This window comes from Hydra viridissima, unplaced genomic scaffold (genome assembly GCF_058129835.1).
Source record: "Hydra viridissima isolate aposymbiotic clone 2 unplaced genomic scaffold, HvirCarnegie_v1 scaffold_3, whole genome shotgun sequence".
Taxonomy (NCBI): Eukaryota; Metazoa; Cnidaria; class Hydrozoa; order Anthoathecata; family Hydridae; genus Hydra; species Hydra viridissima.
The window spans coordinates 1,794,361-1,866,449 of NW_028324302.1; the positions used below are offsets into that span (position 1 = coordinate 1,794,361).

Below are 72,089 nucleotides of genomic sequence, written 5' to 3' on the forward strand. Positions count from 1 at the left end.
CTAATCATAGAATCTGAATTTCCCACCAGTTGTTCTATTTCCATATGCGACAGCTATAAAACTTATTTTCCGATCCAAAGGATCCTCGCGTTCGAGTCCAATTATCAGCAAATCCTTTTTAGCAGAGCCTTTTATCACAAATTCTCGTTTTGCTTTATCAGGATTAACAGAGATTTTGGGGAAGTTTTCATATGCCTTTTTAATAGCCCTTTAGAATTTCTTTAAGAATCGAGGCTTCCAAGTCTCTTTATGTATTCATTGTTCTATCTTCTCCTGTCTTGTCTGATATCAGAGGTTCTGTAGGAGCATCCGGCATCGTGACATTAGCTTTGTCAAGATCTGTTTCTAAAAATGAAGACCTGATTGATTAGCTAAACTAATTAGATCCTCTTGCCCCCAATTAGTTTCTTCAATAAGGAGAGGGATTTCCTGACCAAAACCTTCAGCCATTTCACTCTAATTCTTGCGGTATTTAGATAACAAAGACTCTATTAGAGAGTCAGATCATTCTCCAAATATCTTCCATTAGCCAAGAGGGAGTTTCTAGCCAGCATATATAGAACACAGCTCGCCCCCACGAGAGACGAGCTGATGCAGCACATTATCAGCGGTGAAAGGCTGATAACAACATCGACTACCTGTTAGCTCACTGGCAAATCCTTTGGGTCAGACTTTACTGATCAGGTTCCCAAGTCAATAAAAGGATATGGTTGTGGTGCTTGGCACCGTACTTTTGGTCTACAATGTTACAAGGGGGACAAACCTTACTGCTCGTTTTGTAAGCAATCTCGGCCGAACCATAGTAGAAACAATGAGTATCCGGATGGAGGGCCCAGAACTTCAGTCACTCATATCCAAGTAGTCGCATTATGTTCCATTGCGACTACTTTGCTATGAGTGACCTTATTCTCTCTCCATCTTAGCGTACCTCTCCTGATCATTTGATTCAAGGATATGATGATCAGGCTGATCCTGGCAATATTAACCTGCTCAGGTCTGTTTCATCCTCAGCTGTCACCACTGAGGCTAACACCAGTGGAACTAACGCTTACGGTAAGAATCTCTCATAGTACTGCACACCTCTCGACTTTGAGTTGGTCACGGGTAGAGGCCGATTCCACCCTTCAAACTTTGGAGACCATCTGGAGTATAATTTTGTGTTCAGCGATCGATCTCAGGTCATCATCTCAACTTACACAGGTGCTGCTGTCAACTATTATCTAAACAACGTCTTTTTCGAGTTTGACACTGTCTCATATGCCTCGCTGTCTGCTGAAAACACTCTCAGCACACAAGGTCACTTTGCTCTAGCTTTCAAAAAAATTAATCGTCATAGGAGGATTCAGTAAGTTTGTTTGCTAACCAGTCGGCTGTTTGATGTTAATATTGCTTGTGACAGCTTAAAGGCATAGCTATAGAAGGGAGGAATAATTTGCTATACTCAAATGGCTTGAAAGCCCACAGAACCTATGAAGAAACTATCCGATGCTTTTTTGGAACGAATGGAATAGTCTCGAGACGAACATGGTTTCCAATTAGCTGAATATTGAAATCATTATTTTATTGAAATACACTCTTAAAGCCACTCGCAAGCCGCGACGAGTGCTTTATGGTTAACTGTTAGGACTAATGATAGAACATAACCCTTACCAAGTTTCAGGTCTAAGCCCATGGCCAATTAGATTACCTAAAATTACTTAACTAGACTATTCATTAGCTCAATGCTCCGCTATTTGATGTCCTTTCTGGCGCTTTTTTAATCTATTAAATAGCTCTATCACCAACTTCGGAACACCCTTTCTAAGTGCTTTTTACTTATGGAAGCTTTATCCTTATTCCTCCATTGATTAAACTACTGTTACAAATCCAATAATTTGTTTATATGAAAAATATTTTTTCTTAAATTATTTAAAATCGTTTTTTTGCGCAATTAACTAAATTTAGAATTGTCATTTTAAATATTCAGGTTGATGACTGCATTTTAAATCATACTATATGTTTAAGTAAATATATTTCAGTTGAGGACCCCTTTGTATTTAATAGGATTACTCATTACTTCGCACGCTGCTGAAGCTTTTTAGTGATTACAAGAGCTCAAATGAAAAGATTTAAATTTCAAATTTTCCGACGATGTAATTTGATGGATATTATGATCTAAACGACCAGCCTTTTCTTAAACATGTGGTAGCCAACGCTGCTAGTTTCGTATTAAAGTATCAAATCAAGTTTCATTCTTCCATTAACAAAATTTTTCTATTCCTAACTTAAAAGACATTCTTTTTTTTTCAAGGTACAAACATTTGTGGAAAAAAAGCTATGAAAATTGTGTTTTCTTTTTTTGATATCAAATTGGTAACCACCGTTAAAAAAGATACTAATATGCAGAACAGCAAAAAAAACTGATTAAAAAAGAAAATGAAGAATGGCTCTCTTTCACTCATTATTTATCAACGTAAAAAGTTAGACATTTAAGCCTTTAATGTTGCAAATAATTAAAAGATCAGGACCAGAACTTTCTGTTAATAAATTAAAAACAATTTTTAAGAAAACATGCAGTAAATGTTTTTACAAAAAAAGAGAAATTGCATTTGGAAACAAAAAATGTAGGAGTAGTCTTACTATTTTGCTAAATATGTTCCCTAATGTTGCTCATTACGTTTATAACATGTTGATGGATTTGAATGTTTCCATTTTTGATACATTAATTGGTATTCTAAATTAAACTAAGAAAAAGTGTTTTTGGGATGGCAAAAAAACAACGATCAATATTTGAAAGGTGTATAACAAAAAAAAAAGTGAAATTGGTTGGTGTGAAGTTTCATTAAAATACAACAAACTAGTATTTAAATTTTGATTTCTTAAATCCCTTGATCTTCCTCAATTGCATTTCTCGCCGAGCGTTGAAGTCATGAATGGTGCTATATATTTTCATGAAAAAATTTGCGTCAATTAATGGACCATAAGCAAGTGAAAGTTGGCCAGAGAAACAAACCTCTTTTTTCCATCAACTCTAAAGAGTAGAATGAGTATATTTTATTATCTATTTGGGAAAAAAAAATCTGAATTTTTTAAGAGAGTAATAGAACTTAGAGTTTTTATGACCTGGGAACTAGGGAAATTTCGTTTTTCAAACGGTTTAATAGTAGCCTTTTCCCCTTAACTTGCATTTATTTGGGTCACCGTTATTTTTATCTGATTTGGGCGTAAAATTAATTTACAAGTACTCTTTATAATTTGATTTTTAGGAAGTTAACCTTTTAGTTCTACTCAATAAAAGAAATTTCCTTTACTTGATCAAAATCTGGTTGAAAAAGTACAATAAAGTAAAGATAAGTTTGGATGAAAGATTTTATAAACGTTTTACTTGTTTTTGGTGAAAATTTTGCTGAAAGCTGGGATACTTTGAATGAGAGGTATCTGTTTGGTGATGGGTAACTTTTTTGTATTTATTGTTTGATATTTGTTTTTACATTTATTTGGTAATACTAAATACACTCAATTATTTGGTTTTTACTTGGTAACTAAGTATTAATTATCTGGCAGCTATTTTATACTTATTTGGTTAGAAAAAAGTTAGTTGGTAAGCTTTTGGTAAGCATTTTGAAGGAATGCAAAATAATGAGCGCACATATTTGCGCAGATTAAAGGAAGGTACTTATGAGACTAAAACTTATCATGAAAATAATCTACCATGCAATTTGTTACTTGCTTGAACTGATATGTGAAAGTTAATGTCAGTGATTTACTTAAAGATATTTTCATATAAAACGTTATTATCTCACAAAGCCAAGTAAATCTAATACCTATTTTTTCATCTTTAAAGATATCAAGTTACCAATTTATCTTGATTTTCTTGTAGATTTAAGAAATTAAAAAATGGGGAATGTAATTTCTTTTTATCTTCTCTATTATTGCTTGGAATATTTCAAGCATAATTGTATATTTACTATTAAATGTATAATTAAGCACTTGCTGTCCAATCAAGCTTGTAAAAGACCTTTTTTTAATAAGAAATGCAAAATAATAATTTTATTATTATGATAAGAAGATTAACTAGATGCAAATTAAAGCAGGTTTAACAAAAAAAAGGCCGAAAACTAATAATGGTAAAATAGATTAAATTGAAACATTTCTATCTCATTAAAAACAGAATAATAACAAAAAAGTTTAACTGACATAACAAGTTCTAATAGTATTATTTACATCTGGAAGATAACTTTTACCAAATGGAAATAACTTTTCTTGCCTAAAAGGTTTTTTTGTACCCATTTACATCAAGGAAATTAGGTATTACGTTTTTGAACTAGTTTTGCATGACTTCTTTTATTAACTTTCATGTGAGTCTAAATTGACTTTCTGTAAATAATAAAAATAATCTTTGAAAATGTTTTATATTTTTGTTTAAATTTGATGACAAAACAAACTTTCTAGAAAACTCTCTTTAATAGTCTCACTCAAAAGTATTTTAACTTTTTTTTCAATATTTTTTTATATAATTTCCAATTTATTATCGAATTTTTCATATTGTTTAAAAACGAATTAAACTTTTATGAGCGTCTTCTAACTTATTTATAATTTTGAAATGCAATATATTCATAAAGTAATTAAAATTAGTAATAAAATTGATAATACTAATAATACTAGTAATACTGATTAAATATTATCAATATTAATAATTAAACAGTTAGTAAAATCATGTTAAATATTAATCAATCAATATACTGGGCGAAATTTTTTTAATAAATTTTTTATATTCTACTTATCTGTAAATAATATTAAATTAAATGTTTGTTGTTAAAAGTTAACGGGAACCATTCAGTTTTATTTTTTTATTTGAAATTATATTATTAGTATTTTATTTTCAGATACTTTTCTTTGTGATGAAAATTAAGCCGTTTAGAACTTTTTTTAATATAACACTGATTTGTCAGTTAATTAATATTAATTAAAACCAGAAGAAAAAAAACATGAAGAAAAAATTGATTAACAAAATGATCTGCCTGCTATAATTTTTAGAACTTGTAAAGCCGAATTATCTCCTGCAATGTTGATAAAAATAATCCTTGATAAAAGAGCTCTGATTAAAATCGACTTTAAGACAAATTTCTCAAATGATTTATGAACTAATTTTTATATTCATTTTCGCAAATAAGAATAAGAAATAACAACAAACCCTTGAAAACTAGCGAAATAAGGAAATCCATGAAACAAAACGCTACTTAAATTATTTACCGAATTGAAGTTATACAATACGATTTACAAAAAGACGATTTTATGATGACAATTATCGTTAATGCTAAATCGCTCTAACAGATCATTTTCAAGAGTAAGAAAGTAGTGATGAAAAAATCTCAGAGTTTTAAAAAAGATTTTTAAGTGAATATACAAATACATGTTATTTCTAGCAATTTTGTAATGTACGAGTTTTCCGAGAAAAGTTGACTATTTGTTAAATTAAGTATTGAACCAAATAAGTATAAGACAAAAGTAAGCAGAGGTTGTATCTTCAAAGCTCATCATAGGCAAAATTTAAACTTTAGATATCTTATTAATGGCTGATATTAGATAAATGGTTCGTATTAAATGAAAGCAGAGACAAAACAGTGTACCCTCTTGCATTCCATTCAATGCTCAAAACTTACATTGTTAACTTTGTTCATGTTACAAAGGTTACATTAAATTCGGAATTAAATAATAACTGCGCAAGTCAAAATAACAGATTTAAGATGTACTGTTTTACCAACTTTGTATACCACCAATGGTGTTGTTGTATTTGCAGCGTTTACTTCCGTGTTTATCGGCTCAAATGTAAAGATTGAAAAAATGTTGAAAAAATATCATTGAATATTTTTTTAAAATTATATACATTTGTTTAGATAAGTTTCCCCATATAAGTAAGGTTGATGAGGGTTGCATTTCATCGTATGAGATACCGAAATAACTTCTTATCTTGCTCAACACGTTAAGGGGTCACTCCTCTTACCGCCTTTAACAAAATCAAAAATGATAAAAATTCAAAGCTCAATAAATTAGACAGCGAATGTTAAATGACAATCGCTATCTCTGGTGGATCTCATACTAAAAAAAATTGCCAAAATTAACATATGGGGAGTGATTTATTTATGATTCGGCCGTTTTTTGCTATTATTAGTTCATATAGCTTTTGATTAAGGAAACCTTTTATGTATTGATTAACTTTAAAAATACCGAAAACGAATATGAAGTTTCTCTTATGACGTCATCAAACAGTTAAAGCAATATTTTTTTGCTGTTAGTAGACTTTAGAAAGGAAGCAATAAAAAGCCTTATTTAAGTACCCAATGATAATCCAACATGTATGGTGATTAATGATTGTTTTGCGGAGGGCCACATTGCAAAACTGACGTGGAATTTTTCGAAAAATTAAGAAGAGTGCAAAGAAAATACTATGAGTTGTAAATGTTCCAACGGATTAAATTGATAATCAAGATTATGAATCTGAGGTGAAGAATGCGAGTAGGAAACTTTCACTAGTATATGAAGGATATGAATGAAGCAATATCAGGAAGTAGTGCATGGTGTGCGTAAATCGAGAAACTTCTTCAGATAGAGTATTTGGCAGAATTATATGCTGATCTTATTAACAGCACTTGTATCTCTTTGAATATATTTCCTGCTACTTCATCTGCCATGGTATTAGTTTTAGTAGATGTAAAACTCCAATTTTAGATCACCCTGCTGAGAAAGGGCTATCCCTATCTCAGCTAGAGGCCATGGTAAGGCTTTTTAGGCTGAGTAAGGTAGGGCCACCAATTAGGATCTAAGACCTGTAACGTGGCGAACTTTCAACTTTATCCATAGATAAACGCTCTAGATCCTTCAGCGTCTAGCGTGGCTAGCGACAGGGTACATGGCGGATTGGTGCCTAAGACACCGAATAGTGGAAAATATATTTTACATTTAGAGATTATACTTATATTGGGAGCGTGACAGCGTGATATGGAGCAAGCGCAAGTAAATGAGAGTTTATTCCAAGATGGACTGATAAGTTTCAAGGATTTAAGGGAGGTTATCGAGAGCCTGGGAGCTGTAACGGCTGCATCAAAGACAGAGACAGAGACAAGATGCCAACCAAAATATTAATCCAAGCTCCCACTATCATCAAAACCTTGGACTAAATTTCTATTATTATCAAAGCCAGCTCTACCATCAAAACCCAGGCCTGCCTTGCAGAATGATCCTGAGAAAATTCCTAATTAAATATATGTGGCTCAGACGCTTAGCGATGAAGATTTTGACCTCGTGAAGGAATATTTGGGTTTGGCTGGTGGTGAGCTTGTGGGAGAGGCAACTGAAAAGCTACCAGTCTGCACTAGTGTTGTTATCGATTTCGACTAAATCGACTAAAAGTCGACTAGTCGAAAGTCGAAATTTGTCGACTTGGAAAAATTGAATAGTCGATTTAGTCGACTATGGGTTTCCTAGTAAGCGACTAAAAGTCGATTTAGTCGGGTAATTATCCTTTTATTAATTTTTAAATTGTTGTGAAAGATGATACAGAGAGAATTTAAAAAAATTAACATTTCTTATCTCTGTATCATTTTTAAGTAAGAATAATATATAAGATAAAATAATGTAAGAATACTGCTTATACAATTTCATTTGAATTTAAACAGAGGAAATATAAAGATGCATTAAAAAACAAAATTTGCAACAAAGAGCTAAAGTACAATAAAAATACCAGCTCAATGGCAAATCATTTTTATAGTAACCATCGTATTAGTATTAAAGAGTCTAAACTTCCAAATACAAAAACTGGTCATCTATCTATCAAAGCTGCATTTGCAAGCTCTTACTGATATTGTTCAAGCTCGCAGAAATATAAAGATTTAGAAGAATCTATGTGAAACTTTATTCTTTAAACAGGCCAACCGCTGTCGATTGTTGACAACAAGCATTTTATCAAAATGCTAGATTCGTTTGATAGCAAGTACAAATTGCCGACTAGACAAAGGTTTTCGTATGAAATAGTGCCGCTTAAATTTGATTTATTTAAAATAAAGGTTATGAATCTTTTAAACGAAGCCGAATTTTGCCATCTACCAACAGATGGATGGGCATCACAAGCCTCGCATTCATACATCGGTGTCACTATACATTTTGTTGATCAAAATTTTTGTTTGAAATTGATTTGCATTGCATTAAAGCACAGCCCAAAAGCTCATACCAGTCTATATTTAAAGGAACAAATTGAATTAATTCTAAATGAATGGAAAAAAAACGATAAAACACTTTCAACAAGTAGTGACACTGCTGCGAATATCAAACATTGTCTAGAAGATCTAATGAATAAATTGTACATACCTTGTTTTTGTCACATATTAAATTTAATTTTTAAAGATGTTCTTGTAAAAGAGAATGAGCAATCAACTGAAGAAAATGATTGCGTTTTTAAAGAAATGTAGGAAACTGGTTGGCTTATTTAAACATAGTAATAAACTTTCTGCTCAGCTAGTTAGTTGTGTTGAATTAAATAATATGAAAATCGACAATCCGGAAGATAAATGTTCAATTAATAAATTAAAACAATACTTACCTACTCGGTTGAATTCGACCTTTTTAATGCTGCAATCAGTTTTTAAATTTAGCGACTCAATTAAAGACGTTTTAATCAAACCAGAGAACAACGATAATAAAGAATTGTTGTTAAAAAGCTGGTAACAGGAAATCATTGGCGAGCTAATTGATTTATTAGAGCCAATACATGATTTTACAAAAATTTTGAGCGGATCACAATATACCACATGTTCAAATCTATTACCAGCCGTTTATAAATTAACTGATTATTTTACTAACTTTAAAAGTGAATCAAATAATTGTATAATTATGAATCTGCCATTAAACTCAAAGACTTACCATTAAACTCAAAGACAGTTTTAATTGAAGATGTGAAGATTAACTCAAAATTAAAAAGTTATACGCAGCCACATATTTAGATCCTCGATTTCGTACTTTTAAATTTATATCGAACAAAACAGTTAAAACTGCTTGTATTAAAAAAGCTCATTCTTTAGTTGTTCAATTGAGCCATGAATTGCAGCTCACACCGACAAGTCTTCAGTTGTCTGGCCCAGAGTCGTCATCTAGTCAAGGAATTCCATCAAAAAAAGAAAAATACCGTTATGCGATGAAACAGTGTCGTCAAAAGATTTGTTATCAGTGGACGACGAAATCATCAATTATCTAAATATGAATATAAAAGTATCAGAAAATTCATGTCCCCTTGCATTTTATAAAAATAGTTTATGCTAATTTCCCGTTTTGTCAAACGTAGTAAAGATGCTTTTTTGCATAACTGCTTCATCAACGCCTTCAGAAGAGTTATTTTCAAGTGCTGCCGAAATCATTACAGAACGGCGAAATAGACTTAAACCAAGTTTGGCTGAAAAATGTGTCTTGTTGAGCCAAGAAATTAAATGCCAATCTTTGTTTTTTTCTTCTTTACTTTGTAATTGTAATTTCCTTTTTTTTTTGTTTGTTAACTCGATTTTAATTCATCTAGTAGATTAGAAGAACTAAAATCGAACAAAAAAATGCTTTCGTTTTAACACCATGTATTATTATAACAGTATTACATATCACCTAGTTTTTTTGCTTACTCTCTTAAAGTTCTATTTGTTTCATAGCATCTAAAAAGTAAATTGTCAAGCAATATTAAAGTATATAGTTATGATAAAATTTTTTATTCAAATATTTCGACTAAAAATACAAAAATCGATTCAGTCAACAGTCGAATAATTTCAAAGTCGTAACAACACTACCATGAACCCACCAGGTCATAAGCTTAATTTTGATGCACTTGAGCTCCTGAAAAGTATGGCACCCATCATCGATGAAGTAGTGAAAAATGAGATCAAAGAGGAAAGGTGGTAAGTTTTGCTGATTCTTGCAGTTGAACTGGTAAAGGAAGACTTTAGCCTTGTTGATGTTTATGGTGATGTTTATGATGATGAACAAAATGAGGTTATGAAGACTGTCCTACCTGCGTATTAATGCTATATCCGTCCTTAATAAAATTGACAACGGGAGATGCTTGAGAGATTCGCAGCAAGGATCACATGGAAGCTGAAAAAGTACATGAAACAAGGCTCTGAATGGCACCTCAAGCGCTGTGAGTCTTTTTACATTGGCACTGCTTTGTATCACCCTTTCCGTGGTAGAAGCTATACAAAGACAACATCGTCATCCCCAAGCGCTCCATCATCAAAGTGAAAAATAGGGATAACAGATGCTTTGAGTAGGCCATCCTATCCGCAAAATATCCAGTGAAATCTATCACCGATTGCACAAAAAGCTATGCAAGGCATCTGAGAGAGCGTGACTTCATGGGGATCGATTTCCCAATAAAAGTCACCGGCACCAGAAAATTTTAGCGTCTGAAGCCTAGGCTATCAGTGAATGAATTCGGATGGGTATACCTAATCCTCATTAGCAAGGAGAATGCCTTCGTGATTGACTTACTACTAATAACAGGTAAGACCAATCCAGAAAAGACATATTATGTTTGGATCAAGGACCTGGTGAGGATGTGCCAGCGACACATTAAAGAAGGGCACTAGGAGCACCCTTGTCGCCGCTGCCTGCATGCCTTCTTGAGTGCAGACCTCCTGGAAGTAAGGTAAGGTGAAAAACCTCTGAGGACCATGTCAGAGGCTGACATAAATATAGTAAAGTTTATGAAATTGTACAAGAAAAAACGGATTTCTTTCACCATCTATGCTGACTTTGAATGTCTAAACATACGTGTAGAAGGTGTCCCAACCAACTTTGAAAATAGTTCAATGCATCTCTTATTGAAGCAGGTCCTATGTAGCTACTACTGTGTGAGGGTGCGGAGCGATACAAAAACTAAAGTACCGTGGTGATGGTGTAGTGGAGCACTTCTCGGCTAACTTCAAGGCTGAGCTGGCTGAGATTACTGAATTCTTTGAAGGTAAAGAGAAAATAATGAGCTCACGAGATTAGTACTTCTATGGAAAAGAGATAAACTGCTTCGTCTGCAAACGAGTGGTAGATATGGAGGAGCCACCTATTACCAATGTAGTACCAAAAAGCATGAGATTGAGCGCAAGAACACAAAGCTCCTGGTCATCTTCCATAACCTTAGGGGATATGATGGGAATATCATCATTCAAGATCTCGGCAGAGATACGGAAAACAAGGAAGTCTATCCCTATGTCGACAGCCATGACCGATTGGATAAGGCTTGTCTACCATCAAAGGAGACATTTTTCTCTAAGCTGGAAAATAGTGGGTAAAAGGATAAAAACTCGCAAGATGTCGGGAAAAAGCTTGGATGTAAAAACTTCGGTGACTATCAAGTTGTCTTATAGAAAACTGATGTGACGTTGCTGGCAGAAAAAGTGTTCGAAAATTGAATGAAACACTATGGTCTTGATTCTGTCCACTGCTTCAGCGCCGCAGGAATGACATGACTTGCCATGCTGAAAAAGATGGGAATCGAGCTCCTGACCAAAATCAATTTGTACCTCTTCTTCGAGAAGGCTCTTCATAGGGATCTCGATGATCTCGAGAAAGTTTTCCAAAGTTAACAATCAAAGATGTCCAGACTATGATTCTTCAAATCTCAACTGTTTGGTATGATATCAACAAAATTCCATAGGGTAATGAAATTCAAGCAGGATCCCTGGATGGTGACCTATGTTGATATGAATGCGGAACTTAGGAAAAAGGCCAATTCTAAGTATTAAAAAGCCAGCTCTAAGTCTGAAGGAGCTAGCTCTTTATTTAAAGCCAGATACGCATAATATTTCATACAAAGTTAACATCAGAAAACTTAATGTAAAAGGGAAAACTAGTATTGCTCTGGTTTTTAAGGTGGTTACATAAAGGCCCCAAAGTTCTAAAAATATAATCTGTCATCTAAAAATGTCAGATAAGTAAATCATTTTAACTATGCTATTTACTTTTGCTACCAGTAATACAATGATCTAGCAGTTGAATTTCCATAAAAAAAAAGAGAACAAATATGTAACTCAAATATTTTCTCCTTAACTTTCTTCTAAAGTATGATGTACAACTACAGCAACAAAATTGCAATGGAATAATTCCTACTTAATTGCATCAATAGTTAATAATCCTTAGTTATTCTTTTAACAAACATTCAGCCGCATTTTAAATTTAGAACAAGGAGACTTGTAAATAACTAAGAATTGTAAACGTATGAAATAACTAAAGATATAAGATGGCAAAAGAATGGTGGTGAAACTTTGCGATACTTAGGTTTAAGATTTGTTTTTTAAAATTAAATAGCTTCTAAAATATTTAATTCTAATGGTCTGAAATTTTGATCAATTATTTAGTAAAGGTTATATTTATACTCTTACATATTATTTTAAAATTACAACGCTTTTTTTATTTAAATTTGAGTTTGAAATCAATTTTTTATTGATATACTATTTTAGTTTTGAAATATTTTTAAATTAAGTAACTTTTAAATGTTACAACTTTACACAACAAGTGAGAATATCAAAAAAATTCTTTTGTTCTAAAAGAGAGTAGACCTTAAAGACTAGTTTAGTAGTTTGTTATCATATGAGTAGTGATCGACCGGAAAAGAGATATTACCTTAACCGGAACCAAACCGGTAATAGTTTCTAAATATTCCTAACCAGAACCGGAACCTGAAATAAATCCAAACCGGAACAGGAACAGAAACCGGAACTGAAAATAAGTAATATATTTTTAAAAAGTTAGTTATAATTTTAAAAAAAATGAAGTAATAAAAATGCATAAAAAAATTTTTCCGAAGCCCAAGGCATAGATAAATAATTTGGAGAATCCAAAAAATCATTTAACACTTAAATGATTTTTTGGATTGTCAAAATGCGTATTAACCATTTTGAAAGATGAATGTGCATTTTCCCCTGTTCAAGATTGCGCAATAATTTTTACAATGTGCAAAAAAAAATAAATTTTTTTTCATTGTCGTCAGATTTTGAGCTGCAGGAGCAAATTCATCTTTAGGAGGTTCAAACTTATCCATTTGGATCATGACAATGTGTTTAAGCAAATGAGCTGGTGAGAATCATAAGGGTGTAAGTCCAGCTCAAATAATAACAATAAAAAATATTGTCAGATGTGAATATTAATTTAAAATTAATTTAAAAATGAAAATTAATTAGTTTTCAAACAAGGCCAAATTTTATGTACATTAATTCTCAAGCTTAACAACTAATTTAATGAACTTTTAACTATTTTTATCAAAATGATAATAACGCTATTATGCTAAATAAAGCTTTATAATATATATTTTCGGTAGCATAATGAACCGGAAATCAGGCCAGAACCGGAATCTTAAATATACTCGAAACCGGAACTGGAATTTCGGTTCCATCCGCAATTTAGGCCGCAACCGGATCCGAACCGAATTCCGGTCGATCACTACATATGAGCAAGCTATAAATGGATTATAAAAAGATTAGATCAATAGGCTGTTATCATATAGGAAAACTTTGATTGATTACAACATCTATTTGCCAAATTGATTCAGTTTCTGCTGAAATTAACACAATGTTGCAATAGTCTGCAATTATTACTTATTGAGCAATTTCCAGGTACTGAGAAGGAAGAAATTGATTTTTACATTTTAACAAAAGACTTGCTCAAAGAACTAGCACTGCCCACACTTAAATAAAAGCAATGCTAAGCTAAACCAAAAAAAAAAAAAAGTTTTCATCACTTTGTTTTTATTTTGTTAAGTAAAAAATATGCAGTTACATCCAATTCAAGTGTTTTCATCATTACTAAAAAGTCATAACTTACGTGCGCTCAGTTTGATAACTGATTAAGTTTTTTAAAATGCTTAAAAATAGTGTAAAGCTTCACACTAATGAAAGTGTAAAAGATCCCAAAAAGGTATATGAAAAACTCCTACGTTCAATAAAACTTAGGAACATTTTGAAAATAAAACTATCATTAACGTTCTCTAAAGAATGGTGCTGCTGCAGCATAAAAATGAAGACTATACATTTTCCCAAGCTCAGAAGCATTTTTATCGGTTTAAAATAAGTTTGAGAAAATTGGACAAATTGCAGTTTGAAGCTTAAGTTCTTAACAACTTGCATTTGCCAGGAAAGATAAAAAGAGAAACATTAAGGGAATTCAGTGATGGTATGCTATTTTTGAAAAAGCCAATTTAGAGGTCTTGATAAAGACAAAAACCATAAGGATTTTGTTCAACTATCTATTTGAAGACATAAATATATTTAAACTGTTCAAAGATTAGAGAAGATAAGTTTTCATATATAATATATCCTTTAAAGCAAATAACTAGTAAAAAAACAAAACAATATGATGAAGAAATGCAAATCTTTTCCAAACTTCATCCAACTTTTTGTAAAGGGCGAACTCCATGGAAGAAGCAATAATTAACAAAAAATGAAAATTGTAGAAAATGGTTTGAAATGTGAAATTTTGAATCATAATCATCAAATAAATGAATTTTTAAAATATTAATTACTTTAGAATAAATTAAAGCCATTAGGTTTGTGGATTTATAAGACTATAAATATGTGCTTTTTTTCCTCCAGCTTACATTCATTCAGTTGGTAAAGTAATAGCAGGCTTTAATAACAGGTTTTTCAAAATAACTCGACTAATTCAAATGGATCAAAAAAACAACCATTAAATAATATATAGTTGAGTAATAGTTTATTATAGTTTATTATAAGCCCTTTGAGAAATAGCGGCATTATGTTGGAGGACATTTTAATTTCTACCGTGATTTATAAATGCAATGCTGTTTGCTTGCACTGTTATTTTAAGGTAATTTGGCATGGAATATTTAATAAAGCTCTAATGTTTTCCATTATAACAAATTAATTATAAACTGCTATAGGTTTTAGTAAGGGATGTCAAGTTTGTTAACAGTGAAACATAGCTCCCGCCGTGATTATCACGGCAAGAAATGCATAATATCCTACCATGATAATCTTAATTTTGTATTTTTCGTGCCATGAAACATATGCCTTTGTTGCATAATAACTATTTATTCTCTTAATTTTCATTTTTACCCAATTCCAGATTCTATAAGAACTGCACAACTAATTAGAATATAAAAGTAATCAATTTTTGTAATTGATTACTTTTATATTCTAATTAGTTGTGCAGTTCTTATAGAATTTTTCTAAAACTTATAATATTTAGGAGGCTGTTTATTTGCGGTTTTAACCTTTGTGCTTACAATGACTTTTCGTACTCATAGTATACAAATAAAAAGCTTTTCTACAGATGCTTAATCCACTAATAGTTGTTCAAAAGTAATATTGTGAAGTGAATGCTGATTAATGGGCTCGGGATAATTAATGACGGCGAAACTTTCGAAAGAACATGACAGAGGAAGAAAAAGAGAAAGAAAGACAGAGTGATTGTTTAAGAAAGCGGAGGAAGATGGTACAGAATGAGGCAGAGCTTCAAAATTTTCGACTCCCCAAGCTATGGGAAAGGCAATCACCTGTGTAGAGCATGCATGGCTTTTGGTACGACTAAGAAAGTTGTAACTTTAAACTTATGATGACATTTCTTGACAAGTCCTTGGTAGGAAAGACTTTCCCTTGAATAAAGAGACCAAAGAGAAGGTAAGTTTATATTGATAACATGCAGATCAATACATATTATTGATGTAAAAATAAAATTATCAGTGTTTGTTTTCTTACATTTTTATCAGACCCAATCAAATCACATGATGTTTGTTCTTCGTGAGGTACATGCGGTTTACTAGAAGCTTCCAACTTTTGTCAAAAAAATGGACGCAGGGAAAAGAATTTTCCGTTTTTTGTCAAAAACAAACACACACATTATGTGAGATGTCATATAATGTGTGTGTTTGTGTGTAGCATGCCGACATTGACTAGTTGTTAGCAAGTGTGCAGAATGTGTGTCCTGAATTCCCATGTAACATTCCTGCTGCTTTTGTCTGTAATGATGATGTGTTTGCTAGTAAGTTCGGTGAATCTGAGGCATGTGGTCTTCGGCTGTTTGATGCTATTTCGAAGCGAGTTGTCGTGCATGAAAGAAGAAGCGCTGGTGAAGGAGGTAACCATTTTGCAGTCGGAAAGAGCATTGAAAGTTACATGCCCTCTCAAGAACCTGTCTGCGTTACTTGTGTCACACTCTAGTGAAACGGCAACAGAGCAATCAATTTCATCTGATTATGAACCAAATGTGCATCACATCCAAGGCGCAGCATAATTCACGTCAGTAACTGTAGTCATTATTTTAATTATCAATTTAAAAAAATTGCTTGTAAGAGTTTTTGTCAGTTAAGCATATTACTTGTAATTTTCATTACTTTAACGCTTTAACAAAGGATGGGGAAATAAACGATTAAGATATTAGTTACGAGTGTGAAGCCGATTTATTTATCTTACATGATGGCAGCCGGCTGTAATGGGTTAAACTTTCCCATTATTTATTTAATAAATTTATTACATATAGATGTACTACAGTAATAACTTCCAAGTGATGGAGCAGGATGAGATCCAGACAGTACACTGGGTAAATTTTCAAATTTCCATCTTCACTGTCGTAGCCTGGTGTTGGAGTGAGAGATGTTTGAGATGTTATTCTTCACAGATTGGGCAGCATCGCAATTTAAGAACAGTTTGATTGTCACCGCATTCTTCAAAATGTTATGGGGACTGGGAGTTCTTTTCGCTTGCTACTGGCCATGGCAATTCGGCAGTCAATAGCATTGACCATGAAAAAAAGGAAGGTGTGGAGTGAGATTCTTTAGCGGAAGGTGAGTGCTCAGAGTGCGGGAGATTTTGTGAACACTTTGAATACCTAAGAAATGAAGACACAGAGGTTCTGGTTCCCTCTTCAGAAAATGGAAACCAACAAAGTCCCATCGCAGTTTTTTCCAATACTTAAAGCTCAACAAAATCAGTCGAACAGGTAAAAAATTTAAATTTTTTGAATCTCTGATTATATGTATTTTTATAAGTATTTATTTTTTCATCTGGTTCATTCATCATGATTAATTCCAGAAGACCTTGAGTGCGTTCATATTCTTTACCTCTCACTAGTGATAAAGAACATGAAGACACTGGAACTAGTGATAAAGAATACTTTTAGCTACTCGTTTAACTTTTTTTAAGGTTAAATAGAGAGCCTACTCCTTGTGCTGATAAAGATCTCGCAATTGTTGGTAAAAGACTTACTGCAAGACCTGCTTATGCACCAATAAATCTACTTTTATTTTTAGTATTATAAGCTGGTTGAGTTTTGCAAATGCTAGTACTAAGTCCAATACCAGTTATGAATTTGTAAAAACAAGTACGTCATTATTATTTGCTGGTCTTGTATTTCTTTCATGATTTAGATGAACACTCAGATTACCATTTGATTTGATAACGTCTTACAGTTTTTGATTTTGCCCATCAGAAATTTTAACTTTGCAATTGTATTCCTCACTTTTTAATAATATAATAGTATTAAAACAAAAGATTATTTATTTTAATAGTTTAGAACTTTTAGCGCAATTGCGCAAAGCGTTATCTTTTTGACGAACTTAAACAAACCGTTTTATTCTGTTACGTAACAGTTCGCGAAGCAGACCATAATTATCCTTAGTTTTATATTCAACATTTTTATTTGTTTGATGTGGTGCATTATTAACTTAACACATATTTATATTTTGTCTCATAGTATAACCTTTGACAAACTCATTTACATCTGTTAGAGATTCAGTTCTTTCTGAGATTTTCTAAAATTCTTAACTCGTTTAAGCAATCTTTTTTTTTTTTATTTACTGTTTAAATTTGAAAAATCTTTACTAAATTATTTTGTTTTCCTTAGTATTTCAGACAGTTATACATTTAATGGATTTATATCTAATTCTTCTTTATCATTTAAAGCGAAAGTTTTTTTGTTTAGATATAAAATTAAGAAAATCGTCTCCACCGATAAAATTAAAAAAACCTCTTGAACATTTTAATGATATCTTTTTTAAGTTAGAATGATTATTTTCTATAATAATTTGTTGTACAGTTCAATCTCTGTTTTTTTTGGTTCTTAAATTTTTGATTTTTGTGTGCTTCAATAATTTTAGTTAATTTTTGTAGTTGAAATTCATAAAAGTTCGCTTTGCAATAATTAATACATGCACATTAAGACTATTTATCTTCGAATTGGCATATAATACATAAAATGTTTTTCAATTAATATTACCTTTGACAGGCTTTTTAGCTTTTGTTAGAGACTCGTTCAGCTGTTCCGAAGATTCTGTAAGACATCTACAAGTAGTTTGGTCTTTTCTCTTTAATTTTTCGAAATCTCTTTCGAGCTCATTTTCTTTCGTTTTCAATTCATTTTTCGTTTTCGTTTTCATTTTCAAATATACGCATCTATTTTATATTCACCTGATGATTTTTCGTTTAAAGAATTAAAAATTTCTTCTACTTTAAGAATTTTTAGCATTTTCCTTACACCGTATAAGTTGGCAAACCTCTAGAATATTTTGATGATTTCTTTATTGAGTTTAAACGATATCAACCAATATTTTTTCCGTATATTTCTATTTTATGTGTTTGATTTTTTTACTATTCAATTCTGTCACAAATTTTTTTCCTCAATAATTTAAATCATTTTATCAATTCTATCATGCGTTTTTTCTTTGCTCGTCATTTCTAAGATAAATAAACAAAAATGATCGGAAAATATTTGATCGCCATGTTGAACTTCAACAGTATATTGGAGATTAAATAGTCATGCGAATTATTTGGTGTTTGTAAACCATAGCTATGAAAATGATACTTTTCGTTTTGTTTTTTATACCAAACTACGAAATTTGTTCCACTATTTTCACTAGTCTAAATTTAAAGTAACACAGTGATTTTTTCTGTTTCGAAAGTTTTTTATTTTGAAATCCTTAGCTGCTTTGATAATATCAATCTTAGACTGAGGTTTATTATCTAGTATAACTTAAACCCCCTTTCATTATCAATTTATATTAACTTTATACCTTTTTAGTCGAGAACATGCAGAGGAAATACTAAATAGTCTTCATGGAATAAATTGTTAAACAAGCGTCAAAACCTGGAGGTGTTGCCTAGAAATATTAGTGTCTTAATTTTTGGTAACCTGGGCGTGGTAAGACAACACTATAACTTACTCTACTCGTTAATTAAGGATGGGTTGTTTATAAAAGTTATATGGTTTTTGAAAACTATCGCATTGTAAAGAAAGCAAAAAGAAGTAACTAATGGAGTCAATATCTCAATTTTTTGATAATAACAAAGTAATAATACAAAGTACATCTGTTTCATCATTCATTGAGGCAACAGAAAAAGAAAATGAGCAACTTAGTGATATTGAATATAGGTTTTTTGAGTCAGGAATGGATGCTCCAGATTCTAGAGAACTACCATCAGAAAATAAAAATTATGTCATTTTTGGCGATGCGTTGATAGAGAAACTACATAAATACAAGGGTCATAACACTCGTGGAAAACATATTGTTGCATTGACTTTGTACAAAATTACTTCGAACTTTCGAGACAATCGATATGTGAGAATGCAAACTTTGTTTGTCTATTTCCACAAGTCAAAAAAAAAAATTAACCATATCTATAATGATCATGTCAGTCAAGAATATTTTAACTTAAAAGCAAACTTAAAAATAGCCATCCGAATATGTAGATCTTAATTCTAAATTTTTTGAATTTTTCTCGTGCTAAACGATTTTTAATTTTGCTCTAAGTAATGTCGAAGGAGTTTTTCAATGGATCGAAAACCAGCTATTATTATTATTATTATTATTATTATTATTATTATTATTATTATTGCTATTATTATTATTATTGTAATTATTATTATTATTATTATTATTTTTATTATCATTATTATTTTTATTATCATTATTATTATTATTATTATTATTATTATTATTATTATTATTATTATTATTATTATTATTATTATTATTATTATTATTATTGCTATTATTATTATTATTGTAATTATTATTACTATTATTATTTTTATTATCATTATTATTATTATCATTATTATTATTATTATTATTATTATTATTATTATTATTATTATTATTATTATTATTATTATTATTATTATTATTATTATTATTATTATTATTATTATTATTATTATTATTATTATTATTATTATTATTATTACTATTATTATTATTATTATTATTATTATTATTACTATTATTATTATTATTATCATTACTATTATTTTTATTACGTAAGAAAGGGTATAACAGTAGCGAACTTGAGTGTAAAATTTACCAATAAGAAACTTATTTATTCAAACTTGATCGCAAACAGTTTCTTGATTTTTTTATAAAATTTAAGCAGATTATCTTCATAATTTAGAATTGGCCAGAAAGTGACACAAAACGGCTGCTTTCATAAACCAATTTAAAATATCATCTTTGTAAAGTCAGGTTTTCCTCAAGTATGAGGTTTTGCCAAAAGTCATCTACTTGAGACCATGTTGTATAATCTGCCTGTTATTATAACAAGCACAATAATTTAGTTTATCATCATGTAAATCAAAGTCAAAGATGTCATGAGTGCAGATATATGTAGTTTTAACATACTAACTATCATCAAATTTACTACATCCAGCTACAAACTAAATCAGTTATATCCCCAATCTAGACTAGAACCAGCAATTTTCAGTTGTGCTTGTAAATTTATTGCTTTTTTCTGAATTGAGAGTAGTGAACGACCAAAAAATGAAACTTCAAACGAAGTCAAGACAGGCCGACACTTAAAAACCAAATTACAATTGCAGTTTTACTGAATAGAAAATTTTGGTATCTATGGTTTCGGCTAAAGTTTTGGTTTTAGTCGTCCACTAATTCACAGATTGCCAGTTCGAAAAGACATCTTTTTCAATTGAATTTAGAAAATGAAAAGAACAAACGAATGTTATCAACTTTAGTGGTTGAAGCCCGAACAAGTTCTCCCAGTTTAGACATTTTTATTGTCAGTGCATACTACAAGTACCTTTAAACGATAGTAAAACTACACTTATTTTCATTAGTTTATTTTTTTTTTAAAAGTTTTTTTTACAAAATGCATAATTGATTTTCGATGGCTTTAATATAAGATGCTGCTTCTAACAAAATACCCAGTTTTATTTTTAAGCTGAAGAGTTGCAGACTTACGAAGACTTACCAACTTAATTAAGTAATTCATCATGTATTCGTTTTCATCTTCTTGTTGAGACAGTAAGCGCTCGCAATATGCAAGTTTTTCTTCTAACTGTATTTTGAACTCATCTAGAAGTAAATTTTAACAGAGTTATTTTATAAAATTACATGATTTGAGGAATTTGTTTCTAAAATCTCGTTTTAAAAAGGAAGTTACACAGCACTTGTCTACCCAGTTTTTCTGGTTTTCACTTTTTTGATGAAATCTCTCAAAACGAACAAATCCAATACAAATTCAACTTATGCCAAATTGAAGTAATAACTGGCAATAAAAACGTAAAAAACAACATCTTATTATCATAACTTGAAGCTTTTTTAACGCTTCTGACTTTCTTTCGTGACCAAAGCTTTCAATTAAGTTTTTATTGCCAACAAAAATAACAATAAAAATTTACAATTGCAACATACTAAATATTTGTGTTACATGTGAAAACTAAATTAAATGCTAGATTTGAGTGAAACAGGTTTTTGTAATTACTTCTGAGAGATAGAATTCCACTGAATGGTTTATGATGCATAATATGAGGATACCGGCATGATCTGTGAAAAAAATAAAAGGAAACATTTTAAAATTTGCTCTTTTCTTGCCATTCAAATTTTGACCATTGAGTTCAGCTAACGAAGGATCTCAGAAGAAAAAAGAGACCTCTGTGTTCATTTTTAGTGAATCCAGTGAATTCATTACATTTGATAACGTAATTTACCCTGAACAATTAAGCTCTCAGTTTCACACAACAACTTATGCTTAGTTTTAAAGCCAAGAGTACTTTAATTACATGCTTGTAAAAGGTACTCGGTACCGGATAGAAAAATGTTTTTCTGCTAAAAACTAAAAATCCGTTTTGGTAAAAGAGAAAATTCTTATGTATAATAAGCATTATCAAAATATTTTGTAATTAGGTAGAATGATTACAATCATAAATAAAATCTCTAACTTTGATCATTTTTTTGCCCATTTGTCAAAGATAAATATGAAGATAATTCACATCTGAATTATCTTCAAATGTCTTTGACGCATGTTTTTAAGCCTACTAACATTCCACAGCTACATTTGTGTGATCAAAAACAAGCCTATCAGATATTATTGGTGGAGTATCTGACCATTGTTATTGTTCAGGCTGATCTTTTTTTTTTTTGTAAAGTTTTTCATAGTTGTGAAAGGGTTGCTTTTCAATAAAATTCTGTGATTTTGCGTAAATATAGTAATCACGCAATATCTTTAAAATTACAATAAAATTGAGCTTTAGTGTTTGTTCCGATGAGATTAATTGAGAATTGATTTTGATATTACCTTAGAGCTACGGTGAATTGCGTCTTTAATTTACAGGATACTTAAATACGCAAAATCCGTTTTGAAAAAAGGTATTTGAATTAGTTGGGTATAAGAATCCAGGTAAATACCAAAAGCAATAAAAGTTTATATTCATAAAACAATTTAAGAAACAGTTTATATTCGTAAAACAATAATAAATTTGGATCTTTTAAAGAAGATTTGAATGCTTCAAAAAATGAGCCTAACAACGTTTTTAATTTCACGTTTACTTTCACACCGCCTTTATAGAAAAACACGCATGTAAAAAGGATATGACTTTTAAAAGACAAAACTGTTTGAACGAAACTGATCACTGTAGTTTTAAAATCGCCATCATCAATCTGACAATTTATAGTGGGAGATGTTTTCTTCATTTATTTTGTTTTTGTTAATTTTTATTTTGAGTTTGACTTGACAATAAATGATTTTTTCGTAAATGGTTGACAAAACAAATTGACGAAAAAAGATTTTTGTTTTCGTGAATCAATACGCTTAAAGAAAATTTTTGGCTGCGATTTTAAAGAAAGCCCTTGAAAGAACACAAAATAAAAGAAAGGTGAAAAAGTATGGCTGGATCCCCAGTGGGCATCGACGTCATTCTCACGTCGGTTCGATGTTAGTTTTAGGTTAGCGACGTCGCCAACGTAAATTCAACATCGCACCAACGTGAGAATGACGTCGAAAATTAACACCGAGTTGCGATGTTTAATCAACGTCAAAGCGACGTAAAATATCGTGATCACATCGCGATAACATTGAATATTAACGTCGATCCAACTTTTTATTTCCAACGTTAATGCGATGTCGCACTCGACGTTGCCTAAACGTTAAACCAACATCGCTGTGCTCACTGGAGAAAACTCTTTTTTTAAACTCAACTTACCCTCCGATGTTTCTCTATGGGCTCCTTCCTCTTCGTTCACTATACCACCAGGAACACAAGAAGAAACCATTATTTTAATTGGCATTCCTTTCTTTTTATCAAATTCTCCTGCAGCAGAACATTTCCTGTTTCCTTTATCCCAACCAAGCTTCGTTGGTTCAATCTTATTGTAGATTCCAAGCCAGCCTAAATTGATGTAACAGGAGCCATGTAATAATATCAAAGGCTAAAAACAATTAAGATATGCAACTCAATCAAAATACCTTTGAAATGCGAAGTAATAAAATTGAGAATATGGTATTCGCTACTCTGCAGAGCAATATTTGAGCGCACCACAGTAAATGAGTCATTCAAGATTGATATAAACATGTTCATAATTATCCAATTCATTGAAATGTTGAAACCAAAAAAAAATATTGGACCTAGCAAAGAATTGGCGTTCTCAAACTGATAAAAGCTGAACTTCCCTAACAACAATCCAATAACAGAGACAATTGCTCTAGAGAAACTTCTGTAGCCATCTAATGAAACACCTGCAAAAAAAAAAAGAAACATATACCAAACTGTTACGCTTCATCTTAAACAACTCTTTCTATTCTCGTTTACCTTGTTTAACACTTTCCCAGTGGGCATCGACGTCATTCTCACGTCGGTTCGATGTTAGTTTTAGGTTAGCGACGTCGAAAATTAACATCGAGTTGCAATGTTAAATCAACGTCAAAACAACGTAAAACATCGCGATAACATCAAATATTAACGTCGATCCAACTTTCCATTTCCAAAGTTAATGCGATGTCGCACTCGACGTCGCCTAAACGTTAAACAATCATCGCCGTGCCCACTGGGTTATACTTGTTTAAGCTTTAACACTTTAATATATTTAATAAACAAAATAAAAATCTTACTAACCAAATATGATATTTGAACAAACTATTATTGGACATAGGATAAGAGCAAATGATATTCCTAACATAGAGAGAGGATACCACGATATTTTAAGAGTAGATGATAGCATTGAAACTCGTCGATTGAAGCGAAGCAACTTAATAAACTTTATTGTCACAAAGAAAACGACCAGGGAAATAATGTTGATGTACAATGTATCCCAATATGTTGCGAATTGAAAATTAATAAATCGTTGTGGTAGCTTCTCTGGTAATCTTCTCAATAAATCTTTAGCAAATTGACCTAAAAAAAAAAGAAAACAGGCGTCCGTAAATTTGCAGCGTCACAAATCCATTATCATCATTAATAATAAAAATGATATTCATTTTGGGTTAAAAAGGCGTTCAGAAAGGGTGAGTGGTGTTTTATTTTTAAATTACTTTCAACTTTAAATGGGCAGAGAAGTGTGTCTGTGCGTTGGGGGGAGGAGAGGGAGTGGTTGAGATGTGGGTGATGAAATACTAAGCAGCTCGTTCCGAGAAACTTTAGTAGCGATGGAGTCACTCACTGGTCAAAAGCATGTGTTTAGTGTCTGAGTATGTTACCAAAACCAATTATCAATTAGCTAATGCACAGCGTTTTAGTTTTTTTTGTGCTCATTAAAAGATTCGAACTCCGTCTCACTAGAGTATCATCTGAAAATGGATTAAAATGTTTGAATCAACTTCGTTTACCATTTCAGTTCGAAGCGCTGATTTAAAGAGTGCCGGCAGACTCGAAAAACTAATTGAACGTGTTCGAAAATTAGTGAGTGAAAAACCAGCATTGATTGTTCGTAAGAAAAGTCAAATGTTAAAAGTAAAAAAGTCAACTTTGCATGTGATTTTAAAGCGCGACTTATATCTTAAAGAATGCAAAACTTAATAAGTCTGGATTTTAAGACTGACTGCGTTAACAGATTGAATTTCATAACGTTTATGCTTCAGTTGGTTGATAATTTTGATATCTGGGTGGATAATACTTTGGCAGTAATTGCTTCACCTGCAATGTCTGCCAAAGTATTATCCACCCCTTTCTTTAAAGGTTGTTGAGGTTGAGCCTTAACTGTAGATACAAAACAACACTGCAAGATAGTTTCAAACTTTTTAGCTCTATCTTTGCAACACCTTCTTTTTGGCTTCTTTATTTGAAATGGTTTCAACAAGATTTCACCACTTGTTATACATCAATTGATTTAACTGAAGCTGAAAAGGAGTCACCATTAAGCTGATTTCGAGAAAAGTTGATTTCAACTGCCCACCACTCAATCCAGATCTGACATCTCTGCGCTATTTCTTATGGGAATTTCTTAAATAGGGGGTGTACAAAAGTAGCAGAGGACAGTCTCACAAATAAACCAGAAAACTGTAGCAGAAATAGCTTCAATATCTTAGGCATTGTGGTAACGTGCACTGATAAATCTACGCTAACTATTTGTGCCCGGAACGTATCGAATGTCATTTAGATAAAAAAAGTTTAGTAATCTTTTAATAATCGTACATTTAAAAGTAAAAAACAAATCCAATTTTTATGAGCACAATTAATCTTTAACTTATATTACTTTTAAATTACACGCAACCTTACTAAACATCATGAACCACAAAATCTAGTTGATACCAATCTGATATCAACTATCACTTTATGAGGAAAATATTTATTGAAATTTTATAAGTGCACAAAATAACTTTTATTACCTCTGTAAAAGTAGAAGAAGACTTCCAGAATGGAGCAAAAAATTAGTCCAACTTCAACAAGATTCCAGAATTCATTGTAATATCCCCTACCACTTCTATAAATAACTCTGCATTCACGGACGGAGAAAAGGAACATCATTAAAATAAATAATACTTGTGATCCTATGTTTGCTACCTCATTTCCTGCTGTAGACGTATATAACTTTATTGTCTCAACGTTGAAATAAGGTATCATTCCACCTGAAGGAGGAAACTCAAACACAACAGTTACCATATTGAAATGATTTGTAGCAGCATTAAACAGAACAAACTCTACGATTACAGCTCGTGTTTGGCGATCAATCCACTGTTTTTGTTTTAACAGATCGATAATATTCTTGTTTTTCCATTTTGGGAAAATTTCAATTACGTATCCCCCTCCATAATAGGTTTCTAGCGTCGCAGGTAGTGGATAGCTATCAAGATTTTCAGAGGTTTGGTACCTCCAAGGCATGGTGTAAGAATTGATTTGAGTAGTGTACTTTTTAGGGTCAGACCAACTGAAATTGAAATCACGAGTCTCCTCCAGAGATGATTTGTAAGCAGATAAACAATCATAAGTAAATATCTTTTTAACATCTTCAGCTTTTTGACAGGAATCTAAAGGTGAAAAGTAAAGGATTATTTTTTAAGAAACTTCATTATTCATGATAAAGTATATTTAAAACAAATATTATTGATGGAAAAAAAAACAAAAAAAAAAACGAACGTGGTTGTACACGAATTTGCCGAATTCTTATTCCGTTAACAACTTTTGATACGAGATCATTTAAAAACAACCTTCCAGGAAAATCCTTTATTCGATTGTTATACCAAGGTTCTGGAAAAACTTGAGGAAGAAAGAGCATTTCAATCCAGTTCCAGAAATCGCAAGCAGATTTAAGCTGCAGTTAAAAGAATATTTTTAAAAAATGCAAACTTGCATACTAACGGATTAATTAGCTGTAACAGATGAAATTAATTATGTAAAATTAATAAGGTGTTTTAAGTATAGATTTATACTCTGCTATGAATATTAAAGTACCGTTTCTTTCATTTATATGATGCTGTCATAATTTTTTAATATTATCATTATTTTTTTTACATTTCTTTAACTCAATTATTTAAATTTTTTTGAAAGTAGAATAAATCTGCAAAAAAGTTTACTCACCATAGAAATATGGATTGCCGGAAAATAATCAAAAAAGCCGGAGCATTTTTAGAAAAATGAAAAATATCTCCGGATCAAATATAAAAGATACAACAGAATAAAGAAATCAGTTTTTATCCAAAAATTTACTTGGCTAAAATTTATAGATTCTTGTATTGCTTTGGTTGATTGAAATTTGAAAAGATCAATTACATCACGCGTTTGGTAATACACCGTACTTTCTTGCGATAAATAACCAATATAAAAGACCAATATTGCAAAGATAATATACAACAGCAACTCATTTGTAATTTCATACATTTTTTTTTGGTTTAGGGATGCTTCTTTCATTTTACTCAAGGTAAAAGCATCGAGCGGTTTTATATCAACGTCTTCCATATCAATGACCTTCACCTCATGTTTCTGTTTATGAAGCCATTTTTCATCAAAGGCCAGCTCCTTACCTTCGAAAAGAAAATTAAAATCTTTAATGAAATTTCTTTTTTTTTTTCTGAGAACTCTTTTTCTTAAAAAAGACAATTCTATAACAAGTCCAATATTCTTCTACATTTGAGAACAGAAATGAAAACCAAAGCGAATTTGATCAGACTATATTAACTACAAATAATAAATATTGTAATAAAAATACAACGATTAAAATTTTAAAATGATATGATAATAACATATACACTATCGACGATAAGGTTGCAAATTTTTAGCCCTTTATTACTCGTGCCAAATCTTAGTCTTTAACTATTCGTGCTAAATCTTAGTCCTTAACTACTCGCGCAGTGTAGTTTGTGCACCATTGTTAAAATTGTACTTTTATGAGACGATTATTTAAAGTATTGAATGTAAAAACTATTTTTAATTTCATAACTTTATTATAATTAAAGTTTACAAAAAAATTCACATTTTTTATATATTATCTAAATATTACAGTTTTTATTCATGATAGCCATTGCTATCTATTACAGGATGTGCACACGGATTGCATTTTACTTCAATTAACGAATGTCCTCAACAGATAAATTCCATACATGAAGAACATCTTTGTGGGAGATCAAAGAACATTGCAGTTACCCTGTTATTTGATCTCCCACAAAGATGACACTGTCTTCGCAATTTTGCAGACGGCTTAACTGTATCCTCCTCATCTTGCGGTGGATTATATTTGTTTAAAAAACATTGAATGTCAGCAGGATGATTCTTCGACTTAAGACACACAACATATAAACGGAGTTAGTACCATCTATCCTTTGTTTAATATACACACCATATTAGTAGTATATTAAACAAAGGATAGATGGTACTAACTCTGTTTAAGTTTACGTACGATCGTATTAATACAAAGATATATAAGTTTGGTGTACAAAATACACCAGCGCGAGTAATTAAAGTTTAAAACAAGAATATGATTAAAAAATATTAATCTTTTGGATGTAGTATCTACATAAATCTTTGTTAAAAACATATTAGTAAGATAGTTAAAAATCATAAGGAACACATTGAACGAAATCAAATTTTAGAATTAATGGAATGGCCAACCCAAGTCCAAACGTAATAACGTAATAACTATCATAAAATTACGTTATAACGTAAAATAAAACGAAAATTTGCAACGTTTTGTAATCAAAAATCAATGTGGATCTTCAGATAAGTCAAAGATTTTTTTAATATAAATTTACTTATATTGTGGAAAATGTCAACATTAAGCAATAAAAATTTTTTTAAAAGTATTAACTGATAATATTATAACTCTCAATAAATTTATGCATACAATCCAAACACTAATAGAACGACAATAGTTTGTTACTTAATGTAATCGTAAAGTAAATCAAATAACGCGATTACGTAAAAATGAACCAAAAATCTGTGTCTTAGTGTAATCTAAAATCAAGGTGGAATTTTGATAATTAAAAGATCTAAAGAATGTCATTTTTATTATATAAATGTATACTGTGACATATAATGTCTATTTTTAGAAATAAAAAAATTGGTAAAAAATTTTAACTGATAATGTTATAGTTACCAATTAATTTGTTTAACTTACCAAAGTTATTTAGAAAATTGATTTATTTTAAGCTTACATTACAAAATAAAAAACTTTCTAAACAATTGGTTATTACTATTTTATTCGTTGTTGAAAAATAATTGAAAATAAATAGTCTTACAGTGCATATCAATTAAATATTTCTCTTCGACTGATTTTTTGACGAGCGCCACGAACAACGCCGTAAAAAGAATTTTTACAGGTTGAAATACAAATGCATCAAGTACCTGAGAACAGAAAAAAAACCATCTACAGAAACATGTAATGCGAAAACTTTGACGCAATTGACGCAATATGTAAAGTAATTAACACCATCTCAAATAAATGAAATATATTTTTATCCTGTCACAGAAGCAACAAGGAAGGTGTAATAGGTTTCAGAAAGAATTAAAAAAAACTGTTAAAAATTTTTTAATATCTATAAGATTATTAGAAGTTGATGGAGAAATATTTGGAAATTAGTTAAGAGGTTACATTTGGGCGTAATTTTTTCGCAAAGTTTAAAGTATGCATGGTTTAAATCATTTATGAGTAGTAGATTAGACTTATCTTTTTTTCCTTTTTTTTTAAACATTAAAAAAGAAAGATGTGTTGTCTTTTGCAATGAAATTTAAAAAAAAAAAAATTAATTCTCTATATCTCATTCAATGGATATGCAAAAAAACTCAAGAACATAACCCTCAACTTACAACTGATAAAGAAATGCTGGCTAACCAATCCAAGGATGTTCTGTTCCCAAATTTCATTCCATATGACAAAACAACATACCCGCCACCCAAAGTCATTGAAATACAGATAAACCATGCAATATATAAAAAACCGTGTGGAAGGTAGAAAAAATCACTCTTCGTGTGCTGCTTTTGTGTTGCGCTTCTGCTACTTATTTTTTCATAAACGCTTACATCTCTTATTCTTGAAACTAAACAAATACGAAACAATTTAAGACAAAATTTCATATTTAGTGTCATCAAAGAATCATAAAAACAAAATCGGTTGAAGCTTTTTAATAGTGTCCCTAAATTAACATTCTTACCGTCCTAAATCAAAATTTTCCCTTCCGCTATGTTTTTAAATTTTTTTTTTTAACAAATAAAGATATTTAATTTTCTAGAAGCCAGTATTTCTTTATATTTGAAGAAACTTTTAATAATAAGAAAATGCGCTTACGTTTTCTCTTTCGAGACCCATGCAAAAAAAAAAGTTGAAACTTGTTCTTCCCAATTAGTTCTCCAAATTTAAACTTTCTCTTGGGTTTTATTACTCGAAAGAGACGAGCGAGGACAAAATTAACTGGAAAAGTAATGCAAGCACTAAAAAAACCCACATATAGCTAAAAGAAAAAAAAATTTGAATTTAAGTAATCAACTCATTAGGATACTGGGACGAGATGAATTAACTAATGATGCACATGCATATAGAAATAAATATACCGCATTTTACCTGCTGCCATGTGAAAGTGTATCCAGCTACTTTATTTTCAGTTGCCGGAGTGGCTGGCGGTATACTTTTGTAATACATACAACTCGCTGTCATTCCCATCATCAGTAAACATATAGCGACAGAATATCTCTGACATCGAGTAAAACAACTTCTAGGGGGGCGAGCATAAATTGAAAACCAAATGTGACTATCAGATAAATCATGTTTCGTCTTTTGTGAAAAAATATAACTAAACTCGGTTATATCATCTGATCCAGACGCCGGTATGCAGCAGTCAACTGAACATTCCCCTTTGTCTGCGGCAATCCAACGATTAGTAATGAAGTAAAAACGTTTATCTGTTTGGAGATCAGTAACAACAATACTCCTAAACAAGGATGTTTTAACATGAAAAAAATAACCAAATTTTCCAAATTCTTATTCGAATATGAGTAATAATTGAATAAATCTAATAAAATCTTTAAAGAATCTGACAAATGAATATTATTGTAATTTAAATTATTATTTAACCTTAAATACCATCCTCCGCCTTTATTGTCATGCCAAATACGAATGTAATTTAAGTCGCCTAGGCAACTGTTTGTTGTCATTATAAAGAAATCAGTGCTTGAACGCTGGAAACATTTTCTTTCTCCGTCTTTTAAGCGTCGCACTCCCGACTCGCATAATTCACCTTATACAAAACAAATTGTATTATGCACCTTGATTTTACAAATTGAAAAACAAAATGATTAATATAAACAATAACAATGTATATTAGTAACAATTATGTATATAAGTAGTAAGTATATATGTAATAATTTTGTATATAGAATTTATAATTATGTGTATTAATAATAAAGCAGTTTTACTATAATGATAACTTAAAAGTTAAAAACATTACTCCTAAGACTAAGGTAGGCTAGTAGACATTTCATAATGAATGATTTGTTAGTAACAATTACTTAACTAAATTTTCAATTTAGAAAAAAGGTAGACATGACATCAAGTTATGAAATTATCTTTTAAAAATTACTGCAAAAGAAGTTTGACTTTTTTATAGCTGTATGAGATTATAATAAAATTGATATAATATAGAAAAAGTAAAAATGAAAAAATGTGAACATTGTATAAGAATTTTTTTAAAAGCAACTTGATGATAGTTATAAAGATTAATCAGAATTTCAATAATGGAAACATAGAAGATGAGCAAATCGACATTAAAAAGTAAAAGAATCCAAAAGATGCTCACCTGTTAAGTTAAAGAAAATATTTGACATCGTTCCAGCATTCCTTCGAGTTCCGGTGTTAACAGTGACTTCATACAAATACTGATCTTCTGGGCGGTTATCCAAGAGTGCACACACACCAAACTATAACAAGCTGAAAACATTATTAAGCAGATAACTAAATCTTAAAAAATGATACCTTTGCAAATTGAAGACGTATTAAAAAAAAACATTTATGCATTTTACACTTGCCTTTGTAGAATCACTGATATCAAAACGTCTCATGATAAATAAACCAAGTACCCACACCAAAAGAATACAAACAACAACTATTAGGAGAACATAACCCTCTTTCAATAACTGCCAGGAGGGTGCTGGAAGAACATTGGGTGCTACATAGAATCCACCAAATGCAGTCAAATGAGAGCATTTACATTTAGTTACGACAAAATTTGTTGAGTTCAGATCAAGCTAAGTTAAAAAATGAGGGCAAAATTAAGGTTAAAAGTAATGCACATAAAACAAGAAAGCATCAAATTTAAATTGTTAAATTGTTGATCGGTCTCTAATTTAAGGCTTGAAAATTGACGTTTATAAAAGAATTCAATAACGTTACCATCGTTTATAAAATGCTTCACATGGAACATTTTGTTCATAAAACATTTAAACAACAATTTATTAAAAAACATGTTATAACTAATATTTTATTTTTTAAAAATGCGTCAGAATACGTAGTTATTAATTATTCTTCAATTAAAAACTCTTCAACTTTTAAGAAATTAAAACGCCAATAAGAAATCAGTGATACCTCACATCCATCTGACACCCAGCTGTTTTTAAACTCATTCCAATAGTTACATTCAACACAGTATGATTTCATCCCATAGTCAAAGGTTCCATTATGTTCTTCCTCATCAAATGTATAGTGACTTGATTGAACTTGAAGAGGAGGCATTGGTCCATCATAGAGAAATGATAAATAAAGAGCTTTTTTCTTGCTAAAGCCGTATGTTGAGTTAAGAAAGTCCCATAATAGTATTGAACCATCGGTCAAAAGTTGAGTCTTCTGATTTCTTTTCAAAGTCAAAGTTGCAGGAGGTTTTTGAGAAGATAAAACACTTGTTGTGCTATTGTAACCATTTTCACTCCCATCAAATATGGGAGGAACATTACTTTTTTTAACTAAAGTTCCATCATTGTTTGAAATTTGTAGTTCAATATCATAGTCATTCTTAGTTGGGACTTTTCCATATTGTATTAAAACTTTAAGAGTGGTTTCATTGTTTGGATCATTTAATGGTGTAAACCTTAACAACATCTTGCAGTTTTTTAATGGTAGTTTAAGGGATTTGACTTCCAATTCAAAAGGAGCTCGTAATGATATATTCTGCCCTAAAACTTTTTCAGGTATATTTCTAATTGAAATGTGAATGGGTCTTGAAATATTCTTTAATTCAATGGATGTTCCATTTGTATTTGACAAAGAGAGAATTTGAGATTCAGATAAGATATTATCAGTTCGCTGTAAATCCCATGTATATGGTTGGTCCTTCATTCTTAAGTTCTAAATTAAGCATAATCAATTAAAATTGCTTTCAATGTTCTTTTACTTTTGTTTTTGATCTTTTATTAATTATTTTAATCATATTCAAAACTGCTTACCTGAAACCAAGAACCAAAAAAAGGACATCAAAAAACCCTGTTATTTTCTTAAAAAAAGATGGGTTTCTACTTTACATTAAAAAATAAGTCTATTAAAAGGTTGCTGTAAATCAAAAGCCGTTCCGATTTCATTTAACAATATTTTTATATAATACATGGTATAGTTTATGCTGTATTTTTTAAAAGATACATTATTTAAAAGTAATTTATAGACTATTTTAAAAAAGACTTTAGTATCCTTTCTAAAGAAACATTTTATCAAACGTTCACAAATCATTGATTTTTTTTAATTTTTATTTTCTTAAACCAACAAACAGGAAGAAGAAAAAAACTATTTTCGGCATCTTCGGTCTATTTTACCTTCATGTGTTTAAATAATTTCCTCCATTTTTTTTTAGTTAGATGTTTAATATATAAATATGAATATGCAGTTCGTCAATTTTGATGTAAAGATTGAATAAGTGTTAGTATATAAATTAATTATGATTTATAATAATTTATGATTCTTAATTTGTAATAAACAAAAATTTTTTATGAAGTAATGCTTCATTTAATGTTCTGCTTAATGTCCTATTGAGTTTGGTGTCCTGAGTAGCGTCATGAATAACAACTCTAATTTCCAGTAAGGAAACTGAAGCTGTCCAGCATAGCCAGGTTAAATCAATTGTATGGTCTGCTAAGTCGGAGCATATTTAAATTTTTTTTGCAATATGACAAGAAAGTGGTGGTAGAAATGGAAACTTACTATATTATTTTGTAATTACTTACATTCAACAAGATTATTTCATTTTGAGATGACTCGTTAAAGAAGTTAGTTAGATTTGGAAATACAAATCCATATTCCTCACCACTACCATTTGGGGATGAACCAATAAACAAACCACTTAAATTACTCCCATATTCTTTTTTAATAGTAAAAGAAAAAGAAGGCGTGTCACCAAAAGAAGCTTTTTCACTGGGAACTTTGTAATTCTGCATAGCATGCAAACAGCTGTCCAAAGATCTTTTAAGTTTTACCACCAAATCAGCACTTCTTCTAGCCTGAAAATAACCAAGTGAGAATCTATTTTTCATTTCTCCTAAAAACTTTTTTTTTTTATGTTTCTAAGTAAATATCAAAATTACCATAAATGTAGAATCACAAAAATAATTTAAATAATTTAAGAAAAGATTAGAATAAAGCAGTAACTCAAGAAAGCATTCCCAAAAGAATAATGTTTGGTCACCTGGTTATCTCTATTTTTATTTCTAAATTTTGATGTAATTTCTTCAATTGGATTAGATGCAGAATCTAAAAGCAAAATTTCACAAGCTCAAATGTTTTACAAAGCTGCTGCTGTTTATTTTATAACTAAGCTACTTATAACTTCTTTATAAAACTCTATTAAAGGGTTACTTACTATTTGACACAGAGAATCTCACCAACCGAGAGTCAGCTTTAAATAAGTTTGATACAGATATAATAAAAGATTGAGTGTTTATATCAAATGCATTAGGACCAAGAGAATTTAAATTTTCGTTAGTCAACAATCTAGACATGTTAACAATAATATCACCTGCACTTTCCTAAAAATGAAGACAAAATATTACTACAATTAGCAGTAAATAGTAATAAAATTACTGGTATTTTTGATGATTCCCACCTATAATTATAAAAATGCTAACCAAAATACCTGCTAACTAAATAGCTTCCACTGCATGGTTATCGATTTATTGCGTCATATGTGAAAACTTGTTATAAAAAAATTCAGATTTTATTCAATCTCGTAAAATAATTTTTATTAGCATTGAAATTGTTTTTACCTGATCCTGGAAAAGAAGTTCACCAAAGTTTTGAGAAGTTATTGCTAATGCATCACCAACAACTTTAAAATCGTTCATATCATTTAAAGGGGCCTTCAAAAGTAGTCCAATTATATCAGTGTAAACCTTAAAGAAAAAACTCTCGTAAATAAATGATAAAAAACTACATCAGAAATCATTTTGAAATACTATAATGTCTTACAGTTTGTAGTTGAACAAGTTTATTTTCAACTATCTGATTTATCTCTTCATTTAATAACTCAATTCCAGTGGCATTATCATCAACTTTGTCAAACATAATCTCTAATATCTTCAAATCTTGATTAAGAACAGCACTTATTGATTGAAGGACATTTGACAGGTCTTGTGAGTCATTCATATCAATATCTGTGATTATGTCTTTAATACTTATTTGATTAAAGGGAAGTACCTTAACAGCAACAAAAAATTATATTTTATAATAAAATTATGTATAATACAATTAATGTTTAAACAAATGTTAGTTGAGCATGGACAAAATGGAGGGAGGGAGCATTATTCATTCTTCTTTTAAGTATGTCTACACAAAAACCAGAAAATTCTTGGATTGCATATTAGGAGATCTAATTTTTGTTTTGAAAAAAAACTTTAGTTAGATTGAAGACAAAAGAAATTTCCTAAAAAAAAGTTTTTTTAACTCTATTTAAGAAAATTATTTTTTGAAATTAAATGAAACTCTCAGTTGTTTTGAAATTAAACATAGTTTTGCTGTTATTGAACAATTAAAATTCAACACTTGTCACCTTATTTTATACAAAGTTCAATAAAGCTATAATTTATACAAGTTTATACAAAGCTACTACCTGAAGATATTGAACTTAAGTTGCACACATAAAAAAAGAAGAACAACATTATTTGTTACACTGAAATCATACAAACCAATAAAAAGATATTTTCAAATACATAATTAGAATAGCCTTTTCCAATCAAAACATTTCTACTAATTTATTTACAAGAAATTTTTAACAGAAAAAGAAAAGAAAAGAAAAGCAACATGCCTGAACAAAAAGACTTTTATATTTTCTGTAAGCTTTATAGATCCCACTAACTAAAACATAAATGGTAACTGTGTAGTTGTTGTTCTTATCACCAGGACCCAATCTGAAATTCATTAAACTGGCTTGATCAACAGTCTTGGCATTTAGAATAGGGTAGGAACTGTGAGTGGTTGAGTTTAAGTTCATCTTCTGAATGCTACCATTGTCATAGTAAAAATAATAGTTCAAAACACTGTCAGCATCAGTCCATTGTTGACAAACAAGTTTAAACTTTGTTATAACCGAATATCCTTTTTGAGGCCTGGAAATAAACAACAAGAAAAATTTTCAAAACACATAGAGATGCTATGTTTTGTATCAAATTTGTTTTAAGTTGAAGTTTCTTCAAGTTGGTTAAAGCTTGTCTTAAAGTTGAAATTAGTTAAATTTATCTATTGTGACAACCACTCCAACTCACTTAAATCATTTATAGTTTTATTCAGTTAAAATAAGTTTTAAATTTTGAAGTAAAAAAGAAGTTTAAATGCAGGAAGATTTTTTTTTAACAAAAGTTTTTCACTTAACGTAGCAATTTTTAAAAACAAAGTTTTTATATTTTAAGCCACCTTATATCCATTTTTATTTCTTTCATTTTTTCTGGATACAAATAAAATTCAAAAAAAAAATAAAAGTAAGAAGAAAATAGAAAGTAAAAAATCATCAAAAAATATCATTCAAAAAAAAATTTGAAATAATGAAACAAACAAATGTTTTGTTTTCTTTTTACAAGACATCTTAATAGTTATAAGCAACTTGTAAAAAAAAATATTTTTTGATATCATACAACAGCTTTGGTTTTCTAAATCTTTGTTAAAGCTTATAACTTAAAATTTAAGAACTTTCTCTTAGTTAATCTATGCAATCATACCTGATGCTACAAAACCCAGGAGTTGGTAGGGAAGAAGTTAACCTTCTCACTTTAAAGAGCGCTTTAAATGATGAGCCTTGATATCCAACTCTTAAAATAAATGTGTAATTTTTTGATTCGAGTAAAATATCTACATTAACAACTAAGTTAGTGCTTGAGAAGCCAGTTGAAGTTGAATTTTTTTGAAATAACTCGTCAGGAAACTTATCAGTATCATCTTTAACATCCCACTCAGCTATCACACTGTAACATTTAATGAGCAAAAAAATGACAGTTGTAAAATAAAATGCAATTACAAAATACACTTTGTACAAAAAAAAAAAAATGAATAGTTCACTGACCCCTGATTTAAACCATCCGTACAACTGTAAGATAAAATGGTCCTTTCTTTCAAATTCAATTTCTTATCACAGTTTGAAAAACATCTGTAAAAATAAAACCAGAAAACAACTTATAAAAAAGAAAAAAAGAACTTTATTGAAAAATCAAAATGTGTCTCAAAATGCATTTCAATATTGCAGTTGAGAGTTAATGTAAACTGGTTATTTATTTGATTACTGTAAACAAAAAAAATTTATTATGAGATTTAATTAAAAAAATACAATGATTTGTTAAGATTTGGGTTAGAGTTTATAAAACTATTTAACCTATTCAATTTACTTACACAAAAAATGAATTTGACTTACATTAGCTTTACATTTGGAACTTCTGCATCACTAAAATATATCTCCTGGGCAAAGGAAGATGATTGAAAATTTTCTCCTACATTTTTAATTCCAAAAACTTCAAACTGGTAACTAAGACCTTCAAAGAACATCTCAGTATTAAAGAAAAGTACTGAGCCATTAGAACCAAACAACTCAACCCATGAATCATTAAAGCAGGTAGTCGAGTTATATTTTGAGATGGCTTCTTTTGAAATGTTCAAAATGTTTAAAGCAGCTGATATGTTGCTTGCAAGTTTACATCTCCATTTAAATGAGATCTCTTGTGACAGAATAGGACTTTCATTGTGGACAATTCCATTGATTGTAAAATTTTGATGAAATCTTTCAGTGCCCACTTTTCTTTTATATGCAACTGTGCGAAAGTCACCACTCTCAATTTCAATAACGAATGGGGCTTGAATTATGTTGAAGTAAGCAACAGACACAGAAGAGATGCTGCCATAATAAATTAGCAAATTGAGAGTATAAGAGCCCACTTTTAATGTTTCTTTTTTGATAACAAATGAAGCTTTTTGGTTTTTTAAAACTCCTTTGGTGTTTGTAACATTATTGCCAACTGTTAGCACCCAATAAACACTTGCATTTTCTTTTTTGCATAAGTTTTCATTTTCATCAATTGTAGCAATAAACTCTTTATCCACGTTATTAAAAAAAGTTACCGGATTCATTTTGCTTCCATAATAAAAGTTTATCTCTGGAAAAGAACAACTTTTTACTTGTACAAGCAATGTTTTGTTTGTAAACTCAACATCATTTTTCGCTATTATTAAAATTGAGAAGTTTCCCTCATTTCTGTATACATGTGATGCAACAAATGGTATCAAAATTAATTCCTTTGATTGGTCGAAAGTATTATTTAAGCCATCTCCCCAAAATATGGTATAAATGACAAAGGAACCAGAATGTTGACTAATATTGAACTTGATTTCTACACCAGCAGATATCACTATTACTTGATCTAATGATGTAAAGAAATTAGTGGCAATATTTATCTCAGATAAAGTGCAGAAAACAGTCACATTGGTACTACTAGATGAAACAGGTGTCATTAACATCTTTCCTGTGACAAGGCTTCTAAATCTGACATTTACTTCATACTTCCCGCATTTTGCATATCTGAAAAATAGGCTTTTGATTTTGATAGACATTTGATTTTAGGGTAAAAAAATGTAAGAGTAAAAAATTAAAAGTTATGTGTAAAAAATTATAAATAGAAATTAATTTTTAGAAAAATTTTTCAAAGCAAAAAAAAAGCAAAACTTAAGAAAGTTGATGAGGAACAGATAAGAATAAAAAAAAAGGATATTAATTTTTATTTCAAACTAAGACAATATTCTTTATACCTGTAAGAAATGGAAAAGTTCTCTGAAACATTTGAAAGACTTAATATTGTTTTGAATACTTGTGCTTTACCTTCACCAAAATCAATAATTAGATTAACAAAAACACCATTTCTGACTTTAACAATGGCATCAAAAGATTCATTTTGAAGAATGTTTTTTTCAACAAACAGACTGTGCTCCATTATTTGAGAAAAATCAACCATGTCTAGATAACCAAAGAGTTTTTTTAAAACTCATCCCATAAATGATTAAAGCAAAGAACATGAAAAAGTACGACAGCTAAATTTTTTTTTTTTAAAAAAGAAGCATAAATTACTCAAACTTTGGCTAGAAATGTTTTATAAAAGACTTTGAGTTTCACTTGTTTAAAATAAATTAGGAAACTTACCTCCTTGACACATAAACTTAAAAGTAGAGTTGCAATTAGAACTGTTCAATTGGCTTTGTGTAGCTGCCAAACAACCTACACTTTCAGGTTTATCCAGAAACGACAATGAAACATTTCTTCCATCCAGCCATATCCACTTATCTTCTCGATTTTTTTTGCTTGCCCCAACCCAGAATGTTTCAAGAAAACAAACATTCCAAAAGTTACACAAATCACCTTCTGTACTGATAGCTAACCTGGTCCCATCCTTTTCACATTCCAACTTTGCATTATTCCAAGTCAATGGGGTGTTATAAAACTTATACGTTCTTCCATTTGATCCATATGAATAGTTTGCTAAAATAGCATTACACTCCAGCATTACTTTCTCTTGTAGAAACAAATAATATTGAACAAAACTTTTCTTAAAAAACATTTACTGAGGAGAAAAAATACTTTTTGCAAAGTTTCTATTAATATATTTTGTTTACTTGACTTGATGAAAAAAATTGTATACAGGAGGGAAAGATCTGAATTTTATTTTGAAATTTCAATCAGGAAATTTTTATTATGTATAATTAGGAAACAATTTATGCCACTGTTTCATTTGATTTTGACATAACTAAAACTATTTTGCTTCATGTTTATTAAGAACCAAAACACAGATCAAAGCAACTACAAACTTAGTTACCTGTACATATGCTACAACCTTCAACCTCTGTATCATTGCCCACACATTGATGTGGTAAACTGGAGTTGTAGCATAATTTTGTTCTTCTCTTTAATCCATTACCACAGGAATAATCACAACCTGACCAGCTACCCCAGATGTCTGTCAAAAATATTTTTTACTTTACTTACTTTTAAGATAAAATTTACTAAATATAGTAAGTATAATAAATATAGTATTTTAACTAAATATGTTTGATGTATAAAAAAATTGTTTTAAAACAAAATTTGATGAATAAAAGTATTTTAAAATTTTACGATGAAACATAAAAGAAAAAATCATTTCAAAAAAATTAATTTTTGGCACTGGAAATGGTTTTAAAGCAGAGTACAAGGTAGAATAGCTGAAAGTATGATGTTTAAATCAGAATAATATGGACAACATTTTATTATGGCTGACATTTTAAATGCATACAATTATAGTGATAAAATATTTGTTGATAGTTTAACAGGTGTTTTTAAAAAATACTCAGTTCCTCAGAATATTCAGTTTTTATAAAAACTCATTAAAGAAAGTGACGTTAAATGTCAATTCCATAAAAAGATTTTAATAAAGAACTTCATTTTTCAAGATTTTTTAAAAACTGAACAATTCTCTTTTTCAACTTTCATAAAGAGTGTTATGCAGAAAGTTCTTTGATGTTTCTTTATTCATTAATTATGCTTGGTAAGTTATTAATACTATAAAACTAATACATATGTAAATGAATAACAAACTCATTCTACCCAAAATATTATTGAGACAAGCAGAAATTTCACTGCTGTTACCAGAACACCATTCAAAAGTACTTGTACTATTGCATATCCGAGATCTTTTAATGAAACCATTTCCAGATGACAAATTGCATTCAGACCAATCACTCCATTGGGACCAATTTACTGGAAAAAAGTGAACTCATTTTAGAATGAACTTAAAGCAAAATATCAACTATTGTGGGAATATTATTTGAAATACGCTTTTAAAACTAACGCAGACAGAAAACCATATATACAAAAAACTATTTCATGTTAAATTAAAATCACTATGTTAAAGGATTAACCATTCGTTCCCATAAACATATATTTTAAAATCACTTAACCAAACCTTAAGAATAAGCTACATACCTTCACAAGTGTCATTGCTAAAGCATCTTATCAAATCTTGGGAGGTAGTACTATTTTCCCAATAATCATTCAAACAATAATCTTGAGTCCTTATCCTCCATCCATATCCACAAGACACATTGCAAATTGACCAAGCACTCCATTGATGGCTGATCCCTAACATTTATTTAAAGAACTTTAAAATCTTTTTAAACTTATTATATGTATATATATATATATATATGAAAAGTATACAAAATTGCTAAAAATTTAAAAACTTGAAAAGGATTTTATTAGCAATTTTGCTGTGCAAAATTTATAAATAATATTTATACCAGATGGTCCAGTTATTATTACAAAATTTTTTATGACTCCAGTTTGAATTTCATTCCATGGATTTCCAGCGTAAACCTTTATATTGGATACCTCTATTGTTTGATTATTTACAACTGAATGAATTATTGTTCCATTCAAAGTGATTGAATATACATAACTTCCATTTAATAACTCTTGTGATATCTTTAAAGCAGACCATTGCATCAATGGGAGGGATCTTGTAAAAAAAGCATAATTTTTATAACCATTGACTGCTGAGCATATCTGCATTGTTCCACTACTGTCTTCATTAAAAAATATGGCAGGAATTCTGTCTTCATAATTATCTTCATTGCTTAAATTTGTCAAATGAATTACATTATGCCAACCAGAAGTATAGGACATAGGCTTAATATCAAATGAAACAACATATTCTTTGTAAATTTTTCTCAGAGTAGCAACAATATTATTTTTTTTTAACAGCATCTCATTTGGCAGGAAAACTGATTCTAATTCTGAGGAAAATAAATAAAGAATGTGATTTTCAGTTAATAACAATCCATCAAAATCCATTAATAAAAAAAATCTAAAACTTTACATTCTATTATACTAATAATGTTCAAAATAAAAAAATTGAAAAAAGATTTTCAAATGTTACCTGGACAATTTTTGTCACATTCTGCAAATTCAGTACTGTTCCCAAAACATAATTTCAATATCGATTGGGTATTACATAAGCGTGTCCTGTTCATAAACCCAGTACCATTTGATGCATTACATGCTGACCAATCATTCCAATTTGCCCATTCAGCTACAAATATTTAGCAAAAAATAATTTAACATTTTTTTTTTCTTATCAAACTTTAAAAACCCTAAGTTGTAAATAATACTATGCTTATTTATTTTTTTTAGAACCAAAAACTCATTTACTTGAGTTTTATCTTACTATATAATTATCTAGTTCGTTTAAAACAATATCAATTAACAGTAATTAAAAGTAAGTAATAAAACGTATATAAAATTTTGCCACCAATTAAGGAACAGTAGGAAAACATTTTTGATGAACAGTTTTTACTTGCAACCTTCATATCTCAAGAATAATATTTCATATAAACTTTTAAATCATAAAAATTGGTAGGCTTGCTTTATGTTAAGTATGATAACCTCTGTCATTTTAATCATGAAAGGCATTTTAGTTGTTGTCTTTTACTACAGCTGTTACTTTAAAAAAAATTTATTGATTATCTGATTTAATATGATGTCATTTGAAAGTTTCTTTACTTATAAAAGCTTTCAAGTGACTTAGTTCTTGTAACTTTGAAACTTAACTGCACTTGCAAATGGTTACGTTTCCAAGCAGCCATGAAATGCAGCAGTTGTGCACAATATCTTTTTTTAAAAATATTTTGATACACTGGAAGTTTAGAAAACAAGAAACATTTAGGAAGACCAAGAACAGCTACTGAAAATATTTATGAAAAACTTACTCAAAACTTCATCAAAGAAAAAGCACAGCAATTTTGAATACAAATCAAAGTCAGTGTCAAACAATATTTGTTATTCAACCAAATTGTTTTATGGATAATCAGCAATAAAAAAGAAATCCCTTTGGAATCTGAAAAGAAATCTGCAAATCAGAGAAAAAATAAGGAGTTTTACTTATTTGAGATGATCTCTTGTAAATATTATATGCCAAAGATTTAATTGAAGTACCAGTTGAGATCAACACTTAAAGGAATATAGTTGTAACCTTTGATATAAATAACCTTTTACATAACTAACTTTTACATTACAATATAAACAATTTTTGTCAATAAGTTCTTAAAATAAATCATAAATTGAACAAAGAGAAAAAATTTATCAAAAAAATCTATAGAGGTATGATTTATGGTGTAATTCAACTTCTGGAAACATTTGATCTTAGTTAACTATAATCAACAAAATAATTGGTACAAAGAATAAAAAGTTTCTAGAATATTTTCTTATTAGGTTATCAAAATGTTAAATCATAAATATTTTAAAGTTATAAAATGAAAGTTGTGTTCTGTAAAAAAATTATTCAGACTAATTTATGCCAATTAGTCTGAGACTTATTCATGCCATATTTCATTATGATATTTTATTACTGCTGTTTAATTTAAGTTAATATAAATTTTTGTAAAATAGAAATTGATTAAAGAAATTTTTTTTAGTATTTACTTTAGTTTGATGGCATTTAGTTATTGAAGATCTATAAAGAAATTAATTATGGTGTAAGGCAACTTCTTCAGAAGTTTTAGTTCTATCAAGCAAAGTGAGAAAAAGATTCTAATAAAAACTGTATAAATAAAGTTGTTTACAAACCTCTGCATAAATTATGAATATAAGTTATGTAAGAAAATAAGAAAATATAACAATGTAAGAAAATCTGTAACTAAAAGAATGATTAAAAGAAAAGATTTAAATAAGTCAAATTTTAGCTGACATCTCTAGATGAAATAATTTAAAAAAAAGATAGCATAAGCTATACAAAAAAAATCCACTTAAAAAACAGAAAAAAATAAAAAGGCTCAAACTGTTATGTGTTAGACTGTTTTCAGTCCCTTGGAAAGAAGTTTGTCACACAGCTAAAATGTTTTAACCCTCAAAGAATAACTAAAGAGTATATGCACAAGATGATAACGAAGCTAAACTATCAGGATCAACTGTATGTACTATTAAAGAAACCTCCTGTTACAGAATGGTTCTCTTTCAAAAAAAATTAAAAAAAAGACAACCTCTTTTTATTACTCTAGATAAGAATTTTAAAGAAAAAAGATATAAATTAGGTTTTTGTCAACAACGTCTTAAGGTACTTTTCTACAATTAAAATAAAAAATTTAAAGGGCTGATTTCATCAAAGAAGGAAGTTATTTTGTGTATTGTCATTAAAAACTAATTAAGAGTGTGGTGAAAAAAAGTATTGAATTTATTGAGCGTGCGCCAAATTTATGAGATAAAGGACAAAAAAGTACTGACTCTGTTTCCTAAAATACTCTGGAACTGATAAAGTATTTAGGCTGAAATTTTCAGGGTATTTGAATAAGAGGAAAAAAAAAAGTTAATCCTATAATAGTTGTCCTATAATTCTGGTTGGCATAATGTAATTCATTTGACAAATTTAAGCAATGAAGATAATTATGGAGAAAGAACTCCTGCCGTATTTTTTAATGAAGACAGTAATGGAACAATGCAGATATGCTCAGCAGTCAATGGTTATAAAAATTATGCTTTTTTTACAAGATCCCTCCCATTGATGCAATGGTCTGCTTTAAAGATATCACAAGAGTTATTAAATGGAAGCTATGTATATTCAATCGCTTTGAATGGAACAATAATTCATTCAGTTGTAAATAACAAAACAATAGAGGTTTCCAATGTAAAGGTTTACGCTGGAAATCCATGGCTTATTTCTCAACTTGGAGTCATAAGAAATTTTGTAATAATAACTGGAGCATCTGGTATAAATATCATTTATAAAGTTTGCACAGCAAAATTGCTAATAAAATCCTTTTCAAGTTTTTAAATTGTTAACAATTTTGTATACTTTACATATACATTAATTAACTAATAACTTAAATATATTAAAAAGATCTAGTTTTATAGCTATCACCACCTTCAAGTTCCTTGTTGATATCCTTTTCTTTCATGCCTTAAATGCTTTTGCGTACATTTAAGTTTCTCAGTATTTTGTTTACATTTTAAAATACTTCAACGGTCATCTTTTTTTTGCAGAACCTTTATCAAAAAAATATCCTGAAGGAATGTTTAAATTACTGAAAACTTTCTTTAATCCTTTATATCCATCATTAAAGTTGATAATGGCAGAACTTGCATCAGTTTATTAAATTTTTCTACTGCAATAAATTCTCTTTGGGCAACAAGACCAAATTAGTGAATTAAGACACTCATTTACATTTTGAGTCAAACCATGCAAGCATTTAATTAAGCAATGCATCTTCACCTAGTTCTTGAAAAATTGGTTTAATAACATCCCTTAAAGCAGGTGGTAGTGTGAGTCTTGAATAATGTGTGCTTTTACCTATCACTTTATTAGATTGCCATTTACCCCAGCTATCTTTTGTACGAGGACAAAATTTATGGCGTTCTTCTTCAGTAACACTTTCTGAACAGTGAAATAACACAGCCCCAATAGCTTTTTTCATTGCATAAACTTGGTTAGTTTGATGAATTGCCATACCATAGTGCGACTGTAATACATTGATGGCTTTTTCCGTCAAACGACCTTTTCCAAAAAGTATTTTGCCATCTGACGACAATTTATTTTTATATTTTGTTTTTAAATTACGTAACCTTGCACTTTAACGTTTTTGAATGTGATCAACACATTCTAGTTTATGAATTAAAAAATCATCACTATAAGGTTTTGATTCTACAACTTTTATGTATGAAATAGTTTCCCCATCTCCAATGTAATACTTATATTTTAAGTTATGCCTTGACTCTGATCTGTGAAATATTGCAACTGCCCCATCTGACTCCATGGAACTAGCTGATTTATAATAATTTTTTGTGGCATAAATGGGAGTTCTTCCACATCTTATACTCGTTAGCTTCTTTCTTTTTAAACCAAATTTGACAAGCTTTGCATTTTTTTGACATTATTTGATAATCAATGCACTTACAACTGGTTTGGAAAATTACAGTAACAATACCATTTAAAGAGTCGTGGCCTCTTTTTTGCCATATTCCATCTAATGAAACTGTGCATTCAGAAGGATTGTTGTCAGTGTTGCGAGAAAGAACCAACTATTAACATAGTTTCATCTGCAGTTTTAAGGTAACTATCAAGAAGTTGATCATTTACATCATTGTAAGACTTAATTCCAACTGGTTTGACCAAGTTCATTATCATAGAAAAGTTTATAGCATTTTCATGACCAATTGCTATTTCACGAAATGCAATTATAGATCTTATATTAACATCAAAAGCTTTCCGACCAGTTCTTTCTGGAGATTTACTCATACTAGAAGTGAATGTTTCATAAAACCAGCTACAAGTACTACAACTAATACTAAGCTTATTGGCCAATCCCATTTTTTGTTTAACAATATTTTTAGCTGAGACAGTATTTATTGACATGTAGCTAGGACATATCATATTATTTAAAATTAAGTTAAGATTGTCTAGTTCAATTATAACATTATGGTTACCAACAGAATTGAAGTGATTGTTAGTAGTTGATGCTGTAGTTGAATCTTGTTGAATGTGTGTTGTTTTTATCTTAAGATGAGTTTGCATGCTGGTTACCATAAAAACATCTTTTTTTGTATATTTTTTTTCTTTTTTTCATTATTTAACTATGATTCAATAAATAAAAACCAAAGCTCTTAAAAAATACTCAAGCACATAAAATAAACGTTTTTCTATAAACACAAAGCAAAAAACAAGATTTTGGTGTTCCATCATACTAAAATTATTCTTTAACTATTCTTTATTAGCCATCAGACTAAAAAATATTTATTACAAAAAAATTAGTTTAAATTATAGCATATTATTTCTTCAATTATTCATTATTAGCCATCAGACTAAAAATATTTATTACCAAAAAATTAGTTTAAATTACAACAAATTATTTCAAAATAATCAAAGAAAATTGTCCCTTTTCTTAAGTAATTCTTTAAAGATAAAAGTACAATCTTTAACTTGCATAAATTTTTTTTTCTAAATGCATAATATTTCATCTAAAATTAAAATTTATTAAAAATCTTAAAATTAATATTGAAGTTAACCAAAACATAACAACTTCAAGAAACTTTCAACCAGAACATTAGTAATATAACATAGTTTTAAGATTAAAGAACTTAGAACTCAATGAATTAAAAACAAAAAAAATGAACTTTTATAAATTATAAAATAAATCTGAAATGAATTTAATTAGCTCCAATCTTTATGTTAAGGTCCTAAATATAACTGAACTGAGTTGCAATAAGATGAAATCTAATGCACCATCCTTGTTAACCCAAGACCTTGTCAACATATAGTAAAACACAAGGTTATCAAATTTCAGCATAGGAAAATCAGTCAAATCTGTTTATCAATCTTTTGGATTATTAAACTAAAAGCAAAATTAGAGTAATAAGTTCAAGAAACCACAAAATATTACTATAAGGTGAATTTCAAAAGCTTAACAGTCTTAAGTTACTTAAATTCATTCGAGCAATTTGTCAAAATTGGAATCACTGGTGGGAAAGAGTTTTTCTAATGCAAATGCTATAAAATTTGTCATTGCCTGCAACATGAAGATGGAAAAAACTATCATAAATTATAGCCTCACTACAGTTCACACTCATGCAGATGGTGTAATGTGTACGCCAAGGGTCTTAAGAACTCAGAAACTTAGAGAACTTAGGCTCTACAAGGCATGTTTCAAAGATACAGGAGATCAGGTAGTGCCTTATCAAATACAAAAATATCTGGCTATATTATTCACAAGCCAACTGTCTAGATCTAAAAACACCCTCATTCTGAAATTCATTCCACCAATCAATCTTTATCAGTTGTTTGGTCTTGTCAACCTTTTATTTAAAATACTAAAATCTGACCAAATGCTGAAAAGTGGCCAATTGCATTTCACATTCAAGGATTGACACTGAACTGGAAGCTGACTATGTTGACAAATGCAAGTATCTCTGAAAAACTCCTCACCATCTTTTGTCATATTAAGGATTTCATAAGATTTCATATTAAAGACTTCTTTTCTCTGAGAAAAAATCAGAAAAATTTAGGAGTAAGAAGTTTGCAACTTGCTTTGTTTTTGACGAATTTTATGTAATAGGTTTACATGGGAGCATCGAATAAGTTAAAAACAGGACCTGAATTTTGAAAAAGCCACTATTTGAATTTTTATTAAGAACAATCTATTCCATTTTAAAATCAGTAGCTAATAAAACTATAAAATTGATTATTCCCTTGTGAACAACCTTGTAAGACTCCTATAAGGATTAGGTAGATCAAACTTTAACGGTTACTTTAAAGTATTTGACTTAAAATGTGCATCATTACTTATATATGATGAATTATCTAACAAACTTTTAAAATTTAACAAAATGTTTGAAACGTCACCTTTCCTTCATTTAAACTTTCACATTCAATAAATGTCAGAAGAAACAAAAGCAGACACAAGCACACGAAACAAGACAATGTCGGATTAAATTTTTAAAATAAGATACATCACTTTAAAATTTCACAAGTTAAATTTAAACAAACATAAGAAGCCCAACTTTTTCTTAAACTTTATAAACTTCTAAAATTACTAAAAACTAAAAAAATAAGTGAATTGATGTATTTTTTTTTTTACCTTGGCATTCCAAAACTGTGTAATTAAAAAAGTATCCATGTGGACAATGACATTCAAATGTTCCATTCAAGTTTGTGCAAGTAGAGTTTGCATATTGGCAGTTTACTGAACATTCATCAAAATCTAAAAGTATACAAAAAATTATGCCTGAGAGGCAACACAAATAAGTGTTCATCGTGTAAGTTCTTCAAAATTAAGAAAAAATTTTATATAAAACAGAACTTCGTAAACAAAAACTCTCCTGAAAACTTATTACATTAAGATAAACTTAATTAAGAAAAATAGAAGGATATTTACTTACCTTGGCATTCCAAAATTGTGAGATTAAAAAAGTATCCTTGCGGACAAATACAATGAAATGTTCCATTTAAATTTATACAAATGGAGTTTGGATATTTACAGCTTACCAAACATTCATCAATGTCTGAGAAAAATAAAATAGATACATATGTAAGATGAAAAGTAAAGACAAACATGTTTTTAAAAAAAAGAGAAAGGCATTAAAAAAAGTTTAAAAAAAGGGCTCATCTTAATTCCTTTTTTTTAAGAACACCCTTTGATAAAAAAACATAAAAAAATAAACTATATTTGCAAATGATGTAACTGTATTTGGGGATGATGTTAAGGGATAGCTATACAAGAGCTTTTCATCACATAGTTAAAAGTTGGCAAGCTTGTTGTATTCATTCCTGATCAAAAAGTTAGTCACTAGTTGGTTCAAACTATGTCTTTTTGTTTTTCTTTTGTATCAAATTGAGATTATTCAGATAATTAGCAAATTTGTCAATTAATTTAGCTATTAATGTCTAGTAGAGATATAAAAATATTTATAAGCCAGATATAAACAAAATTATAAGCTAAACATGGTTAACAATAAAACTTTTTATTACTTCAGGACTATTAGTGCTTAGAAAAGATTGTAATAACCTTCTTGCAAATTAGTTTTTGATCTTAACAAGGTAAAAACAACTGACTCAGAAAAAAAATATTTTAACAATTTTTGTAGAACTATATTTTTTTCTGTTTGATGAAAGCCTTTTCTTTTTTTTAATTATAGCATTATACTCAGAAAAAAATCTAGATACATACCTAGATAATACCTAAACATACATACATGCATGCATGCATACATGCATGCATGCATACATGCATGCATCCATACATACATCCATCCATCCAAACATACATACATACATACATACATACATACATACATACATACATACATACATACATACATACATACATACATACATACATACATACATACATACATACATACATACATACATACATACATACATACATACATACATACATACATACATACATACATACATACATACATACATACATACATACATACATACATACATACATACATACATATATAAATTACCTTGGCATTCTAACTCTTTAAAAAAAAATCCTTGAGGACATAAGCATTCAAATTTTCCATTTAAATTTGTGCAGGTAGAGTTTGCATGCTTGCAACTTACCAAACATTGATCAATGTCTAAAAACAAAAACTTTTATTTTTGTAAAACATAAAAAAAAAAAACAGAAAAATAATACCTGGTAAAAATAAAAACACTCCTAACAAAATTTAAGACCTCTTTAGCATTGTCTTGATTTGATTTAATATGTTGCCAATTGATTATTGACAAATTTTAATTTAAATGCATCATCAAAAAGACTAACTAATTTTGCCTGATTAAAAATCCTTTGAATGGTGCACTTCAATTATTACTAAGGACTGAATGCACACAAACAACAAATGAATACTGCTATATTTGCTCAAAGCTTGATCAAAGAAAAAGCACAGCAACTTTGAATGCAAATCAAAATCAGTGTCAAACAATATTTGTTATTCAATTAATTTGTTTTATAGATCAACGATAAAAAAGAAATTCCTTTATATCTGCAAAGCAGATAAAAGATAAGGAGATTTACTTATTTGAAATGATATCTTGTAAATATTCTATTCCAGAGATTTAATTGAAGTACAAGTTGAGAACTCATACTTCAATGAAGTTTTAGGCATAGAATAGTTGAGGATGTAATATGGTGTGGCAATGTCTTAATAAAGAATCGTTAGGCTTAATTCATCTCATTGAAGGTTATATAAAAAAACATGTATAAAATGAAAAAGAACAAAAAATGGATTATTTGATGACTTTAAACTTAGAAAAAAATCAATAAAGACATTTTTTGACTCACTTTCTGACAATACTTAATTGAATATTTGCATCATAAACTGTTGGTAAAAAAATTAACAGAAAAATATGATTTATCTACAAAAATCTAGCAAGGTTGCGAAAATGTTAGACATTTATCAAAGCTGTGGATTAAACGTCACAACAATGTAAAGTGGTTATTGATTCTAAGGTTATTTTATCAAGTATTTAGTTCATTATAGCAATCTTTAATATAACTAACTTTTGAAAGTAGTAACTTTTGGTATAAGCAACCTTTTAAATAACTAACTTTTACATTACAATATTATCAATTTTTGTCAATGTTCTTAAAATAAATCATAAATTGAACAAAGAGAAAAAAATTTATCAAACAAATCTATAAAGGTATGATTTATGGTGTAATTCAACTTTTGGTAACATTTGAAATTAAACTCAACAAAAGTTAACTATAATCAAAAAAATTAACTAGTATAAAGAATAAAAAGTTTCTAGAATATTTTCTTATTATGTTTTCAAAATTTTAAATCATAAATATTTTAAAGAAATAAAATGAAAAGTGTGTTCAATAAAACAATTATTTAGACTTACTTACGCCATATTTCATTATGATATTTTATTGCTGCTGTTTAATTTAAATTAATTTAAATTTTTGTAAAATAGTAATTGATTAAAAAATTTTTTTTTTTAGTATTTGTTAGTTTGATAGCATAGTTGTAGGATAACTATGAAGAAATGAATTTTGGTGTAAGGCAACTTCTTCAGAAGTTTTAGTTCCATTACACAGTGAGAAAAAGATTCTAATTAAACTGTAAGAATAAAATTGTTCACTAAAATCTGCATAAATTATGAATATAAGTTTAAACAAATTATACATGAGGCATAGTAATTGAAATTTACATTAATAGTTATATGTTAATTTTAACAAAACATTAAAAAAACAAATTTGAACTTTAACAAAACATTAAAAAAACAAATTTGAACAAAAGTTGTAGAGATGTAGAGGATTTTGGATGCAGTATAAACTGCATATCTTGGGGAAAACAATTAATAACCAAAATGATAAAAAGAAGATATTAAATGAAAAAATTCAATGCATTCTAAAAAATATTCATTAAAAATCATATCAATTATTAACTTTTATTAAAGGCAACTGCTCAAAAAAAAAAAATCTAAATATTGTTAAATAAAAACTGCTCAAATCATCATTAAATAATTAGCAAAAAAAAAAAACAAAAACCAAACAAGATTTGCACCTTGTGAAGTAATGATCAGGTTTCTGATTGACCCACTTAAAGCAACACACCAAGGATCTGCAGCATAAACTGTAACATTTGATAACACAACAGGAGCCATGTTCACAGAAGAAGAGAAAAGTGTTTCATTCAAATATACAGAATATATGTAGCTTTCATCCACTAAAACTTGCGTAATATTTATAGAAGACCATTGCAACAATGGAAGTTGTTTTGTATAAAAAACACTGCTTACTAAACTACTTATTGAAAACCAAATACCTAATGACCCATTGCTAAAAGGAGAAAACCGTATCTCAGGATTACTGTAACCATTCAACTGACTGTTTTCATTAACTGACAATGGAGTAACATTAGCCAAAGCATCATAAAAAGCTTCTGGCTTTACATCAAAAGATAGCATATATTCTTTTTTAAGAACGCTCAATGTTGCTACATAGGTATGTCTTATGAGTGGGATTTCCTCTTCCATAAATATTGAATCTTGAATTGTCTCTATACCATCTTAAATAAAGTATTGATAATATCATTAAAAATTAAAATTAAACATCATCTTATAATTTATTTTCTCACAAATATGGAAAAAAAACTACGCTAATAAAAATATAACCTAAATGAAACATTTTTCCAAAAACTCTGGTAAATAGTAAATTATACCATTGCAAACAATTTGATTATTTATGATTTTCTGTCCGTTTATACATGTACATATTGCATAAAAACCATTTTCCAGTATGCATTTCTCATAAACAGTTCTGATGCAATCAGCAGAAATGCATGTCTCTAAAAATGGAAAAAAAAAAAAATCTTTAGCATATGCATTATAACTTAAGAATGCAACAAAATTATCAGATATGGATATGTACCATTAATCAGGTATGGATATGTACCATTTGTTGCTATGCATATGTGTGTGTATATATATATATATATATATATATATATATATATATATATATATATATATGCACATATATACACATTTTTTAAATAGCCCAAAGTTTGTATGTGCGTATGTGGATATGTTCTTTAAACTAATCCACAGTTTTGATCTACCCTTGATTCCAGCAAGGAGATGATTAAGGAGCTAATAGCATTAATAGTTTTTTTTTTTTCAGTGAAAACCAAAGAAATTTAAATAAGTTGAAGCGGTTTTTAATGATGATTTTTCTGGGATATTTTTGGAAAAGTATGAACAAGAAAATTTATAAATACAGGTTTTTTTTTGGAGAGAAGATTATTGTATTTTATCAATATATTTGTTGTGAATTAGCTACATCACTAAAATGTGGTTTAGTTCCCAAAAACTTGACAACATAGCATTTAGCTACAGTTGCATTTCTGATTAATACAATAACGTTTTATATCTGGAAAACCCAGCGCATTGCCTAGGTATTCCAGTCAGTTTTGATAATTCTAGCAAGGATTGATTGGGAGAACTACCAGGTAACACCTCTGCTGTCACATGTGTCCAGCAATTATCTTAAGACATTTCAGTAACTTATCCTACCAACTTTTTCTTGCCATTCACAGGTTGATGAATGGACATATAAAAATGTTTCAGTATCTAGTTCAAAAGTCTATGGAGATAAATCTTGAAATGGCATGGTTTTGTTGGGTAAGAAACCAAGGCTTGAACTGCCTAAAGTGAATATCAAGGCTCATTTCAAATACAAGTAAATCTTCTTTATTTTATAAATAGCTTGTCTGAAGATACTTAATACCTGTCTGAAGAGTATTCTTATTGTAATTGAAAAAAATGTTTTAACAGTGTATTGACTGTCTGAAACGTATATGTATTTTGTACATTCTTTAGGCTTATGAAAAAATAACACATTTTTATGACTAAAAATTGGCAAATATTAACATGTAATAAAAAAAATTAATTAAAATTTTTTTAAGATTGGTTCATGTAATAACTTTTTAACAGTATTTCATTACTGCAACGAAGCCTAGGAAGGAAAGACTGCCAGGTGCTGAATATCTAGTCCCGTGATATTGAGTTCCATGCATTGGTAATTGATGACTAAAGTGACTTGACACTTAAGTTGGCCTTTTAACAACCCTTATTCTCAACTATTCTACTCTCACTGTAGTCAAGGGGATTCAGGTCAGGGCTGGATGGCGGTCAAAACTGTTTGGGGCAGAAAATACCCATATTGTCTTGAAGATAATGTTGGGTTTTTATTGACCAATAATAAGATGCTTTGTACTGCTCAAAGATGTAGATGTTTTCTGGGAATGTCTTCTTCATTCATGTCACCACAACTTTTTCTTTTTCTTTGATGTAGATTAGTGGACATTTCTCTTTATTAGAAGCAATTATTTCTAGCATCGTGACAGACTGAGGGTGTTTGGTGTGGACACACAGGTGGTATGCTGTCACCCTTCTGCATAATGAATCTATAACTTTGCCTATTGATTGCACAGTCAACACAAGTGTTTCATCTGATAAAGGTTTGACTGTTGACACTGCGTATCTTTTCAGCTGATTCAGATGCTTCTTTGATTGCTCTAATCTCAACATTTTTAGCCTTTTTGTCAAAAGTTAGCATATAGGTCGGCTAACACTGACTTTTCAAAGTGTTTTTAGAGTTCTTCAAACAGCCTTCCATCAACATTGAACAGTTTTACTGTGATTCTGATGGATATAGTAGAATTCTTTTTAACATGTTTTTTGAAGCTTTTCAGTGAAATTTTTATCAACTTTTTTGTTCACTGGAAAAGGCATTTGGGCTCTCTCAGCATTTTCACGCTATTTCGCTTTGTAAAATGAAGTTTAGACCCTCCAGAAAAACAAATCATGTCACGTGCAGACAAACACACATGAATCAAATTTAAAACTTCAGTTTTTTTGGCATCCATTTTAAAATTTTTAACTAAAATATTTTTTATTCACAGTTTTATTCAAGTCTAAGACATTCATTGAAAATTGATACAACAAAAACAAGTTGCAGAAGTATTTTATTTAAATCACAAAACCTAGCCAAAATCTTGAACGCTAATCGCTGCCACACCCTGTATATAAGTAAAAATATATATATATATATATACACATTTAACCGCAAATTTAACTCACCACTTCTAAATTTCAACTTACTTTGAAAAATATTAAATATCTATTTCCCGGATTTATCAATTACAAAGATGATAATAACATTTTATCTTGCGCCTTTTGTAGGTTTTATTGTGTTTCCCTTTTTTAATTTCGAAATTATAGCACCTTTTCATAAGTAGCATATTTTGTTGTAATTAAACCTCAATTAAGGTGAGTTTCCACTCATCCGTTTTTGCTACAGGAAAGGAAAAGGGAAGGGAAAATTAATCACGTGAGCGTGCACAGTTTGTAATTTAGTTTTGAAAATTAATCACTGCGCATGCTCAAGTGATTAATTTTCCCATCCTTTTTCCTTTCCTGTAGCAAAAAACGGATGAGTGGAAGCTCACCTTTATAAAAGAAAAGTATGAATTGGTTGGAGAATCGGTTTTTAATGCTTCGAACACTGAGAGAACGGTTTAATACTGCACCTAATCTCCAAATAAAACTTGCGGAGGTTCATGGAACTGCTGTTAGTCAAAATACCTGACATTTTTAGAACCTTTTGTAGTATCTTTTGCACTGTATGTTGGAGATGGATTCCTTCTTATGCAGGATAATGCTAGACCACATACGGCACATATTGTTACTGATACTTAAATAACATTAATATTCAAGTTTTGGAATGACCAGCTTTCAGTCCAGATATGAACCCAATAGAGCATCTTTGAGACGTAATGGGACGCTGTGTTAGAAGCCAACATTTACCATCTAATAGCCTAGACAACCTGCGACAAAATCTTATCCACTTGTTGGAAGATATCCCTCAAGAAGCGATTAGACCTCTAATTGAAAGTATGCCACGGTGCTGTCAGGCTGTAACAACATCAAGAGCTAGTAACACTAGTTATTGATAAGTTAAAAGTGTTTCAATTTAAGCTCTATTTGTGTGCTTAACAAAGATTATTAAATCTTTTTTTTTTTTGTTTTGTTAAACGAACCATATTTTTGGTTTTATTTATTTTATTTTTTTTCACTATCCTCAAAGTCAATTTTATTATTATAATCCAAATAATTGTGTTCTATTCTTAAAACGTTTGTCAAAATATGTAATATTGATGACAATTAATAAATCGAAATGTGTAGGTGGTGCGTTAAATTAGCGGTTAAGTGTGTATATGTATATGTATGTATTATGTATATACATATAAACATGTATGGCTATTTCCGCGGTGGAAGAGATAAGTTTCGTGTTTAAAAATTTCTTTTTTCAAAAAACGTTTTTTCTTTAATTGTAGTTTAAACACCTTAAAATCATTGTTAAAATAAATTTTGAGAAAAATATTTGAACCGAGTAGATAAAATTGATGAATGTTTTCAACTGTTTTTTTCTTTTTAATATTTTAAAAAGTGAGTAAAATTTGAGGGCAAGTTGTTGCAATATTTTAAACAAAACATATCCATGTTTTTATTTAAAAGTATCTTTGATATTATATATATGGCTTGAGTAAAAAAAACTTTTAATTTAACAATAATTCATGTATTTTTTTGTCATTTACACATCTGCAAAAATTAGATTGCGTCACTGAACTAAAAGCTAATAAAGTTTAATTATCACAATGAAATTAAGCTTTAAGGCGAGGTTTTTTTAGAAATTATATATTTTAATGTAAACTTTTCATCACTATTAAAAAAAAATTGGTCAAATAGCATTATATTAACTTATTGTTATAGTTTAAAAGCTGTTGTATCACTGAACCTTTCAACCGGATAATTAGCATTTTTTAAAAAAAAGCAAGATGTTCAGATTTCGTTGTGGGTTTTATCAGAATAAATTTTACATTTTAGTATTGTGAAAGGCCATTAGTAAATATCAGTAAACTATTGGATTTATGTAAACATTTTCTTATAAAGTTGTAAATTTTTAAGAAATGGAATCAAAATTAGAAGTAAAAAAAAACGTTATGTAGAATACTAAGCTTATTATGTTTCTTGGAATGCTGATAAAAAGAAAGAAATTTCCAGAGTAAGATCTAAGAGATATCGAGAAAAATTGAAAGCCGATCCTAATAAAAAAGCAGCTTATGCTGCTAAAGCAAAATTAAGAGTTTTAAAAAGTCGCACTCTAAAAAAAAAAAAAACTTTTGAACCAATCTCAAAGACCAAGCTCACCTTTTAAAAACGTTCTGCAAAGAGGAAAAGCATTGAAAAAAATTTTAAAAGCACTACCACTTCAAAGAAGAAAAAATTTCATATTCTTTTTATTCTTTCAAATAGCTCTGCTTGTAAAGATAATTTGGGTCTACCTCCAGCATGTTCAAAGTTGTATGTTCTTTCTGAAAGCGATGTTTTAGCAGTTGTAAACTTTTATAATGAAGATGAAGTTTCCCGAATATAACCAAACAAAAAAGATGTCATTTGAATTCAATTATCAGATGGAAAAGCATACAATATTCAGATACGTCATTTACATTTTACGCTAAAAGAAGCTTTCGAGTTATTCAAGGAAAAGCATCAGCACATAAAAATTGGACTTACAAAAACTCCGCATAATGTTTTGTTTGTAGTTTGCATGAAAATATGTGATTTGCCTTAGATGCATTAACAAAATCAATTCAAGTGTCTTCAATCAAAGTTGGATCTGAAACGATAAATGACTTTGTTTGTGAACCGTCCACATTCGATTGCGCCTATGACAAATGTGTTGCATGCAAAGGTATGAAACAGTTCGATAAACACTTGCAAATTGTTAATACATTTGGTTTCGAAGTTCCTGGGACGAGTGGAGAAAACCTGAAACTAAAACATCTGCAAACATTGAAAAAATTTCAAAAAGATCTACTGTAACGGAACTCATCCAACACATATCAGCGATGCGTGATAAGTTCGTTAAACACGCATTTGTAAAGAAAAACCAGTCAACATTTTTTAAGAAACTGAAGGAAGTTTTGATGAGTATTAATTCTAAAATTGCGGTAATCCAAGTTGACTGGGCTGAAAACGCTAGGTGTTTCTATCAAAATGAACCGCAAGCGGCTCATTTTGGTCAAAACCAAGTTTCTATCATGACCCTAGCAATCTGGAACATTGAGTTAAAAACATTTGCCATAGTTTCTGATTCAACTAATTATACAAAGTCTTCCGTCATACCGTACATAGACAAAATCCTTCACTTTATTCCTGATCAAGTCAAAGAAGTAAACATGTTCAGCGATAATACCACTTCTCAGTTCAAAAACAAAAGCATTATGGCTGCAATGTTTTGGTTTGAAAAACATTTTCATAAAAAATTCTTCTGGCATTTCTTTGCAGCGATGCATGAGAAAGGAGAGGGTGACGGAATAGGAGCTACTGTTATTCGAATCGCAACCCTAAGAGTTAAATTTAGTCAATGCGAGATCAGGCCAGCAGGAGATTTTACGTTAGTATTACAAGATTTGCAAATATCTGTAATTCATGTCATAAAACGACACAAGAAAATAAAAAAATGAACTTGGATTCAGTTCAATTTTAAGTTAATTAAGAAAAATCAAAGATATATCAAAATCACATTATTTTTATGTTCAGAATAAAAACGTTGTACCGCTGCTATTTCACCTGAGTATAATTAAAATTAACAAAATAACAAAACTTTTTAAAATAATTTTCATTCCATCTTTTTGTTTCGTCACTGAATCTTGTTTTACTGAACTGATAATTTTTTCTATAGAATAAAACGATACAAAATCTTTGTTGTTTGTGACTTTTTTTTACAACTCCCTTATTGCCAAATGAATAAATTACAACAAAAAAATCTAATTAGTCTAGCAAGAATTAAAGTTTCAGCGAAAACCACATTTAAAAGTATGCTGATAAAAAAAACACTTTTTTCCGCGTTGCGTCACTGAGCTCTTGTTTTAATTTTTGCTGTGTCAGTGTTATGTTAATACAATTGTGTTTAGTTTATATTATAAAATTTTAATTCAAGATTGATTTAGAGTAATAAAAAACTATTTTTGAGATATAGAAAAATTTTTATTAAAAAAAATCTCTCCGCATGATGCGTCACTGAACTAGGGAATTGGCCATAACTTTTGCAAAGCTCTGTATAATGTTAATATAATAATATTATCATTATATATATATATATATATATATATATATATATATATATATATATATATATATATATATATATATATATATATATATATATATATATATGTATCTATATATATATATATATATATATATACAATTATATATATATAAATATATATACATATACATATACATATACATATATACATACATACATATATATATACATATACATATATATATGTATATATATATATATATATATGTATCTATATATATATATATATATATATATACAATTATATATATATAAATATATATACATATACATATACATATACATATATACATACATACATATATATATACATATACATATATATATGTATATATATATATATATATATGTATTATATATACTATATATCATATATATATGAACATATATGTATATATAATATTTTAGGGTGCGGTTGTGCCTCACTATAGGGCACAACCGCTTTTTTCACTAAGTCTAATTTTTGTGTTATAACATTTTCAAAAACGGTTTTATTTTTTTCTTAATTGCAGCATTATAAAACTTAATGATGTGTTTATAAAAATACACTGTTAAAAAACGCATGCCGTTTTTATTTTCATAATCCATTAATCTAAACGTTACGGGAGCTGTTATGCCCCCACTTCCCCTACGCCAAAATTTTCAATTCAACGTCTAATGTTACTTGTGGTTTATCAACAGCTCATTTTAAAATGAGTTGAAAACTATCTTGATCTGGTCCTAAAGTTGCGTAGGTTATACCTTGTGTGGTTTCTCCTTCTGTGCATTCAATGATACGGCGTACTTTTTCAAGGTATTTTTTCATCATCATTTTTCTAATTAACTGATTTACATCAACCTACAGCACGATTCGTTTAATTAATTGAATCTCATTGCCATTTCAATTCTTAGCAGCCAAAGTAGCTTCAAGTAATTCAATTTCATTCACCTTTTCTATTGTTGACGGAAAATATGTCTGAAAATATATCGACATCTTGTTGCGCCCAATCGCATGGTCATTTAAGCCTACCACGCTTTATTACTGTAATATAAAAAACGAGCTTTTTTTGCTCCTCTCTCTTTTACAAAGAATAAAGACAGTTCTTAAAACATTTTCTTATAAGTAAAAATATGAATTTCAATATATCGTATTTAATATTAAACCATTTATTGCTTTTAAATTAAAATTTGATTTTTGAGACCTTAACCAGAATTTTTTACAAATGAAATAATAATACTGCATTAAATTTAGATCTAACCACTGTTTCAAAAAGGATAAAACAGCATATATGTTTTTATAAAAATTCTATTACTTTGAATTAAATTCTCCCCCATCTTTTTATTTGTTAGTTTTGATTCTATTTACTAGATTTGATATCTAAGTTTTCTGATAAAAGACAATTTTCTGAGATCGGTTAAGTTAAACCTAAAAACACATTTTTTTTTTGTACATTTGACTTAAAAACAAAGTTGAATACTTGTTGAATATTTTGAATATTTTTAGTATAAAAGTTGAATACTTTAGTATTTTTTATGCTATTTGATTAAAAAATGTTTATGGAATGTAGCTTGTAAAACTTGTTTCCTTTTTATAATCCAAAAGTTATAACAGGTTGTGAATTTCGAAGGGACATATGATTGTGATTATGTGAGGGACACGTAAATTGTGATTATACGGTAAATAATATTTTAAACAAAAAAATTTTAAAATTTATCATTTATCTACAGAAATCATACAGCGATAGATTAAAAAAACTTAAAGTGAGAGTGTAATAATATTACGGATTTCATTTGAAGAAACCATGATGTATCACTAGATTAAAAATTTTGTTAGCGAATCATTACAATCTACCAAAGCAAACCTTTAGATCAATGCTGCAAAGAACTATTTAATTCAACATTTACGCCGTTTATGCATTTATTTTAAAAGCCGCTAAAAAATTTGGACGTAATGTACAGTATCGGACAAAACATGGTCTACAAACTCAAATTTAGAACAAAAGTTGATCAAAAACTAAAAAGAACAAGTAAAACAATTGTACACGTCAATTTTTAAATAGTTTATTATGTTCGTAACAAAATTTAAAACGTTTGAATCATCCTAAGAATCACAAAAAAAACTACATTTTTCCTTGGACAAAACAAGGTGGACATTCAAAAAATCGACTGAAAATTCAAAAACATTTTAAAATTAATATATTATTTTTCAAAAAACTTCAAAAGTTAACTTAATATTTGGTACGACCTCCTTTACTTTTAATTACTGCTTTTTTCTTCGAGGCATAGACTCAATAAATGAGTCAACAATTCTCATATCAATTTCTCGCCAGGCCTTCTAGATTTGTTCAAATAATTCCTCACTGGTCTTCACATTTGCACGCTCAATCTTATTGTCAAATATATCCCACAAATATTCTATGGGATTCTAGACAGGGCTTTGCGTAGGCAACTCTATTATGGTGATATTCTTGTCCATGAACCATTGTTTTACAATTTTTGACGTATATTTAGGATCATTGTCCTGTTGAAAAATCCATTTGAGGGGCATCTCCCATTCAGCATGTGGTAGCATAACATCTTCCATTATATCTTTGTAAACAAAGCGGTCCATAATTCCATTAATTTTGTGAATAAGACCAGTTTCTAGTGCTGAGAAACATCCCCAAACCATAGGAGACGTTCCTTGCTTAACAACCTTCTTGGTATATTTAGTATTGAATCTGGTGTTCTTTTGTCTCCAGACTCGCTTCTTGTCATTGCTTTCAAAAAGGTTATTTTTTGATTAATCACTAAAAAGTATGTTTTTCCACTGGTTTACAGTCCAATTGAGGTGCGCTTTGGCAAACGCAAGTCTTAACTTTCTATTTTTAAAAGAAGTTAGTGGTTTCTTGGCAGGTATTCAAGAAAACAATTTTGCTTCGTTATCTCTTCGTCGCACAATGCGATTAAAGATTTGTAGTTCAAGTTTTTCGGTTAATTTTGTGATGACATCTTTTTTAAGCTCTTTAACAATTATTCGATCTAGCCTTTGTGATGTTTTTCTTGGACGTTTACCTCTTTTCAAATCTTTAATAATATTTTTACGTAAAACACTTCCTAATTTGTCGTAAGCCATTTTAAGTTACTATTTACGCCATATACCACGAGTTAAATCTATTTTTAATTTAATTTAAAAAATAATTGGCCAGACGTTCCACAATCTATTTTATTATTTTAGAGTAATGTTATGATAAAAGTGAAAACAAAAGATTACGGTAAATTGAATATAGACAATGAAATCTGATAAAAAAAGCTTTGTTTTGATTTGTCCACCTTGTTTTGTCCAAGGAAAAATGTTGTTTGTTGAAAAAAATGTGTTATAAATTTTTTTTGTGATTCTTAGTATGATTCAAACGTTTTAAATTTTGTTAAGAACATAATAAACTATTTAAAAATTAATATGCACAATTGTTTTACTTGTTCTTTTTAGTTTTTGATCAACTTTTGTTTTAAATTTGAGATTGTCCACCATGGTTTGTCCGATTTTGTATTTAGATCGGTTTTTTTTTAATTGTTTATGTATTAGAAAAATACCGATCAACTTATTAAAATTTTGGTGTCGACACCCGTCTAAACAATTTTTAAATAACTTTTTTCGTCTCAATTACTTTTAAATTGAATATTTTAATGGGAAAAACTGAACTTTAGTTGCCGATTTTACTTTTTTTTTGTTAAAAAGAGCTTGTTTTTAAAACATTGAGAATTCTACCTTATTTTATAAAACTGCTTAAACATGTCATTATTTCGAGTTTTGGTGTGCTTAAAGTTGCATTAAAGTTTTTTTGAGATTAGATTATATTTATAATTCATTTTTCTAAAAACTTTTGTTGCTACAGCTTCTATGAGACGAGTTTAATTTATTCACCTCTCCTTTTTTCTTAAAAAGTTTTTTTTATCCAATTTACTGATTTGTAAAAAAATGCCTTTAAAGTGTGTTTTTCAGACATTTTACAAACCTTTCTAAAAAGACAAAGTTTCTTTAAAAACCAGTGCTTTTTAAGTCCAATAAAACTATTTATAATATTAAAAATTCCGCAAACTCTAAGCACCAGCATTACTTCTAGCAATTTAACATATAACTATATAACATATTTAACATATAACTATATAACATATAACTATAACTTGTAAAGATATACAAATACTTATATTTACCTTTCCTTATTACATTTAAGCATTATGTTAAAATTCAGCAAATGAAGAGTAAAATATTGTATTCTATAAATATAATACTTATATCGATAACAGTGTAAGCAGAAAACTAAGTTGCATCCAAAAGATTAAACCTCTGCTTGTTGAACTGAACACCTCTTTTGAAATTTTTATGTTTAATCTAATCCTTATTAAAATAGTCCAATCCTTATTAAAATAGTCATCGATGTCTTTTTCTTTAACAAATGTTGTATCAACCAAGTTGCAACTTCTCGAACAATAAAAAAATGTAGTGGATTAATTTCAAAGAAAAAAACGCAGTTCAAATGAAGTTTCTTCTACTTAGCCAATATTTTATCTCTAAAAGACTGTTAGTATTAGTAGGTTTACTAAATGCTTAAATCTGCATCATTTACTAAATAAACTTGCTATAAAACTTCTAAGGAAAAGGGAAAGGGAAAGTGATAAACATCTACTGTATTTATTTCGTATGAAAAAATAATCATATTGCGAGTCAAAAGAAACTGTTATTTTGAATGTTATAAAAGAAGAAAAAATTTTTTGTAGTTCCAAAAACAAATATTCAAATGTAAAGAGAAGTTGCTCAAGAAAATGCATAAACACTACCCCAGCTAACACAAAACGTTCAAGAAATGTTCGTAGAACATTAGAAACGGTTGGGCACGTTTTAAGAACGTTCTAAGATCGTTTCCAACGTTTTTCGAACGTACTTGAACGTTTTGTGTTAGCTGGGACCCAGCTACCACAAAACGTTTAAGAAACGTTCGTAAAACGTTAGAAACGGTCGGGCACGTTCTAAAAACGTTTCCAACGTTCTTCAAAAGTACGTGAACGTTTTGTGTTAGCTGGGTAGCCTTACACGTTCATTTATAAGTCTTTGTTAAAAATTTATTGCAACTTGACAAGAAATAAAACTTATCTGCACTTATTTTTGAACCAAAAACTTAATGGTTTTAATGATGCTACTTTAAAAGCCTTTGGTTGTTGTATATATTTAAGATGTATTTTTAATGAGAACGAACACTATTCCTTTCTCGTCACTTTAAAATCTAGAATAGCCTCGCTAATTAAATACACATTACCTCGATTAGAATTAAAAGGTTGCTTACTGCTTGCAACACTTATGTCAAAAGTAGTAAAGGAACTTTCATCAATCATTCTTGTTTCTAAAATTAAGTTAATTTCAGATTCTTATATTTTCTTACATTGGATAAAAAATTCTAATTAAATTTATGAAACATTTATTCAAAGCCGTCTTGAAAAAAAGAGAGATTTACTTGACTTTTCCTTTAAGGATTACGTCGAAACAGATCGTAATCCTGCGAATATTATATCACGAGGTGCTGGTATTGAAAATTTAACTAATAATTAGTTTTGGTTTAATGGACCTAAACTTCTTTATACTCCAGAGACTTGGCACTTCAATGTTGCAGCCGCTCCGTGGTGGGGAGGATTCTTTGAACGTATGGTACGTTCAGTCAAGAGAATTCTCAAAAAAATATTGAAAACTGCAAGATTATCATACGAAGAAATACTCACAATTCTTGCAGAAATCGAAGTTATTACGAATAATCGCCCCTGAATGTTTTTGTATGAAGAACCGGGAGGCGAACCTTTATCTCCTAATCATTTCTTGTTTGGGAAAAGAATAACCTCAGAAACATTTTTAATAAAAATTCTTATGTAAATATGGACATAAAAAAGCACATGAATATTTAACAGAGCTCCGCAAATTTCATAAAAGTCATAATAAAAATGGAAGGAACAATATTATAAGTAAAGGCGATGTAGTGATAATCCAAAATTTGAATTTGGTTCGAGGATTATGGAAATTAGGCATTATTGAAAATCCTTGAAATTTTACCCTATTAAGGTCTGGAGCTTCTTCAGTGGTTATTACTGAAACAAACGCTAATGGTGTTATAAATTACGGTGGGAACCCCTCAAAGAACTGTACTGTCGGTATGCAGGGGAAAATTGACTTTGAAATGGTTACAAGTAGAGGCCTTTTCCACCCTTTGAGCTTTTGGGATCAACTGCAGAAATTGTATGGTCATTATCTCGACTGACACAGGAGCAGCTGTGAACCATTCTCTCAATAATATAGCATTAGAGTTTGAGACCGTTTCTTCTGCCTCACTTGCGGCAGATATTGCTTTAAACTCTCAAGGACGCTTCGCTCTGGCTTTCGCAAAAACGATACGTCGTAGGAGAATTCAACCAATAGGTACACTGACCATCTGGTTTTTTGATTAAAACATCTCATGTGAAAGTTTGACATGTTACGATAGCTCGTCCCAGCTCTGTCAGTTTCGTGCGTCAGCCATAAATGACCTTACCTGCACTCATCACTATGAGGATGGATATCTCAATAGAAGGTAGAAATAATCTGTTATACTTAATCTCTATAGAAAGTAGAAATAAAATGTTATACTCGTGTTTATTATTTTTGACGAGGATCTCTTTTTTTGAAAGATCGCTCTTTTTGATGAGTCGCTTATTTTGAAGAGGGTTGCTTCATTGAAACGCTAATTAAGAGACATTGGGCGGCCACTCGCCACCCGCTGGACCGCCCGCTTGTTTGCGACGGCGCTGTTCACTCACTTCGCTTGCGAGGGCGCCACCTCATAGACTACCTGAGAGACTACAGAGGCTATCTCTAAGGTATCTCTTAAGGTTGTTATGAAAATTAACATAAGGGGGAGGGGGGTTGCTGAATATGGTTGGAGGGTTGACCTCCGCCTTCGGCAGTCAGGTCTCCCAATTAACACGTAGGCAACTCATTGGTTAACTATAGGCAACCTGTTTTTACTCTTACCTGTTTTTACTCTTACTGCATTTCAGTAGTAGTGTCTTCATCCTAAAATCTTTTTCTTAGTTTCTCAGTGTTATGAACTTGTGCAGTATAATATAGATTTATTTATTAATATGGCTTGTATTACTTTAAGCTAAAAAAAAAAGGCCGATACTTTAATGAGATGTTTCCCTGTTCATTAAAGTAATCACTTTCATGCCATTACTGTACATTAAAAACAGAAGCTGAGCTAGTTATTAGCATGTTTTAAGTTTCTATTTTAACCAGCGTCACTTAGCATTAATTTCTGGATTTGGGATTTCACTAGACGTTCTCAATTATTGCTGCCTCAGTTCAACAGTTAAAATCAATTAAAGTTCAAAATTTTATGCTTTTAAAACAGAAAAAATTTATGGGCTGACAATTGCATTCATACTAAGGAACAGTGTCCTAAAATAAATAGTTTTATTTTTTGAGTTGTTTTTTTTTTAATTGTTTGATACTTAAAATATTAATCATAAAACACGTTGAAGATGTAAGTTAGTATTCTTGAAGAGAAGAGATAAAAATGTCTTTTATTCCAAACACCAATGCTTAGTATTTGTCAAATATTTCGTGTGGAGGCCGACTTACAGCTTTCAAAAATTGTTTTATTTTAGGCCAACTCCACTTGGCTTTAAGATCAGAATAATAGTTTCAAAAAAAATGTTAACAAACACAGGAACTAAACCTATATTTTACAAATGTATTTTTATATCGTTATTGTAAAGAGCTTAAAGCTTAATATAATCATATTTGTATTAAACTATATTAAATGGGATTTTATTACACAGTTCACATTTTGCTTTATTCTTTCATTTAATTGTATAATACTGACTCTATTTCAATCAACCTAATGCTACCAAAAAAAGATGAATAGTATGTTCCTCAGAAGAAAAGGACCAAAAAGTACAATTGCTTGAAGAATAAGCCAAAAATACGCTATTATCCACTAGTAATTCATAAGCGAGCAAATCAAACGATTGAATATTTTATTCTCCCGCTTTGTGGTTTACTCTAATAAAAAAAAAACTGAAAAGTCGTACTTTTTTAAAAAATTATACAAAAGTTAATCAAGAGATTCTTAATTAAGAGATTCTTAATCAAGAGATTCTTAATCAAGAGATTCTTAATCAAGAGATTCTTAATCAAGAGATTCTTAATCAAGAGATTCTTAATCAAGAGATTCTTAATCAAGAGATTCTTAATCAAGAGATTCTTAATCAAGAGATTCTTAATCAAGAGATTCTTAATCAAGAGATTCTTAATCAAGAGATTCTTAATCAAGAGATTTTTTGAGAGATTTTTTGAAAAAATAAGAGATTGTTAATCAGGAGATTTTTTAAAAGTCGTGTTTCTGTGACATAAATTTAACGCATGTTTCCAGACAAATTTAATGCATAAAATTTCAAGAAATGAAAAGCTGGGGAAGAATAACTCAATAAGCGCCTACGTCAAACAAGATCACGAGTTGGTGGCGTACTTGAGGCAAACTTGCAACAAAATACATTTTTTAAAGAAATATCTGTTAGCGCAAGGACGTATTAATAGATGGAAGTAGTAGAAAAAAGCCGGTTCTGAGCCATGAGAGTTTTTAGGCATACTTAAGGTTGCTAATTTTGATGCGTTGAGTTACCTTTTTTCAAAAAAAATTTTTCTTACTGCAATATGTTTCTTTTTATGATTCTTTTTGTTAAGTTATAAAACTTTTTTCTTTTTGTTCTAAAATATTTCTTGCCATGATTATGTTGTCATAAAGTTATTACCGCTATGATTTAAATTTATTTTCTTCTTTAAAAAAAAATGTTTTTAGCGAGAACAAAGCATGCAGGTGAAATGAAAGCGTTGTTTGATCTTTTGTTCAATAACATGAGGATGGTGTGTTTGAAGATAAGTAAAGAAGGAACTTTTGTGAAAACAAAAACAACGATAAATTTAATGTTTGAAATGGAACTTTTTTCAGATCGGTTTGACGAGTACGTGTTTGATTTTGAGGAACCGTTGCATGTGGGTGTTGAGAGTTATATGAGCAAGGTGTTTAAAACGGTGAAAAGTGGTTGCGAGATGACTTGGTCGATTTTAAATGCGGGAAGTTTGGAAATCGCCGTGAGATCTTTAGACCAGTTTGCGTATAATATTAAGGTGGCGACGGAAAGCGTTCAAAACGTGAATTTCAGTAAGCGCTATTCTTTTCGGTCAAAGAGAATAAAGCCGACCTAGGAATTTAGAGTGGAATGTAGAGAAAGGGATGTTGATATTTTCAATGGAGACATGCGGTGTTTTTTCTGAGAGCTTTAAGTTTGGAGAAGAAACTGAAGATGTATTGAAGGTGAATTTGGTGCATTGGTCTGAGCAGTTGTATCGAGTTTTAAAAATAGTTTCTTTTTCAAGAATGTTGGATGTGTTTGTGGGAAAGACGTTGATGATTTCGTCGACAGGAGAGATTGGAACGGTAAAAGTGTATTTTCTATGAATTTTTTAGATTCCCTGGAAAATCTTCGATTTTTTAGAGAATGGCGCCTAAAAAGGGAATGCTTGAGAAGGGTGAATTGGGTCCGAGCAATAAACCAGATCCAACAGATTCGTAGCCTTTGCCAGGTTTTAAGGAGAGCCCGTCTCCGTTGACGCTTTTAGACCAAGGTCTTAAGTATAAGCCAGAGCCAGCTGCGATTAATTTCATTCCTTTTCCGTTTTTGTTCAAGTAAACCACACCACGTCCTGCGATTTTGTCAACCATGCAGAACCGGCAGAGGCTCCAACACCTGAAAGTAGGCCAGTGGCAAGAGCAGGGACAACTCTTGTGGCTAGAGTGCTTCCGAGCATGCCGAGCAAAGGGAGTAGTGCACCGATGAACCCTCCTTCTATTTTAGAATTGTGCATGAGTTGTTTTTTGCTGAGTTTGAGTGTGACTCCTTTTCCGTTGCTGTAGGCTTTTCTAATTTTGTTCAATTGCGCGTTAGTGACAGCGATGATGTGATTTCCTTCTAAATCTAAGTGAGTGATTTTTATGCTGACGTCGGTTTTGTCTTGAATGGCTTTTTTAATTTTGTCAGCTTGTCCTTGCGAGATATTTAGTCTGATGTTTTGATAATTGCTCATTTTTAACAGAAAAGAAAAAAAAAATTATCGATTAAAAGCGCTTCCGGAGAAAAGATCGGATAGAGTTGAGTATATTCTTTCTCTGATGTGATATCTGACAATGATGTCTTCTCCTCTAAAATCGATCAAGTTTCCATTTTGGTCGACAATTTGCGTTTCCATTCTTGAAATTTTGCTTACAACGATGGGAAGGTAAATCAAGTGAAAAGGTTTTTCAACAATTTTTTAGCCAGGTTCAACCTGTGGGTAAAAAGAGTAAATATCGTTTGTTATTTTTCCCTCTAAATAAGACGAGCCGATGATGTCGTTGGTTATTCGGATCACTGCAGTTTCTTCAATTCTTACGATGTTTTCAGACTCGTAAGTGTCGATCACGCTGGTGACTTTATTGGGGTCAACAGAATCTTCTTTTTTCTCAACATAGGTGTATTCGTTTTTGTCGAATCCAAGGAGCGGTCCTAAGCTGTAATTTACGTTAAAATCCACCCAGTATTTAGTCGTTGTTCCTGGTTTTCCAAAGATCAATACGGATTTCCATGAAGACTCGTTTGCTGTAATGGTGACTCCGTCTACTCTGTACAAGCTTCCTGTTTGTTTTTGCATTTAAGTTTGAAGGTATTCGTTGATCTGGTTGATGTCATAGGCTACTTCTTGAATGAAAATGGTGTAGCTGTTTGAGCCAGCGTTTGGACTGTATCTGAAAACGTTATTTTTAGAGGTGATGTTGGGGTAGCTGCAATAGGTTTCAAGCCCAACAAGAGTCATTTCGTACTGTTTGTTTAAATCCAGCTCGATGGGTTTTTCAAAGTATGTTTTGATGGAGCTGTTTGATACGGTGGGTGTATCATTTTTAGATTTGCAAGCAAATAAAATCCGGACATGTTTTTTATACGTTTGGAAAATAAAAATCGTCAAGCCCGCTTCGGTATTTTCCCTGGTCTTTTTTGGAGGACAAATCAATGACGGCAAATCCGTGAGGTTCATCCCAGTAATGTCTGCAAAATTTTTTGAATTCTTTTATGTTCATGTCCATAGCAACATGGTCTCTGTAGATGTGCTCAACACTTTTTTCGTCTTGTTGAAAGAGGCAAATAAAATTGGAATTTTCTTTGATGGTTTGTCTGGGGAGCATGAAATAATTTTGACCGAGGTAAAAGCAGTCAACGTTGGAGTGTGTTCCTCGGATGTAATATTTTTCGCACTTATTTTCATTGGTCAATAGCAAATCGTCAAAGATCATCAAATTGTTTTTGGACGAGTCTAAGGATTCAGATTCAGGCACGTCATCCTCATTTTCAAAGAATTGGCACTCCATGTCTTTTTTTCCTTCCCAATTTTTAGAGATTTCTTCAATGACGGCTTCATGGGTTAAATTTAATTTTTCCATTTCGTCTTGTAAATCATCCTCGAGCAAATCGAAGATAATTTTCTTTGGCAAATTTTTCTCGAACGAACTTTTCAGTATTTTGTACTCGGGTTGAAAAAGGGATTTTCCAAAGACATACAATCGGTTATAATTGAGCCATCCTGGTCTAAGCAGTAAATTGAAAAGCAGCGTTGTTTTTCCGTATCCAGGCTTTCCGACGATGACTCCTCGAATGCTTCTTGGTAAAAGCTTGCTGTTGTTCTTTTTGGTTTTTCCAATTTTACACGACAAATTAATCACTTCCATTTTTTTATATATAAAAACATTTTTTTATTGTATTTAAAATATACTGTGTTAAATGCAAAAGAGAAACTGAAACCATTCACTTGAAAAGCGAGATGAGTAAAAACAACAGACATATGTTGAAAGGGATTTGTGATGCTTGCGGAACGACCAAATGTAAGTTTGTTTCTTCGCATGCGCTCAATGGATCATCTTTGCATGGATCAACAAAAGGAGGTTATTTAGTAGAGTCGATAAATAAGCTGTCGAGCAAAATCAAGCTTCCGTGGGCAAAATTTCCAGGAGAAATGCACATTCCTGGAATGAACTTTGCAGGACCTGGCACCACTATGGATAAGAGATTTACATCCGCAGACATGTATCAGGAATGGAGCAAGCCGGTAGATAGAGTAGACAATGCAGCGTATCACCATGATTTGGCTTGTAAA

At 29.9% G+C, this 72,089-nt stretch overlaps 1 protein-coding gene across 1 annotated transcript; it reads right to left on the reverse strand.

The window, feature by feature from the left end:
- Positions 1 to 21,068: 21,068 nt before the first annotated feature.
- On the reverse strand, positions 21,069 to 54,852 carry LOC149890556 (uncharacterized). Its single transcript, XM_090081933.1, has 37 exons — positions 54,849 to 54,852; positions 53,352 to 53,477; positions 52,695 to 53,198; positions 50,643 to 50,759; positions 49,545 to 49,667; positions 49,244 to 49,366; positions 42,562 to 42,714; positions 41,924 to 42,418; positions 41,610 to 41,765; positions 41,232 to 41,384; positions 40,468 to 40,608; positions 39,798 to 40,133; positions 39,410 to 39,614; positions 38,025 to 39,182; positions 37,680 to 37,763; positions 37,339 to 37,581; positions 36,432 to 36,732; positions 35,597 to 35,824; positions 35,395 to 35,520; positions 34,992 to 35,157; positions 34,818 to 34,882; positions 34,360 to 34,632; positions 32,738 to 33,493; positions 32,182 to 32,400; positions 31,953 to 32,073; positions 31,232 to 31,394; positions 30,722 to 31,088; positions 30,449 to 30,611; positions 29,971 to 30,200; positions 29,403 to 29,508; positions 27,379 to 27,692; positions 26,809 to 26,983; positions 26,061 to 26,699; positions 24,352 to 24,630; positions 23,706 to 23,975; positions 23,443 to 23,628; positions 21,069 to 21,316 (listed from the first exon to the last, which is right to left on the reverse strand). Exons 1-37 carry the CDS (start codon positions 54,850 to 54,852, stop codon positions 21,135 to 21,137), a joined length of 9,450 nt encoding a protein of 3,149 aa, XP_089938059.1. The 3' UTR covers positions 21,069 to 21,134.
- Positions 54,853 to 72,089: the final 17,237 nt, after the last annotated feature.

Coding starts and splice junctions, on each gene's coding strand:
- LOC149890556 (XM_090081933.1), bottom strand. Junction 24,631..26,060: donor CTTCTTCTACTTTTACAGAG/GTAATAAAAGTT, acceptor TTTTTTTTTTAG/GTCAATTTGCTAAAGATTTA. Junction 23,629..23,705: donor TATTACTTCGCATTTCAAAG/GTATTTTGATTG, acceptor ACATCAATTTAG/GCTGGCTTGGAATCTACAAT.